Source organism: Schistocerca serialis, chromosome 4 (assembly GCF_023864345.2).
Source record: "Schistocerca serialis cubense isolate TAMUIC-IGC-003099 chromosome 4, iqSchSeri2.2, whole genome shotgun sequence".
NCBI lineage: Eukaryota > Metazoa > Arthropoda > Insecta > Orthoptera > Acrididae > Schistocerca > Schistocerca serialis.
The window spans coordinates 694921704-694993792 of NC_064641.1; the positions used below are offsets into that span (position 1 = coordinate 694921704).

The following is a 72089-nucleotide window of genomic DNA, read 5'->3' on the forward strand; positions in this document are numbered from 1 at the left end:
GAGAGCAGCGTCAGACAGGTTCAGAGTTGGATTAGATAGCGTCAGAGTGAGCTTAACATGTACTGAGTTTGATACATGTTGCTCTCTGGTCGACTGCTCTTTTTGAATGGCTCAAACAAAGTGGAATATGGAATGGTGAATTGTGTTCCAAGAACAAAAAGTAAAAGAAGAAACTCTTTAAAATAACATAATGTCCCAGCGACTTGTCATTTAAACAACCGTGGATAAAATCTTTGCAATAGCTTATACAGGAACAAAGTAACCAGCCCTGAGATTGAGACCAACTTTGCAAGACAAGTACTATTTATCTGTAAATACTGTATTATGCATTCTCTCTTGCAACATATTTTAATGTTTTTCAAATTATAAGACAGTTATTACAACGTAATATTTGTGCTTCGTAATATATTGTGCCATGCCTCTTTAAGTCTTATATTTGCCATGGCGATAAAATAGGAAACAGTCTCGCGTTGTGAAAATATGGTGAAGTGTGAAATGAAGGCCAATACAATGCATCCACAACACATAAAATGTATAAAGAATAGCAGATGACAATTTTTGCTTTGGATAAACTCATCAATCTCTTTGGAGTAATAAACATATAAAGCGCCGCCAGAGAGTGAAAACTGACAAACTTTTTTTGTCTCGTTGTATAAGAAGTAAGCTGTCGCGTAATAGCGCCTCTGGCGCTTACTGCTTGTAAAACGAAAACGTATCTATCGTATTTGTGCTTAATTTCAGAATATAATTGAATAGTGAAAGTATTAACCTGCTTTGTTCCTTTCTGAAAAACTCCTCTCCTTGAATTATTAAGTAAATATGTAAGAGTTTTCTAACGGTTATAAAACATTACAGATCACTGCTGGATAGCGGCCATAGACGATTAATAACTTTATATTTATGCAATAATTTGCGGACTTCACCTGTCTTCTTGAACAATATTACAGGAATAAAATCTGTAGAATATTAAGTCTTTTAATGATACCATAAAACATGAGTGTTCAAGAATAATTTTTTGTTTTTTTACGTAATAAAATGCTCTGGCTTTCTCGATTTTGCTTCACGAAATTTGACAACAGGGAATAAATAATTAACTTGAAGACAAATACTGAACAGATGACCAAAGTAGAGTTTTTTTTCTTTCTGCATGCTCAAAGAACAAAAATTACTTCATGATAATAATTTTTCGTTACATGAGTGTTTGTATTGGCAATCCCTCTCAGGAGTGTACGTTTTATGTCGGGCAAACGTAAACAATTTCATACTATTGACGTCATATACGCGAAGCTTTATCAGACATATTGGTTCGCAAGGTTAATTTTAACAACATTTCAAAAACTTTTGCTCGCGTAGTGTCAAATCATTAACAGTGACAAACGCAAGGCGATCTTCTGTGCTTTGTCGCTGTACTCATTTCTTCACACGCCAAACAACTACGGTGCACGTTTATGTAAATTATTACAGGCAGTTCCGGTCGCGTAACCACCGACCAAGTAAAATCAATACGATCATTCATTCTCCAACATTATAAATAAAATAAATTCAAAAGGAATATATATTAATGGTGGGACGGTCACTACAACAATAAGTAAGTGAGTGCATTACACTATGCTGTCCAATGTCGGGCCACTGTACCATCCGAACGCCCCACAAATCTGGGTATTCCACGATTCAGCCAATCGGCCAAATGGAGACCCACAAAGAGGCCCCTGCCAGATGCTGATAACGCTGGCTCACATGCATGCACAGCACCTGCGTGTCCTTCACTGCGATCACTCAACAACTGACACTGTTCACGTCCCCTATATACCCAACCAGTCACGGTAAAAACACTAAACACGAACAACACAAATGCTCCCTGGTAGTCTTTCAACCAGATACAGAGAATTGTAACTAAGTATTTACATATCTACCGATGGTGTGTACGTGTACCAAAAACTACTCAAATCTGACGAAAATTGTAGGGTGGGCGACGACAACCACGCCGAAAAGCATGGTTTTAAGAAAAAATGGTTCAAATGCCTCTAAGCACTATGGGACTTAACATCTGAGGTCATCAGTCTCCTAGACTTAGAACTACTTAAACCTAGCTAACCTAAGGTCATCACACACATCCATGCCCGAGGCAGGATTCGAACCTGCGACCGTAGCAGCAGCGCGGTTACAGACTGAAGCGCCTAGAATCGCTCGGCCACAGCAGCTGGCTTGAGAAAAACGCTTTGATTGTCATTTGGCATATAAGAAAAAAGGACAAAGCTTGAATCTTACGGAATATCATCCATGCCTGGTCCATAATAACTATCGCCGCGGCAAGTGAATGGCCGCTTTCTGCTACTTTGACCTGATAAGCCCCCATTTTCGCCCTCAAAGCCCTTTTCATCGTTGAGCGCATCGCCTCTGGAATCACTGAATAGACATAGGCCAAATTTGAAGCAATGTTGACAATTTCGATTCGGCTGGATGCTATTTTTGGAGCGTATCTGCAAATGAGACTATTGAAGCTTTCGCTCAAATTTTGAGTATAACTTCCCAAACAAGGCTCCAGAAAATTAGGTTTAGTTAAATCGGTATAAATAGGGGTGATGGCATCGAAAAAGACTTGTGGCAACCGGTTCTCTAACGCCGAGGCATGCCGAGCACGCTCGGCTTCAAACGCTCATAGAATTGTTGCTCTGCGGGGTTCTCTCGTAATATTTTGGGGAATAATTCTTCGATGTATATACATTCGAATTTCGTAATAAAAAAATTTCGAGTTTTTTCAACATTCAGCCTGTTGTTCCCTCTTAAGGGACGCTTACACATGTACTTTGGGGAGCTGTTTAGCCCCATCCGGTCATACATTCCCTGTGTCCAATAATGTGTTAAGTCTGCATAGCAGTCGGAACCGTGATCTGAAGTTCCATCGACTGTGAAGCACGAAACGTGAATCTGTTTTCGTCGAAACAAATGTTAGAACTTGTCACATGTATCACACACATGTTGTAACTCTCCCGTGGTATATTTGACCCCACATGTATTCCCAAAGACGAATGATGCGTTGCTGATATATTGCGGATGATACTGATAATCAGTAATTATAACTGTGTGATGAGGGACGTCTGAAACTGGTACCGAAATACGATGAAAAACTCAGATATCACGGTGACTATGCGGAGATGTCCAATGAAATTGAGAATTCTCTTTTAGATTTTGAATGGCTCTAATGCTGCTAGGAATATTGGATGATTTACACAAAATAAAAACTGTTGACATCCTCGATTCAAGGGAATGTATGCGTTACCCTTCAGATGTTCACATGTGCGACTGAGATATTGGCTGGGAACTGTAAGTATCGTGGTATGTCGTCAGTTGTATTTTGAAATATATCACGGGTAACATTTCCTAACACAAAACTGATTCACGCTCTTAATTCGTCGAGAGTATGTGATTGTGATCGGTAGACTATCTCTCTGACGCAAATAGTGACGTTGAGTGAAGATGGGACTTCAAGGAAGCCATTAGTGTTGGCGCGACCTTCGCAATCACATTTCTCGCACGTAATCGCCAGGCATTTCAAGGACGTCAGTGGCAAATGGGGTCGGACACCGTGGGAATGAACTGGTTATTTATGCTCAAACAGTACCTTCATCTACAGTTTGCTGTCTGTGATGTCTTCTAAGATCAGGGGAGCAGAGAAGTGGTCCAAAGTAATGGAAAACCACCCGCCACCAGTAATGAAATTTGTGTGGCGAAACGTTCTGAAGATCGCTGGACTCAAGGTCTGGCAAAGTTATTTTTTATTTGATATTACGGCCGGATACCCTTCTTGTCGCAGCAGTCGTCAGTTGCCGAAGTAGGGTGGGGTTGGGGTGTATGGCCGGCCGGAGTGGCCGTGCGGTCGGGTGGGGTTGGGGTGTATGGCCGGCCGGAGTGGCCGTGCGGTTCTAGGCGCTTCAGTGTGGAACCGCGCGACCGCTACGAGCGCAGGTTCGAATCCTGCCTCGGGCATGGATGTGTGTGATGTCCTTAGGTTAGTTAGGTTTAATTAGTTCTAAGTTCTAGGCGACTGATGACCTCAGAAGTTAAGTCGCATAGTGCTCAGAGCCATTTCAACTTTTTTTTTTTTGGGTGTATGCTGTGCGCGCCGCCTGCCTTGAACTGTTTAAATTGTGACCTATGTATGATCAAGTGTTGACTGTTTCGCTGTCGTATTTTGGGACCAGTCCAGCGTTTGTATAAAAAAGCGTAGCATCCAATAAAATCAGGATTCACTGATGAGCATTTTAATTTAAGACTTCATTTATGTTGAATCAGCGCATCTGATTGCTATGCGGAGCACACGGGGTCGTTTCTGGGTAATGCCAGGGATTTTTGAATGATGGGGCCACGGGAACGGGGTGCAGTCAGCCTCGTTACGCCAGCTGAGAAGTTACTTGAGTGAGAAGTGAGTGGCTCCAAGGTCTGGAAAACTGACAACGGCCGGAGAGCGGTGTGCTAACCCCATGCCCCGCCACACCGCATCCAGTGACGCCATTGGCAGAAGATTACACGGCGGTCGGTCGGTATCGATTTGCCCGCCAGGGCCTATGGAGAGAGTTTACATTTACGTTACAGCTGCGCTGTGATGCCCGTAGGGTAACATGCTCGGTATGCCGTCAGCTGGAAGTAGAAGAACTTGCCTGTAGCGCTTCAGAAATCATGCAAAGAAATTCTCCTGAGGAGACAATACTGATAAAGGTCTGGTCTTGTTCACCTCGACCTGCATGTTTGCTCCATACGTTATGCGTCCTATGACTTCCATAACAATTTTCGTAAACTACGAATCATCCTAAGGGTTTCATTGCCTAAGTACAGTTTTTAGATTCCCTTTACAAGGATATTGGACACGTCTTGGTATTAAATTTTCATGGAGACTTCGCAAACCACCGTAAGGTGCGTGGTGGAGGGTACCTTGTACCACTTCTTGTCATTTCCCGTCCTGTTCCACTCGCAAATAGAGCGAGGGAAAAACGACTCTCTGTACGCCTCCGTATGAGCCCTAATTTCTCGTACTTTATCTTCGTGGTCCTTACGCGCGATGAATGTTGGCGAGAGCAGAATCGTTCGGCAGTCAGCTTCAAATGCCGGTTCTCTGAATTTTCTTAATACTACTTACCGAAAAGAACGCCGCCTTCCCGCCAGGGATTCCCATTTGAGTTCCCGGAGCATCTCCGAAGCACTTAAGCTTTGTTTGAACGTACCGGTAATAAATCCAGCAGTCGTCCTCTCAATTGCTTCGATGTCTTCGTTCAATCTGACCTGGTACGGTTCCCAAACAGTTGAGCAGTACTCAACAACAGGTCTGCACCTACTTCCTATATGCGGTCTCCTTTACAGGTGGAACACTCTTTCCTCGAATTCTCCCAATAAACCGTGTCGACCATTTTCCTTCCCTACCACAGTTTTCACTTGCTCGTTCCATTTCATATTGCTTTACAACGTTACGCCCAGATATTTAAACGACTTGACTTTGTCGAGCAGGACACTAGTAATACTGTATCCGAACATTACAGGTTTGTTCTTTCTGCTCATCCGCATTAACTTACATTTTTCCACATCTGGGGCTAGCTGCCATTCATCACACCTACTGGAAATTTTGTCTAAGTCGTCTTGCATCTTCCTGCAGTCACTCAACTTCGACACCTTACTGTACACCACGGCATCATCAGCAAACAACCGCACACTGCTGCCCACCCTGCCCGCCAAATCATTTATGTACGTGGAGAGCAACAGCGGTCCTATCCTACTTCCCTGGGACACTCCTGACGATACCCTGACGATAGCCTTATCTTGCCGTCGAGGACAAAATTCTGGGTTCTATTATCTAAGAAGTCTCCGAGCCACTTACATATCCGTGAACTTATGCCATATGCCCGTACCTTCATTAAGCCTGGAACGGGGTACCGTGTCAAACGCTTTCCGGAAATCTAGAAATATGGAATCTGCTTGTTGCCCTTCATCCATAGTTCTCAGTATATCATGTGAGAAACGTGCAATCTGAGTTTCGCACGAGTGATCCTTTCTAAAACGCTGCTGATTCGGGGATATAAGCTCCTCAGTCTCAAGAAAGTTTACTACATTCAGATTGATAGTATGTTCAAGGATTCTTCAGCAAACAGAAGTAAATCGGCCTGTGATTTTGAGCGTCCGTTCTTTTACCGTTCTTATGTAATAGAAACAGTCGCTTTTTTCCAGTCGCTTGTGACTTTGTGCTGGGCGAGAGATTCACGATAAATGCAAGCTAGGCAAGTGGCCAATGCCGCAGAGTATTCTTAGGAAAATGGAACTGGGATTCCATCCGGACCTGATGATTTGTTTGCTTTCAAATCTTTCAGTTGTTTCTCTACGCCAGGGATGCTTGTTACTATGTCGTCCATGCGGGATGCTTATTACTATGTCGTCCATATGTGAGTCTGTCCTATGGTCAAATGACGTCATGTTTGTATGATTCTCCTGCGTGAATGATTTCTTGAACGTGAAATTTGAAACTTCGAGTCTCGTTTTCCTACCTTCAACTGCCACACCAGACTGGTCAACAAGTGTCTGGATGGAAGCCTTACACCCGCTTAGCGATTTTACATACGACCAAAATTTTCTCGGGTTCTCTGCCAAATCTTTTGTCAAGGTGTGACGGTGGTAGTTGTGTATGCTTCGCGCATACGTCTTTTCACAGACACACTAATCTCTACTAACCTTCACTTATCGTCGTTTGTGCGTTAAGTTTTGAATTTAGAGTGCAACAGCCTCTGCTTCCTGAGCATCTTACGAGTTTCGTTATTAAACCATGGTGGGTCTTTTACACTCTTTGTCCACATAATAGGCATTGGTATTACTATTTAAGAACAACAAAAATAAAGTAATTCCCATACTTAGAATTTTACGTATGAGGGACGTTCAATAAGTAATGTTTTGTTTTTGCCAGTTACGGTTGAAAAAATGCGGAATTTGTTGTAGGACTTCGTGGAATATTAATCGCTTCATCCCCTATAGTATCACGCACTTCCAACGGGTGTCGGTGCTATACGTACCTTCAAAATGGCGTCTGTAGCGGATGTGCGTTCCAAGAAGAGACCTGTCGTTGAGCTTCTTTTGGCGGAAAACCAGAACATGGCAGATATTCATAGGGGCTTGCTAGTGGACGTGAGCACGGTGACTCGCTGGGGGTTAGTCATCATCGCAACCTGTCTGATCTCCCGTGTGTCGGCCGGCCGCACACAGCTGTGACTATGCAGTGTTGGAACGTGCGGACACTCTCACTAGAGGTGATCTACGGCGGACCACTATCAGACTCCTCGCTGGTCGACTGGACGTCTCTGTTGGTAGTGCTGACACATCCGTCCACCAGTCAGGCTACTCAAAGATGTGTATCCGTCTGGTTCCTCGCCGCCTAATAGAAGATTTTAAAGAGCAACGAAGAACCATCTGTGCGGAATTTCTTGCGCATCACAAGGCTAATAGTGCCAACTTTGTATCGAATGTCGTCACCGGTGATGAAACACTGGTTCATCACTTCATACCTCCGGCTGCTGTTGCCGAGCGGTTCTAGGCGCTTCAGTCCGGAACCACGTGGCTGCTACGCTCGCAGGTTCGAATCCTGCCTCGGGCAAGGACGTGTGTGATGTCCTTAGGTTAGTTAGGTTTAAGTAGTTCTAGGTCTAGGGGACTGATGACCTCAGATGTTAAGTCCTATAGTGCTTAGAGCCATTGGAGCCAATTTTGAGCCACTTCGTACCGGAAACAAAACGGCAGTTCATGGTGTAGCGCCACACCACCTCTCCTCCGAAAAAAAACTTCAAAGTCGCACCCTGAGTTGGTAAAGTCATGTCGAGGGTTTTCTGGGACTCCGAAGGGGTTATTCTGTTTGACGACCTCTCTCATGGTGCAACATCAACTCTGAAATGTACTGTGCTATCCTCAGAATACTGAAGAAACGACTTCAATGTGTTCGTCGGCACAAAAATGTAAACGGACTTCTCCTTCTTCATGACAACGCAGGACCTCACGCAAGTCTGCGCACCCGAGAGGAGTTCACAAAACTTCATTGGACTGTTCTTCCTCACCCATCCTACAGCCCGGATCTCGCACCTTCTCCCACTTATTTGGCCCAAGGAAGGATGCACTCCACTGGAAGCAGTAAGTGGGTGATTGTCAGGTTATTGATGCAGCAGGAGGTTGGCTCCGACGCCGTCCAGTAGAGTGATACCATGCAGGCATAATCTCCCAGTGAGATGACGTAAGGTCGTCGCATTGAACAGAGATTATGTTGCAGAAGAGACAAACAATGCTGTTAGAAGAAAATCCGCAGAGGTTGAAAGTACCGCTTCAGTTGTAAATTACTTTATTTTCACACGACTGGTTTCGGACTGTTGTAAGCCCATCCTCATGTGTCGTAACTATGTTGTGGTCCCAGAGCGCCGCGTGTACCAAGCGCGGTGTGCTGCCTATGAGCGCAGAACAGGGAGGCGCTCGGGGACCACAGCACAGCTACGACTCCTGAGGATGGGCTTATAACAGTCCGAAACCAGTCGTGTGAAAATAAAGTAATTTACAACTGAAGTGGTATTTTCAACCTCTGTTGAAGAATAGAGTTTTGTAGCCAAAAGAGAGGGGAACAATAATATTTCTTGGAATCCTTCAGAAAAAAATCGTTTTGGACTACGTATTGAACACCCCTCGTACTTACAGGTCTCGTATGACAAGTATGGGACAAATAGTCGGCCTTGGCCTTGTAATAGGAACCATCACAGAATTTGCCATAAAGAAATGTAGGGAAACCTAAATCACGATGGTTGGATGAAGCCGCCACCCTCCCGAATGCAAGGTCACTCTTCTGTCCCATTTGGTATATCCCTAGTGCACTTTGAAGGGAATTATTCACACAAGTTGGTACAGAGACAATGATTGCGAAAAGTACTTGATTGTTACGACGTCAGATATTTTTAGCCCGAGTGCATGGATCTGACTATGTTTGGATCACGGGACAGACGCTTAGGACGCATCATCTCCAAACTTTTGCAGCCATCAAGTTCCTCACGCGTCATCATGACAAGGGTCTGTGATCTGCTGCTGTTGTCGACAAAGCGACGATGACGGGTTCGTCGTCGATTTACTTTAATTGTATCATCGAATAGACAGATGGTCTCTTACCTTATTCCCTAAAATATATCTTAGCTAACACATCATGTTTTGAATCTACGAACCAACAAAGAACAAGAAGTTGACTACAGATGTAAGGGAAATGCAGTAAAAACACATAAACGGAAGGAGCAAATGTAGGTCACCTACCAGTTCTGCTATCAGAAGAGACTTCTATACACCCACTTCTGCCCATATGAGTGTAATTTGGAAAGTTCTCAGAATTGAATAGAAAGAAACGAGTTACCGCAGTCAACTTTTTATTTTTCTGTGCAGTCTCCTTGAACCTTAACACAGTTCGTTCGGCAATGTTCCAATGCCTTAAACCCATTTCGAAAATTAGACTCCTCCAGGCCTGCGTAATACCCGTCAGCTTCGGCTGTCGGTTCTTCGTTTGAAAAAATCTCCAACCATCATATTCTGAGCTTGGAGAACAAATGGAAGTCTGACAGAGCCAAATCAGGTAAATAACGGGCGTGAGCAGCAGTTTGTGTCTTAGTTCATGTATTTATGCCGTAGGAACAACACTTGTGAGAAGACTCTTGTGAGGAGACGCGTTTGAAAAATACTTTCTTCCTTGCCTAACGTAGCCTTTTTCATGTATGTTTTGTTGCAGTTGTTCCAGGAGGTTATTGCAGTGTTGTCCCGTAATTGTTTGACCAGTTGAAAGATAATCTATCAACAGACGCCATGAACGTGTTGTCTTTACGTTCTTTGGTGGCAGTGAATCAACATGTTCAAATTTCTCTGACTGTTGTTTTGTATCTAGAGTGTAGTAATGGACCCATGTTTCGTCTGTGGTCACAAATCAGTTCAAACAATCTTGTTGGTTGTTCTGAAAACGGGTCAGACATGGACTTTTCCATTCTGATGCGTTTCTGACCCTGCGTTAACAGTCGCGGCACCAATCTAGCAGATATTTTTCTCATATCCTGTTCCACTGTTAAAATGTGATACGCCTGTTCAGATGACATCCCACAGCTTCAGTAATTTCTCGCTCTTTCAGTGGACCATTTTCCATAATTACTTTATGCACTTTTACAATAATTTCTTGGGTAGTGGCACATCTTGGCCGAGCAGTACGGCATCATCATATAAGCTGTCCCGACCAAATTTAAACTCGTTTGTCAACTTGGTTACAGTTCATTATGAAGAAGCAGAGTCCGTCAGCGTGTTCTGAAAATCGGAATGAATTTGCTCTGCCTTGATAACTTTCTTTGTGGAGTATTTCATCGCTGCTCAAATGTCTGTTTCTTCCATCTTCACAAATCACTATACAGGAACAACAACAGACAGACGTCTATACCAGACAACTGTTACATCACATGTTTACTCATAAACGATGGCCTGCGTGGGAAGATCGTCCCGCTATTGCTGACATCTAATGGGGATTACGTGAACTTTTCAAACAGCCCTCTAATAACCTTGCAGCGGTTACCACTTGCGTGCAGAAATGCACTCGGGAAACATTTTCTCTCAAGTTGTTACGCAAACAACAGCACGACATCTATGTACTGTCCTCTATATGTTTGGAAACAGCAGATGATTAAGGTCAATGGAAAGGAAATACATTACAAAACCGCATTTTATTATTTTCTCGGTGTTTGTTAACCTCAAGCAATACATAGGTAAATGAGAGTATTGAATTTTAGATTCCTTAAAATAGGCGCTCTGCGCTCTCATCACTGTCTTGCACACTTTCGGCATGCGGAGAGTCAGTTTTGCCAGGATTTCGGTTGGAGTTATTCTCATTCTTGCTGCAGGCCCAACCACAAGTATGAACCACACATGATTCCCCGTTTTCTGATCTTCCTGTCCAACTCATCCCATACTAGCTCGATTGGGCTACAATCAGGGGACTGGGGAGACCGTTCCAAGTTTTTCAAAATGTTCTGAACCTCTGGAGACTTCGTGTAGTTCTGACACAAGAAGGACGTATGTTTCGGTTCGTTGTTTTGCTGTAAGACAAACCCTTTCCTAATCAGAGGCAAACCACATGTCTTGAAATGTCGCTGGAGAATGGCATGATAATCCATTTGGTTCATTTTTCCATCCACTTTCACCACTTCTCCGACTTCATTCCCTCTAAAAGATACCCGAACCACCATTATGATTCACAGTAGGAATTACCCACTGAGGATTCAAGCGTTCGTGGAGTAAGTGGTGCACAAATTGATGTTAATTACTTTCAAATATTTCGAACGTGAATTCATCAGTAAATAAGACTATTTCCCAATCCTCTACTGTCCAATGTTGGTGCGTCGTAGCCCATTGTTAACAGAGCGTAACTGTGATTTCCTTGCTGCTACATAACAATAGGGGTTGTTTCCTGCCAGAAGCCATCTCTCTGTTGATTCACTCACTGGTCTATCCCTACGCGTATTTAGTTCAGCAGTCAATCGGTGGAGAATTTTGGATGTATTACGTTTACTGGTCACTACCAAATACTTTTACTGGCGTCCTGACACTTCTCTGGATGCTCCTGAGCGATGATTATCATCATAGCAGCCTGTATCTCGATGCTGGTGTATGGTCTTGACAGGTCCGCTGTCGGAAATTTCAGTTTCTTTTATATTTGTCTGTCACTATTGCCTTCTTCGAGCAAAATGATTATCCTTACAAGCGAATCATAAGGAAACTGACACTCTGAGCCCATTTTCGATTACTTTCACTATGTATACTATCTTCTTTCGCGGCGCGTCCTATCTCCACACAATCTGAACTACAACTGTAGAGAACTGTAAAACAACGTATCTCTATACAGACATGCCATCCACTGGCGCCAACTGCCATGTTTACTGGGACAGCTTATAGAGATAAAGTTAGTTTATATAAAACTGAGCAATACCAATATGTATGTATATGTACAATAAACATCTTTACAATTATGTAAGTGTAATTATTAATCGTTATTTGAACATATCCCGTATTCTAACCAATAACACACATAGTTCACTCCCATCTTGCTCCGTTCTAATACGCAGCATGATGTTTGCAAACTTATGGAGGGCAGTGCATCTACATCAACGACTGCACCCCACGAATGTGGTGGAACGCATTTCTTGTACAGTTATCATATTTTCCTCTTCCTATTTCATTCGTAAATGATGGGGGAAAACGACTGTACGTGAGCAGTGCTGCGCCTCGAGTTGGTGCTGTTTTTGGGTTTCCACCCTCTGTTGCAGGCCAGAAGTATCGTTTAGTTGGCATGGTTGCGGCTGGTTGTCTTCTTCTCGTGTTGACTGGCGCCACTCGGTTTTGCAAGCGTTGCCTGTCCGCTATTGGCAGCAGCGGCGGTTATGGATATGCATTAACGTTGCCCTATCTTTGGGTCGACGTGGCTATTTTTTTTAAATTCTTTATTCCATAATCAATAATAGTTATACAATATTAACCCACCTCCTAAGATGATTAGTGGGTCATAATAATTATACACAGATAAGATTACAATGCAGCTTTTACAATTGTGTTAGTGAGCTACAGTTTAACTACTATAATGTCTTAGTTACAGTTTACTACAACAATGGGCAGTTTGCTCTACCTACTTTTTACTTAACTTATCTACTATGACTATTTATTATTACCTGCAGCGTCAGAGGTGTGCTAATTGTATATAAACCTACTTGGGATAGCCGTGCTCAACGAGCTAAACCCGAAGAGCATGCCTCTGGCACTGGGCTGGCCAAGGTAAGTAATCGCTGCAGTTCCCTAAATTAGTGTCCTAATCTAAGTCCTACAAAACTAACTTAACCTACGTCATATCCGGTGCTTGTCTTGATCGGTGGTGTTGATCCCACTCCTCCTAGTCCTGTACGTGGCGGATTCCAACTATGATGGAAGTCGGCCAGCCCACGCACAGGCGGTATGGGAATGGGCTCTGGTCCCAATTGGTTTGGTCTACAAGTTGATACCTAATCTATGTCCCTCAGGTATTCTACTAACACTTTTTGTGATACCCCATCTGCCAATGCATTCAGAATGTGAAAAGTGTCTTCTTGTCTGAGTTGGTGGTATGTGTCGTGATTTGGAAGTCTGTCCTGAAGTGTTGTCGCGACATCATTGAAGAGGGGGCACTCGTAAACCACATGGTCGGGAGTACCCTCTGCCACACCACAGTCACACGCGGGGGTTGCCCTCTTTCCAAACCGACATAAGTATGTCGGATATGGTCCATGGCCAGTGAGAAAGTGAATGAGTCCTCGTGTTGGTTCAAAGTGTTTCAGGCTCCCACGCTCTATTACATCTGGTAAAAACTGGAAGGTCCTTCTCCCAGTTTCTTCTTCCTCCTAAGACCTCTGCCAAAGTTCATCCCCTCTATTTCTTATTTCCCTCTTATCCTCCACCCTTACACCCATAATTTCTATTATTTTCTCCATATTCCCCTTTTTGGCCCAATACGACGCCGCTTGTTCTCATATCTTGATGTCTAGCGGGCAAAGCCCCATTATGACTAACAGGGCTCCCCCCGGAGATGTTCTGTAAGCCCCCACAGATCTTAGAATCGTGCTTCTCTGGACCCTTCTCACTGTGGTTATTTGTCCGGGTCGTGTGAGTGGGCCAGTTCGGTTGAGGACTGAGGAGGAGCCAGATCCGCGCAGTCCGGGAACACGCCGGGACTGCTGGCGGCACGCATGGACTGCCGGATGGACGGCCTGTGGTCACGAGGGTGCACGACCTCGTTGTAAACCGAATCCAGCAAGCCTTAAGATGAGTGCATTTTAATCCAAGTAGAGCGGAGACAGTCAGCAGTGTGGGCCCCGCAGTATGTATGTGATGCTGTGATGGATTACCATCGCGCCGTCATGTGCAGTTTGGTGGATCTGCGTACCACTTAGTACTTGAAGAGCCTACTGTTTTAAAAGCACTTGGCTCAGTGATTAAATGGTGTGGTTACTCAACTGTGAATTAATAAAGCAGTGAAGCGATTTGTTTGATTCTGCCAACCATTGTCAGAGTTGTCACAGTGAGTTCAGTGTGCGTTTGTGTGCCTAATGAATTTGATGTCACTCATTTGGTACTTGGTTTTGGCTCGCTTTGCGATTATTTCCGCAATGGCTTGTGGTTGCTGATTCTGGTTGGTTACATTTCGGTTTTGCCTCGCACGCAAATCGAGTGCGGTTTCAGTTGCTGTTAGTTTGTCTGGTGTTCTGTACTGTGACTTGTTTGTTCAGATTTTCGGGTTTGTGGAATCGGACGGAAATCTCGTAGTGGTTCCTTTCTCGTTCTGGGCGCTCTAAACATAGTACTCTGGGGACGTACTGCAAATCGCCGGTTCCGGCTTTGGCATGTTGTTCCATTCTTGCATTTGGTTTCTTGGACGTCAGGTAGCTTCAGCAATATTATCATTAGTCATTCGTTAGACTGCCACTAGTCTGAGTTAACATCTTGTGGAGTGAATGCAACTCTTGGGTGCCTATCTCATAGCTCGCGAAGGTGTTTTTTGCCGGACCTTCTTAGAAGTCGATTCCTCGAGCACCGTCGGTAACTGGTCCTTATGTTTTATGAGTGTATTATTTATAACCATACCTTGTAATGCTACATTAAAGGTTATGTATGTCTAGGTAATAGTTCCGGTCGCCTTCTGGAATAAATCTAGCAGTGTAAGAGTTGTGTTACAAGGTTACCATCATCTTATTTCATCCGTTTGGTGGTCAGTTGCTTGTTTCTTTTAATAAACTTTTGCTTGTATTTACTGTTTTACAGCAGGCTTCTAATTTTTTTACATAATTGCCGTTCCTGGCGTGTAAGGCTTCAACCCGTGATTGTGGTCATTTGCTTTTAAAAAAATAATTCGATATTTGTATTTTAGCAGTAAGCCTTAAGACCTTATTTCCTGCCATTCCTGGCGTCTGATGCCTTCTGCTGTGTTTGTGGTCACTTTTTAATAATTCAATACCTGTAAGTTGTAACTGCAGCGAGTTCTTAAACATTCTTAATTTATTGCCATTCTTGGCGTGTAAGGCCTTCAGCCATGATCACAGTGCCTTGTTTTTTTAAAACATTATCTGTATCTGTATTTTATGGTGATTTGCTAAATTGTAACGTACTGCTAACACTATTATTTACATAGTTGTTTATTCCTTCATTTACACTCCTGGAAATTGAAATAAGAACACCGTGAATTCATTGTCCCAGGAAGGGGAAACTTTATTGACACATTCCTGGGGTCAGATACATCACATGAGCACACTGACAGAACCACAGGCACATAGACACAGGCAACAGAGCATGCACAATGTCGGCACTAGTACAGTGTATATCCACCTTTCGCAGCAATGCAGGCTGCTATTCTCCCATGGAGACGATCGTAGAGATGCTGGATGTAGTCCTGTGGAACGGCTTGCCATGCCATTTCCACCTGGCGCCTCATTTGGACCAGCGTTCGTACTGGACGTGCAGACCGCGTGAGACGACGCTTCATCCAGTCCCAAACATGCTCAATGGGGGACAGATCCGGAGATCTTGCTGGCCAGGGTAGTTGACTTACACCTTCTAGAGCACGTTGGGTGGCACGGGATACATGCGGACGTGCATTGTCCTGTTGGAACAGCAAGTTCCCTTGCCGGTCTACGAATGGTAGAACGATGGGTTCGATGACGGTTTGGATGTACCGTGCACTATTCAGTGTCCCCTCGACGATCACCAGTGGTGTACGGCCAGTGTAGGAGATCGCTCCCCACACCATGATGCCGGGTGTTGGCCCTGTGTGCCTCGGTCGTATGCAGTCCTGATTGTGGCGCTCACCTGCACGGCGCCAATCACGCATACGACCATCATTGGCACCAAGGCAGAAGCGACTCTCATCGCTGAAGACGACACGTCTCCATTCGTCCCTCCATTCACGCCTGTCGCGACACCACTGGAGGCGGGCTGCACGATGTTGGGGCGTGAGCGGAAGACGGCCTAACGGTGTGCGGGACCGTAGCCCAGCTTCATGGAGACGGTTGCGAATGGTCCTCGCCGATACCCCAGGAGCAACAGTGTCCCTAATTTGCTGGGAAGTGGCGGTGCGGTCCCCTACGGCACTGCGTAGGATCCTACTGTCTTGGCGTGCATCCGTGCGTTGCTGCGGTCCGGTCCCAGGTCGACGGGCACGTGCACCTTCCGCCGACCACTGGCGACAACATCGATGTACTGTGGAGACCTCACGCCCCACGTGTTGAGCAATTCGGCGGTACGTCCACCCGGCCTCCCGCATGCCCACTATACGCCCTCGCTCAAAGTCCGTCAACTGCACATACGGTTCACGTCCACGCTGTCGCGGCATGCTACCAGTGTTAAAGACTGCGATGGAACTCCGTATACCACGGCAAACTGGCTGACACTGACGGCGGCGGTGCACAAATGCTGCGCAGCTAGCGCCATTCGACGGCCAACACCGCGGTTCCTGGTGTGCCCGCTGTGCCGTGCGTGTGATCATTGCTTGTACAGCCCTCTCGCAGTGTCCGGAGCAAGTATGGTGGGTCTGACACACCGGTGTCAATGTGTTCTTTTTTCCATTTCCAGGAGTGTATAATGTGTGGGTTTTTTATTTACTGTTTTAAAAATAAATTGTGTGTAGCTGTAAAAGGCAACCAATAGTAACTGATTACGGCCCCGTCCACAATCGTAACCGAATCCTGCCTTCCCTTGACTACCAGGTTTCAGTACGGAGGACTCCATATGGGGTTAAATTCCTCCTAATTTCACCTTACAATCATTCCATGAAATGTGCATGATGGGTTGTAATATGTTATTGACCTTTCTCGGAAAGTAGCTAAAGAAATTTTTACTCCAACCCTGTCCATGACGCGTAATGGCTGTCTTGCAGCGCCTGCCACTTCAGTCGGATGGGCTGCGCCGTTACGCTTTCTCTGCTTTGTGGAGCCACTTCTTTTGTGGACGAACTGCACGTCCTTAGGAGTCTCTCACTGAAGCTCAGCCGGCATCTGTTCTTCCTACAACTGGCACGTTCACTTCATATCACTAGAGATGCATACTCGTAAATATTTTTGGATGGTTACTCTTTTCAGTCATAAATCACCAACAGTTTAATAGAAAAATGATAGTTGTCCCCACCTAGTTAAGAGCAACGCGTAACGTTTTGTGTTTTTAGTTAATTACTGGCTGCCAAACCCTGAGCTGCCCGGGCATTTATTATACCAGTTGTCTATTACAAACTAAAACAAAAAATGAACTGTGCTTCTAGTGGAGTATCGAAAAAAAATGCATTTCCATGTATTCGTGAGAACAACTATGAAATAGCGAAACATTCTTTGAAACAAATATAGATAATGTACAAATGTAAAAGCAACGTATAGAAATTAAGAAACACAACAGTTTCTGTGCACTGGACGCAACTACTTCGCGTGTTTACAACACGATTTCGTAAACTTCTCTACAGATGGCTACTGGTTTGGCCTACAGCCGTTTACGTTTCATGGTTGAAAGCTGTCAAAACGCTGCCAGGTGTCAGTGGTATCCTTAATATGAATCGAATGTGCAAGTGTCCTAGTGGGGACTTCCTTAATTTGCATCGATTGTGCGTGTGCCCTAGTAGTAAACAATAAACGTATTAAAACTTCATCCATAATACGTCAATTTTTCAGGCGTCTCAGTATTTATGACGTCATATCTCTTGAACTATGTGTTTTTGTTTTTTTTTTTTTTTTTTTGTTCTTTCAGTCATCAGTCTTCTGACTGGTTTGTCCAGTTTGCCACGAATTCCTCTCCTGTGCCAACCTCTTCATCTCAGAGCAGCACTTGCAACCGACTTCCTCAATTATCCGCTGTATGTATTTAAATCTCTGTCTTCTTCTACAGTTTTTATCCTCTACAGATCCATCTAATACCATGCAAGTTATTCCCTGGTGTCTTAACATATGTCCCACCATGCTGTCGCTTCTTCTTGTGAGTGTTTACCATACATTTCTTTCCTCATCGATTCTGCGGGGACCTCCTCATTCCTTACCTTATCAGTACACCTAATTTTCAACTTTCTTCTGTAGCGTCACATCTGAAATGCTTCGATTCTCTTCCGTTCCAGTTTTCCCACAGTCAGGGAATACTGTGCCCCAAACGTACATTCTCAGAAATTTTTTCCTCAAATTAAGGTCTATGTTTGATACTAGGAGTTGGCCAGGAATGCCCTTTTTTCCACTGCTAGTCTGCTTTTGATGTCCTTGCTCCGTCCGTCTTCGGTTATTTTGCTGCCTAGGTAGCAGAGTTCCTCAACTTCATCTACTTCGTGATCATCAGTTCTAACGTTAAGTTTGTCGCTGTTCTGATTTCCGCTACTTCTCATTACTTTCGATTTATTCTCAGTCCGTATTCCGCAATTCTTCTTAACTTTCACTGAGGATAGCAATGTCATTAGCGAATCTTACGTTGATATCCCTTTCCCCTGAATTTTAATTCCACTTGTAAGTAAGCCGTTTAGGTTTTCTTATTGGTAACGCCCTGTTGCGCCCTGTATGAAAATCACTGGCTGTGTGTGCTGTGGCTAGTTTGCATTATTGTCTGCCATTGTAGTGTTGGGCAGCTGGATGTGAACAGTGCGTAGCGTTGCGCAGTTGGAGGTGAGCCGCCAGAAGTGGTGGATGTGGGGAGAGAGGTGGCGGAATTTTGAGAGCGGACGATCTGGGCGTGTGTCCATCAGAAAGAGTAAATTTGTAATATTGGATATCATGGACTGATATATATATATTATGACTTTTGAACACTATTAAGATAAATACATTGTTTGTTCTCTATCAAAATCGTTCATTTGCTAACTATGCCTATCAGTAGTTAGTGCCTTCAGTAGTTTGAATCTTTTATTTAGCTGGCAGTAGTGGCGCTCGCTGTATTGCAGTAGTTTGAGTAACGAAGATTTTTGTGAGGTAAGTTATTTGTGAAAGGTATAGGTTAATATTAGTCAGGGCTATTCTTTTGTAGGGATTACTGAAAGTCAGACTGCATTGCGCTAAAAATATTGTGTGTCATTTTAGTGTTGATCAGAATAGGTAAAGAGCGAAGTGCGAAATGTATGAGTACATTCAGTTCTGCTCAGCTGTCTGAAAATCAAATAACGTAGGGGCTTACCAGCACAGTAATTCATTAATTTTTCCAAGGGGACGTTACATATGGCAACCCTGCCAGGATACCTCACTGGAATCTTCTGATTTTTTTTCTTGTAGTTTGTGTAATTAGTGTAGCTATTGTTTATTGCTAGTGCGTAATTGTAGAGAGAATCTTCTTTGTAGTTGTAGTTTTTAATTGTTGTACAGTAGAACACATGTGGCATACATGTAGATTTGCACCTAGTATCTTGCAGCTGCGCTTGCAATTAACTAGATATTATTTTCAGTGCTATGTGGATGTGTTTTCTTATTTTGCTCCTCAAATTGTGCTTTTCTGAGTTATCGTGTGAAATATTGTGAAATAATGTGTGAAAAACGTAATACTAGGCTCCAAAGTAAACTAAGAAATGATAGTGAAGACGAAAGCAGTGTGCTAGCGCCACCATGTAATGAATTAACTAATGTTCAAAGCAGTAATTTGGTAATTGTGGGGCCCTCTCGAGAAGGTGAATATGTAGAAGTTAGGTCTCCTAATCCCAATAACGATGCATGCCAACAAAGAGACAGACAATGACTCACACCACAGGCAGCCATGTGCGGCGGCTGGCTCAGAGAAAAATAACATAGACGCTAACCTTGAGAAAAATTCCATTTGAAACGTCCCCTTTGAACAATTATACATGACTGTGCTTAACCTGACACACAATATTTTTAGCGCAACGCAATCTGACTTTCAATAACCCTACAAAAGAATGGCCCTGACTAACATTAACCTATGCGTTTCACAAATCGCTTACCTCACAAAAATCTTGGTTACTCGAACTACTGCAATACAGCGAGCGCCACTACTGCCAGCTAAATAAAAGATTCAAACTACAGAAGGCATTAACTACTAATAGGCATAGTTAGCAAATGAAAGATTTTAATAGAGAACAAACAATGTATTTACCTTAATAGTCATAATATATATAGCAGTTCATGACAAATTACAAAACTCCGCCATCTCTCTCCCCACATCCTCACTGCTGGCGGCTCACCTCCAACTGCGCAACGCTACGCGCTGTTCACATCCAGCTGCCGCTGCCCAACACTACAGTGCCAGACAACAATGCTAACTAGCCACAGACTTCACACAACACAGCCAGTGATTTTTATGCAATAAGAAAACCTAAACAGCCTACTTACACATTATTCTTTACCGACGTATACCACATGATAATTGTGTTGAAATTGAAACTCTGCGTACTAGGAAGAGTAAAGGCTTACACCACATTTCATATTTAAACCGTTTATTTAAAGATAATCTGCTATTTAATTTAGTCTTTGCCATAAAACTTTTCACTTCACATTACTAGTATGCATTGTCACACTTAGAAACTGTTATCATGCAACAATGTTTTGAAGTTAACTATCCAGTCTAGAACCTAGGGAACGTATTTAGACAGTCATTACGAATGCATTGTTATAGTGAACAGATGACACAGTGTTATTGTGTGTGTACATTCTTGCTTGTTAGTTGCACGATTACATAACGACTATAAGGCTTACATACTTAGAACATATACTGCTAATGAGATTTTAATGCAACATTTTGGTTTACTTGAAAAGACATTCTTTATTTGAAGTACTTTCTGTGAGATTAACGATGACTTAGTATTTGGTTTCTTTGACAGCTACACGGTTATATCATGACGCTACTAATGTATGACACAATTTACATTGTTGCTTTTGTGCTTTATCTTTTTTATATCTGCACAGTTCTTCTGAATTCTTCTGGAAAGTAAAACGTGTTTTAGTAGTAACTTTTGTGGTATAGCTACAATGAGATAGCCTTTTTTGTAGCACAGCAATACATTACAGTGTAGTACTTTCTTGATCACGGTACTGTACGTAATAACTACGATATCTATACGCATAGCATTTCACTTTTGTTTATTACGAGGTAAGTACATTGACTTCCACAGAACTTTGGTTATGGACGACGATAATTACGACACTTGGCACATTTTTTACCCTTACGTAATGACAGAGATTATCTTACAACAAGACCCACAGTTTAGCACTACAGTACACGTATTTGAGTGATGAATTTTGTACTTAAAACATATATTTTTAAAGACTTTTGACTTACAAAGATACAAAGGTTTTCCGTGATACATTTCATTCCATTGCTGTAATTTGTAACACTTGATGGTATAATTACATTAATCATCAGGGGGTACACGCCTACTTTGTGTACCATGTGTTTGGCAAGCACAAGGAGCCCTAGCTAATATGGTATTTATTTATACAACTTTACACATCGGTACCATATTTCTCTAACACATAAATTACACAGCTATCTGATCATTTAACTGAGAGAGACAAGCATTTATTTTACTACATCAGTGACAGATGTTTATGCAATTTCACCGTTGGATAACTTCACACTTACGAAATTGTATTTTGTCTGTACTTTTGAAATGTTCATATTTTTTCGGAACCATTGTGATTCTATGAGAGCTTTGAATCATGTATTTGGTATGGGATCATGGTTTTTAAAGTACGTTTGAGGTAGATGACACTATTGAAGTGGCAGAGATTTTCTTTTAGGTTTTGAAATTATTGGAGGAAGCTACAACGATTTTGAGATTTGACTGAGGTGTTATGATGTTATTATTACGATGACGATGTGTATTATGCTGCTGAGGTATGTTTACGATGAATAAGATGATGCTACATATTTATTATGATGAAATATTGAAGAAGTGTCGACGAATATGCATAATTATGTATAATAAGGTAAGGAATAATGAGTAGTGGTTAGGGTCTCTGATATGTGAAAAAGGATGTTGGAAACCAAGAATCGTACTTTAAGAGTTATGAAATGTGTGTAAATGCGTGAATGTATCACAAGGCCGCCGAAAATTTTTTGTACACTGTTATATTTATAGGATTTTGTTTCTACACATTTGTAACACAAATTCTCAACCTGTGAAATTTTTTTTATATGAGACTGTCACTATAGCGCAAACTGCTGTCATAAATACTTCGGTAAGAAACCGAAGTGACCTTGACGTAATGTGTTGTGGGTGCCCAGCTGTGCCACCTGCCTGAAAAAAAAGCCATTAGGTGGAAAGAGAAAGAGGCCATTAACCTCACTATTGACATTCCTTTCCAGAAAGCATCACAAATAGGACACGTTCATTACTTGGAAAGATACTTACATCTGTACACCTGATTATGACAAGTGTCTTTCTGCGAGAGTTGAGAGAATTTCTACTAACTTGTGAAATGCCACATGACTGTTGAATGATATTTTTATGCTTTTCTTTACATAGTTGCTTATTTCATTTGATATCTGGTTTCCAGCTGTGTTACAGCATTGATTTTATAAAATAAAATTAAATGCATTTGCTAATGTGAACACTTTCTGTCAACATATCTCTTAAATAATAATTTTATGATCCACATTCTTCCAGAAAGGAGAACTTGGAAAGGAAAGAACTATAAGAAGGGACTAATAACAGTAACTGTATACATAATTTTCTTTTATAATACTTGGTAATTTCTTTCGTAGAATAAGTTGTGGTGCACCACTTTAACGACATAGACATTAAGACGTGAATAGACATTTCCCTTATCTGCATTGTTGTCTTTAGTGTACTATTTTTTCTGCTTGTGGGTTTGTCATGATTAGATATAAGTTATTGCATTTGCTGCTGCAGGTTTGCCAGGCATTGTGCTACTGAATTTCACTTTGTATTACTCTGTTAAACCAGTTTTGCTACTGATTTATTTTTCTTGTTGCTGCACATTGGCTCATATTAGTGATAATGTTGCATTTGCTTTGTTAATTTATATTTATTGCTGCTTGGTTTGCCAATTTGCATTTTTTGTCATTGCTGTTTGTGTTAATTGTTTTGTAGTGCTGCATTGCCTCATCCCTTAGTTTATGTATCTGAGCTCAGTAGATTTAAGTTAGCTTAAGAGGGGGGGGATACTATATATGAAACTAACTATGGAGAATAAGGAACAAAGGCATTGAGAAGCTATATGAAAAAGATTTGAGCCAAAATGTGTATTGTACAATGAAAAATAATTAGTTTGAAAGAGGATATGAACCAAACAGTAGGGTTTAGGGACAACAGGTTTACGTAGGATTTTCTTGGAAATAAATGATTAGGTAAGATAATGGAAAATAAATAATGAGATAAGAAATATGTGAACATATAAATACAGAAAGCATGCTTGGATTAGGTTTTTTTGGTGGAAACAAATGTTGAAATAACACGAAAGATCTATGGAATGAAGTTTTGGGTTGGACTGCAGTACCAAATGTTACACTGAAAACAAACCCTGCCCTTTCCTCTTGTGTTATTCTGCTATGTGTTTGTGTACCCTTGTGTATTTGTGTTTTTCCTGTCTTTATGTGTTTAGCTGGTGAGAGTTATGTTGTAGAATTTTTCTAATACTATGTTATTTACTTTGTAAAGATGTTTAGACATTATTTATCTGTTCTGTTTTGTTGCTCATGTGTGAAGTTGATGTTTCAAAAGTTATTCTGATCTTTTATGTATGTACTTATGTCATAATTCCTGTAACACTGATGTATATGTTATTTCGATTCTTTTGTAAAGCCCATATTACTACAAATGTTATCTGTATTGTTATGTTCTTTAATGATGTATTTTGTACATTTGTTATTGTATTCTCATATTATAAAATTGTAATTGACACCAGTTCATCAAATTAAGTAACTTGTAAGCATTCATTTCACAGCATATATTTCTGTTGGACATAGTATATGCATAATATGTGAAAAAAAGAGGACTGTTAGTGCTTGCACGTGTGTTAATAATTCAGCAAGGGACTGATTAACAGCGTTGCTGGTTCTAAGGACAATTCCAAAAACTTTGTGAGTGCACAAGTGGTGGTTTATGGACTTTCTATATTGTCTGCAAGACTTCTAAGGACAATTCCAAAAATTTTGTGCGTGCACAAATGGTGGTTTATGGACTTGCCATATTCTCCGCAAGACTCTTCGATGGTGATTGTGCACCTGCACAGTCGCAACAGATGGCTGCTGGCAGCCTCTACAAGGACTACAGTGGGTCTGCATCTTTGATGGCCCACCAATACCATTATTTCTACAAGGACTGCACTTGGTCTGCACCTCTGGTGGCCCACCAATACCGTAAGGACTACAGTGGGTCTACTCTGTGATGACCTACCTACCAATATTCTTCAAAACTTCGACTGACTCTGCGGTGGGATTGCTCTGTTGTGGCCCATTACCTGTCTGCATGTCAAGAGTCAGCGCTGTCTTTCCGTTGGAAGGACAACACTACTTCTTCAAGACTGCATGGAAATCCACTACTTCCATGTGCATTTTCTTTTACTGCTCAGACTTTGAGAAAAACACTGCTATTTTACTGTGATGAACGATCAGGACTGTCTTTATGGACATGTGAGAAAATTTTAGCTTTTGACCAACATTGTATCAATAAGTGTGTGCATTTGATATCTTTGTTATTGTAATTGTGAAAAAATTTTAACAAATATATATTGGCCACTGCCCAAAACAATTTGTGAAATTTTTTGTGGGGAGCATGGGGGCTATGTAAGTAGGCTGTTTAGGCTTTCTTATTGGTAACGCCACGTAGCGCCCTGTATTAAAATCACTGGCTGTGCTGTGTGCGTCTGTGGCTAGTTTGCATTGTTGTCTGCCATTGTAGTGTTGGGCAGCTGGATGTGAACAGCGCGTAGCGTTGCGCAGTTGGAGGTGAGCCGCCAGCAGTGGTGGATGTGGGGAGAGAGATGGCGGAATTTTGAAAGCGGACGATCTGGACGTGTGTCCATCAGAAAGAGTAAATTTGTAATATTGGATATCAAGGACTGATATATATATTATGACTTTTGAACACTATTAAGGTAAATACATTGTTTGTTCTCTATCAAAATCTTTCATTTGCTAACTATGCCTATCAGTAGTTAGTGCCTTCAGTAGTTTGAATCTTTTATATAGCTGGCAGTAGTGGCGCTTGCTGTATTGCAGTAGTTTGAGTAATGAAGATTTTTGTGAGGTAAGTTATTTGTGAAAGGTAAAGGTTAATGTTAGTCAGGGCTGTTCTTTTGTAGGGATTACTGAAAGTCAGATTGCATTGCGCTAAATATATTGTGTGTCATTTTAGTGTTGATCAGAATAGGTAAAGAGCGAAATGTGTGAGTACGTTCAGTTCTGCTCAGCTGTTTGAAAATCAAATAACGTAGGGGATTACCAGCACAGTAATTCATTAATTTTTCTAAGGGGACGTTACACTCTCTTCAACCTTTCTCTTATTTGCGTCATTGCTACTTCTACGTCCAGACCGAACAGTAGGTACGAAAGAATACATCCCTGTCTTACGCTCTTCTTAATATGAGCACTTCGTTCTTGGTCCTGCGCTCTTATTGTTCCCTCTTGTTTCTTGTACATATTGGATATTACCCATCTTTCCCTGTTGCTTACCCCTATTTTTCTTAGAATTTTTAACATCTTGCATCATTTTACATTGTCGAACGCCTTTTCCAGGAGGACAAATCCTAAGAACGCGTCTTGCTTTTTCTTTGACCTTGCTTCCATTTTCAAATGCAACGTTAGAACTGCCTCTCTGGGGCATTTTACTTCCCTAAAGAAAACTGATCGTCATCTAACACATCCTCAATTTCTTAACCATTCCTATGTATATTATTCTTGTCAGCATCTTGGATGCATGAGCTGTTAAGCTGATGGCGCTATAACAGTCGCTCTTTTCCGCTCTTGCAATTTTCGGAATTCTGTGGATGATGCTATTCCGAAAGTCAGATGGCATATCATCAGACTCATGCGTTCTACACTCGAATGTGAATAGTCGTTCTGTTGGCACTCCCCCCAATGATATGTGGATACTGTCTGCCAAACACGTTGTGAATAGAGTTAACTTCAAAGGAGTACTAAATTTAAAAGTCAAGCATGATGCGGCAGTTTCTCACGCACCTCTGTGTTTATGGCGTCGTGTGGAACTATGTGTGGCACCGTGATGTGGATCCTGTCTGCTAATTTTTTTGCGAATACAGCTAGTAGCACAGAAGTAATCCATTTATACGTCATGAATCTCATTGTTTACGGCGTCATATCTGCTCAACTATATTATGTGGGTGGTTCTTACCACCCACCGCGACTGTCACCTGACGTTAAGGTGTATGTTGAAGTTTGGTTGAAATCGCTACAGTGGTTTAGGAGGAGATGCGGAACAAGGACACATGTACATAGACGCACGTATTTTTATAATATAATTGATATGGATTTAATTGCTGGTGATCGTGTTTTGTAACCGACACAAAAAATCATCTACGTCCGTTAACGAAACGCAATAATTTTGTTGTATATGTATACTCTCTGCTTCTCTCCAAGTTCTCTTCAAAATTAATTTGTAAAATATTGCAGGCTCGTTCTTTTACCAACACGAGAGAGAAAGTCTGGTAAAAGAAAAGCAGGGATATAATAATGTAAATGTCGTGTGATTAGGGCCTCCCGTCGGGTTGACCGTACACGGGGTGCAAGTCTTTCGATTAGACACCACTTCGGCTACTTGCACGTCGATGGGGATGAAATGATGATGATTAGGACAACACAACACCCAGTCCCTGAGCGGAGAAAATCTCCGAGCCAGCTGGGAATCGAACCGGGGCCCTCAGGATTGACATTCTGTCGCACTGACCACTTTTTTCCTTCATTTTGTTCTATATTGTTCATGAATTTGTTCGAGGCGGACGTCCGATGACACCCGTTCAGGTTTTTCGTTGATCCATTCACTCAGTTTTTTTATTATAGAGGGTAGCTAAACCCTCTCACCGAACACGTTGAGCTAGCGTGCCGGCAAAAAAATACGGTTGGACGCGAACACGCGACTGTAAGTTTAGAATTCGCGACGATTATCACTTTTTTCTATTTAGTTCGGTATTGTTCCCTTTTTTTTATGAGCTACCGTGCCGGCATCACTCCGCTACCGGTGGCGGACGAAAGCAGGGATGATGAAGGTGATTAAACTATACAACTTGCTCTACCATCAATTAAATCAAACACCTGCCTCTGATCGGCACAGACTGTATACAGGGTGGTTCATTGATCGTGACCGGGCCAAATATCTCACGAAATAAGCGTCAAACGAAAAAACTACGAAGAACGAAACTCGTCTAGCTTGAAGGGGGAAACCAGATGGCGCTATGGTTGGCTCGCTAGATGGCGCTGCCGTATGTCAAAGGGATATCAACTACGTTTTTTTTAAATAGGAACCCCCATTTTTATTGCATATTCGTGTAGTACGTAAAGAAATATGAATGTTTTAGTTGGACCTCTTTTTTCGTTTTGTGATAGAGGGCGCTGTAATAGTCACAAACCTATGGCTCACAATTTTAGACGAACAGTTGGTAACAGGTAAGTTTTTAAATTAAAATACAGAACGTAGGTACGTTTGAACATTTTATTTCGGTTGTTCCAATGTGATACATGTACCTTTGTGAACTTAGCATTTCTGAGAACGCATGCTGTTACAGCGTGATTATATGTAAATACTTCATTAATGCAATAAATGCTCAAAATGATGTCCGTCAACCTCAATGCATTTGGCAATACGTGTAACGACATTCCTGTCAACAGCGAGTAGTTCGCCTTTCGTAATGTTCGCACATGCATTGACAATGTGCTAACGCATGTTGTCACGCGTTGTCGGTGGCTCACGATAGCAAATATCCTTCAACTTTCCCCACAGAAAGAAATCCGGGAACGTCAGTGCTGCTCTGGTGCCCAGTAACAAGGGAGCGAAAAAGCGTGAGAACTCTGGATCTGCAGAATGCTGTTAGAGGACATTAATGAAAATGGCAATATTTAGGTTAGTATGGCTACTCTCCTTCCGAATCAAGGAAACTCCTCTATCTACCTCACTACATTTGGAAATCACTCGCCCAAGCAATCATATTGTGCAGACAGTCATTCTGGATGCGGTAAAGTACAAAGAAATTGGTTGCTGATCTCAGATATAATGGAAAAATTCCACTGTATCCTTTTCCCAAGTATTTGTACAACCTCAATTACGCGGCAGAAGCAACAACAACTTATGACATTAGCGATCTAGGAAATCTTAAATTATCAAAGGGGCAAAAAGACGTACCCCTTTCAACCGAACCACCGTACCACCATGTAATAATTCTTAGAAAAACATCGTCGACAATTTCTTTTGTTGCTTTGTCTCTATAAACAGAATTAATTATAACACTTGTGTCATTTAATCCTCCGTGACGCATCATAAGTGGGAGGTCATTCACTTACGAGGAATAGAAGTGAACCCAAAATAAACCCTGAGGAACTTGAGGAACTCACTTTGCGATTTTGCCGGGTCACTTCCCGCATCGTTTGACTCATTCAGAAAATCTTTATGCATTTTTTTTTTTCGTTAACCATGATTCAGACTACCTTCGTAAAACCATCAGTCCTGTGAGAAGTAGCAGCCCTCTTCAATATACTCTTGTCTTGAACAGAGGATTTACTTTTTCTTCTACTGTTCCATTAAAGAGATGAATTTTTGGTATTAATTCTATACAGGGGGAATATTATGAAATTGGAAAACCCTTAGGAGGAAATTCTTGAAAGGAAAAGGAACAAATAAATTCATTTCAACGTATGTACGAAAACAGACAGTGAGTCTGCAATAGAGCAATTAGTACTTGCATAATACATTAACATTGCATTGTATTATTGATTTATTGCATATTTCCCATAGAAAATAGCACTGACGAACGAAATTATTCTCTGTGCTGCTGATTGTGTGATTTCAGCTAAGTCAAAGCACTATGGTCCGTTATTCATTTCAAGATCAAGCTAAGGAAGTTTTCGTCCGCACTGAAACTCCTAGAAACTGTTGAGACGCCGACGGATTACCTCTGAATGCATTTTCCGACGTTTGTGTGAATATGGGTACTTTCAGAGAAATGAATAATCGAGGTGGCAGCGGGACGTTAACACATAAACTTTGGGGAATGGGTTCTACATGATACTGAGACCTACCCCAGCATAGAGTAAGCCAATGGATGGAGTTGTGTATCCTGAATGAAAACAGCTTCTATCCCTGATACCCGCAACGTCAGCAGGGATTATCAGCAGCGAATTTTCCTGCACTAGAAATGATTTTCACTTTTTACAAGAGACCACCGTCGTTAAGGGATTTATGTCGTCAGTACTTTACACCCTTAGAGTAATCATTGGTAGAGACGGCACCATAAACCTAAACAGTCGTCATCTGTGATACACCGAAATTCCTAAGGGAATGATTGAACCGTCTCACCAGCAACGGTTTAACATAAATGTTTGACCAGGGATTCCTACACCTACATCTACGCCATTATTGGCTACACGTGTGTGAATTGCTGCAGAACACTCTGCCGTTTCTGAGGAAGCTGTGTGACAGGTGTGATGGTACTTAATAGGTGATAAAAAATTTTGTCATTCTAAATGTTTGTAAGAGGAAGTATTACACCCATTTATTGAATAAAATTAGCTACGATTTTATAAAACAAACAAGATAATCGCTGAAACTGTCATAGAAACATGGCTAGAAAAGAAAAAATGAATCTTTACGATCCTTTTTTGTTTTTTTCTATGTGATCTTCCCGTTCGTTCCAGCGAATGTGTGAGCTGAATAAAACTCTTGATTTATGCATGAAAATGGAGCAGACTTTTGTACCAACCACATGCAAAATACATAACAATAAATACACAAATGTATGTGTATTAATTAGTCATTACATATAACAATCCAAGCCAGTTTTAAGTCATGAACACTTTGCAACGAAAATGTCCGATTCACCTCCATTATGGGTAACACGGGAATAACTATTGAAAGAAGATGCAACACAGCAGACCTCACAAGGGCCACAAGAAACTATAAGGTAAAAAGTCGAACATCACAATATTTACGGATGTTGGACTGTGTTAGAGCGTCAACGAACTGGTATACAGATTTTGTGTGTGTGTGTGTTTTTCATATATTATACAAGTAATGTGGCTGACGCATTATGTAGTACCAGCTCATTTCTGTATCGTCGAACGCCAACACTTTAACAGTATTTTCTGATGGATAGGACGAAGACCCCCTTGTGCGTGACCACCTCGATAACCGGACTTACACCCCATTGATTTTTACTTGCGTGGCGTATGAAAAGTTCTGCGTGTCCTGAAACAGTTGCTGATGTCCAGACCCTTGAACAGCGTGTTCGTGTAACACTGTCACTACTCGGCTACAGATTGGAACACTCAAAGAGTCAGGCAGTCCCTGGTGCTAGGTGAGAACGTTTGCATTGCATCCCGTGGTGTCCACTTCGATCATCTCTTGTAAGATTGAAAATATTAGCACCTTGTAACGTTTAATGTAACGTACCAGGTAATAGTTTTACTGCAGGTTCACCATCCACTTCAGGATATACGTTGTTACGAACTACTTTGTTCATTTTGCTGTAAGAATCACCTCCTGAAATTTGTCGCTTCATTATGTAAGGTATTCACTTTGTATACTGTCATGACGTAGATAATGCAGTTCCTTATAGCCAGAGCAGATTTGTGACTAGTTACCGATACGCCAAAAACCGGACATCATTAATATTGCCATTCTCGCAAGGCTGTAGGCCAGCTGGCTGTTCAGAACCGTTCCTGAAACGTTTTAGTAACGGAGAAAAACAAGAAACGTCAATACATTACGCCTAAGATAGGAAAATGAGATACTCATACAGGGGTGCTCATATTACTTTGTCGAAACTTTGCACACGTACGAGGGTCATGCTGAATGTCATCAGTAACCCATTGTTATGAACATAAATTTGGACAAACCGCGAACATTGTCTTAATCTGTAGACTTTTCTGTCACTTTGCAATACTGTCACCATTTCTTTGCACACATTATTTCTCATCGTACTGTGAGTCTGAAAATTCCCTTCCAGCACAAAACAGACACTAACGCACCGCATTCTGGACGTTCTTCACTTCTCGTAGCGTTGATCTCACGGCTGTTTTTTCAGAGAATCGAAATGGAGGTAGTCGGTGGATGCCAATAGCTACTCTAGGGAGTGTCTGAAAGACTTCACAACCCAACGTGATGTCCAACTAACACGAACCACTAACCTTTTGATACCGCCCTCCCGCTCACTCACAGCACTCCTAGTGATATTTCTGGTTTCTGTAATGAATTCGCCTAATTTCGGATTGTGGCGCTCCGCGTTCCGTTGAGGCAGTTCGTGGGAAACAGCTAGGAGGCTCGTCTTGAACGCTCGTATTCTCGTCTGTGAAGTGTTCCACAAACATAATATTGCTGGCACCCATGCACACACCTCGGTGTGCACGCTGAATCCATGTGTTAACAGCAGATTTTTCCTTTTTGAGAATAATTTCAGTGACCGCACGCTGACGAAATGAAACATCAGCCAGCTATTTTTTAAACATAGTCTGAGGTCAAGTGAAAGACATCACTTACGTTACAGTTTGCCAAGATATTATTTTTATTACATTTATTGAGTGCTACAGAAGAATGCTGCAGACGGGATGGTGTAAGACGTCGCGGTCTCCTGACCTTCATTGCTTACATGTTCCGCCCTCACAATCATATTCCGCACATCAAGACGCTTCATTCGAACCCAAACTCGATAAGACAAAGTCAGTGTTGTATGAATTCATGTAAACGATATGCAATTGACAAGTGAGCGCACCGTGGTTGAAATACACGAGGCTGGCGTGCACACATAAACATTCCAGACATGACGGTCACAGAGGCTTTTAGTTCGGGAGAGAGGTCGCACAACAGGACGCCAGGCCCTTCAGAGGACGACCCAGCCCATGTCGGCCGGTGACCGCCCGTAGCGGACAGCGTGGGCCCAAGTGAAAACGGGGGAACAACCCCGTGTTCGAATTAAAACCAAATTCCGCTACACTGTGTGGGAGCGGCCAGCCTATGCATTCTTTACACATAGCACGCAGTTTCAGAGATTTTGACAAGAAGACAGCAAACGCCAAACGCCAAAGCTACAAGCCTCCGGATTGGTCGCCTTAAACGAAACGTCATTCTCCCGTTTTAGAAGAGCAATGCTGATTGGCAGACGATATTTCTGTCACTTTGAGCCGAAGGAATAACGGAAGAGACCGAAAGATATACGCCTTCACGTCTGGTGTGGAGAGGCGTGGTTCTGTTGTCGCTCTTGGAGCGAGAACACACAACGAGAGTGTGCGCGCTCGTATGTGTACTCGAAAGAGCAAAGAACAATTCTCTCCTCAGTACTTCACTGGGAGAGCACCTCTGTCGAGAACTAATCAAAGGGCTACTCTATACTGAGTCCTTGCGATTAAACGTTGTTCACTGTGTTGGCCGACACACTTAGTGTGCGGTGTGACCTGACGGAGTTATAGTTAAACGCCTGCGAGCGAATTTTGAGTGGCATCGTGGTGGACTGCTTATCAGACCGGTGTACCACGCCAATAGTTAGACTAGGGGCGAATAGGAACCCTTGACTTTATCAAGGCGTAGGGAGAGTTTGATTGGCGGAGGCTAAATGGACCTGAGCACTATGGGACTCAACTGCTGTGGTCATCAGTCCCCTAGAACTTAGAACTACTTAAACCTAAGGACATCACACACATCCATGCCTGAGGCAGTATTCGAACCTGCGACCATAGCGTCGCGCGGTTCCAGACTGTAGCGCCTAGAACCGCTCAGCCACTCCGGCCGGGCGATTGGCGAAGGTCAATCCAGATAGAATGAGAGTTATCTTATTTGTCAGCAGCGAGCGGCACAGACAGCAGTCATCGCAGCTTACGATATGGTACGCTACAGCTATTGCGAGCCCCATATTTCCTCCACAACAGTACGCTTCACTGCATTTCACATGTGACAGTCTCGACCGTGCCTAGCAACATTCTAAAGGATAATTGTTCACGTTGAGTAGGCGCGCCTCTTAGCCATTCTGCCAAGTCAATCTTAAACTTTGTACAGAAATTTCATTAGCGAATCCTATCCTTGAAAGGTAACTTCACATTCCGAAAAGAACCAGGATATAACTTGTTCAGTTCATAACTAAAAGTGTCATTGTGATTTCTTAGAATTTTTGCAAAATAAATAATGACTTTCATTAGTTTCATGTTTTTCTTACATTAATTAGTACTACTCCAGTACCCAAGTATCCCACTAGTTATGTAAGTAATTTTGTGAATTTTTATGTCATTTCCTTGCAGCGGACGACTCCAGAAGATATTTATTGCTGAAAGTTTTTCAGGCATTTCTCTTTAGAACGTTAGGAGCGTCTGTCTGACTTCTGTAGTAGTGTGGGGGTGGAAATTGCATCTTGCAGGAGCCACAGGGTAAAGGGTACATCTCAGATTAATCCGTCATCTCAGAAAATGGCGAACATGCCAGGATAGGTAAAATAGGTAAACTGCCAGGATAGGTAAAATAGGTAAACTGCCAGGATAGGTAAAATAGGTAAGCTTCCAGGATAGGAAAGTGTCAGGATAGTTGCCGGCCAGTGTGGCCACGCGGTTAAAGACGCTTCAGTCTGGAACCGCGCGACCGCTACGGTCGCAGGTTCGAATCCTGCCTCGGGCATGGATGTGTGTGATGTCCTTAGGTTAGTTAGGTTTAAGTAGTTCTAAGTTCTAGGGGACTCATGACCTCAGATGTTAAGTCCCATAGTGTTCAGAGCCATTTGTCAGGATAGTTAGGTACGGCAGGTCGCAGTAGTAGCACTCTGAAGAACTTTCTTTAATGTATTATATAGCTATTTGCAAAGATTGGGATCAGAGTAGATACAGGTAGTGAAGAAAGCAGAATTGTATGGAAAAGGGCGTGTGTTATTGTGTTGGAAAATTTTGCATTTTTTTACTATTTTTGTGTAGCTGTTAGGGCATAGAATTTTCAGGTGAAAGGCACAGACGCAGAGTGATGCAGAGACGCAGTGTGACGCAGCGTCATATAAATTGAAATTACGAAATAACATTTTTCTCCCTTTGCAAGCGCACAGGTAGAGATTTGAGACTGTAGCAGAGCAGACAGAACACTAGCCGAGAAGTCACGACATTGTTGTTGTTAGTTCAACCAACTGGTAAGTGGTCGTACAGTTTTGTAGGTAGGGTTGTGGTGTGTTGAAAGATCTTCCATGTTAACGAGAGCACAAACGAAAAGGTTACGTGAGAGACAGCAAGTAGACAAGATGCGGGAGAATCAACCAGATAGACAGCAAGTAAACGAGCTTATTGAGAATAGGAGAGAAGGTGAACCTCAGAATAGGACAGACGGTGAAGCAGGGAATAGAACAGTCGGGGAGTGGCAGAATCAGCAGGCACAGTTAGACTGCGGTAAAATTGAGACAGATCAGACAGATGGTAATCGAAGGGATGAGAGCATCGAATTTCCAGAATATGAAATTCCAGGTAGGGCACATTCTGAGACAGAAATAGATAACCCACGTAGGAAATGTCAAAGATTAGAAGCGAAACGAGCACAGGAAACGTGTTTGTTTGCCGCATATTCAGGGTCAGAATACGCGTGAATACAATGAACCGGCAGTTAGCTAACGTTCAAAGAGAAGTAGACAGTGAGGAAGATGGGGAACATTTAGAATACGTCGAACCTATCGTACACATTCTAAATATGCTCCAACAGCAGACACAGAATTTTGCGGAGTTACGAGCTCCACGAAAAGGTTCCGTAACAGATGCAACTGTACCTGCAAACACAAGACATACACAACAGAGAGGGCAGAATGCGGAGTTGTTTGCGTCACGTAATGGTTCAATGACAAACGCAACTAGTCCTCAACAAAGACAGCATGGGTTATTGCAGTTATCAAACTTAGAAACGCCAAAGCATAGTCCAATAAACGACGTAACTGACCGAGTAGAAAACAATAGATCGAGAATACATAGTTCAGCAGAACGTAGTGTTACAGGACAGGACGCGATCATGGAGATGTTAGAAAAAATGAACGCTAGTATGACGAAACAGAATCAGGATATTAATAATATTAATACACAGATGACAAAACAGTATCAGGAATTGAAACAGGATAATCAGGAATTGAATCAGGATAATCAGGCTATTAAGACACAGATCCAACAGGATAATCAGAACTTGAGTAAAGAAATTAAGACACAGATTCAACAGGTCAAAATCCAGATGGAAGAAAGGATCGCTAGAATTGATAGATCACTCAGATAAACAAAGACGTGAAAGAATCTAGAGAAAGAATTCAGGTACTAACACAAGGTCAGCAGCAATTACGCACTGACGTGGACAAGGTCCAATTGGGCATCGTAAACGTTGACAAAAAGTTGGAAGGTTTTACGAAAAAAGCCACTCGAACAGCAATACAAATTTCGGAAGAACAAGAAATTCAAAGCAAGGTCGCAAAGGTTGCACTGAAAAAGTATGATCAGCGGATTAATAAAATAGAACTAAAAACAAAGATTGAGTTTGAAAAGCTTCGAACAGGGTTGATACAAACTATCGAAGAAAAGATCGAGATCGATTACACCTGTAGCGAAACAACTGACGCGTCAAGCATTAATTCAGTACACGAATACGCGCCGTCTAAGAAAGTTCAAGTAGAACCAAGGCTAGACGTAACACTTGCGCAGAAATCGAAACAGAAGACCCCGATTAAAGTAATACATGACATGTCACAGGACCAGGCACAGTACCCAGAAAAACGGAACACATACATTCAGCCGATACCAATCGAAAGACACGTAACTGAACCAGTAAATCCAGTGACACAACATAATAGCAGCACAGGTACTATACCACGAACGACGAGAGTAGAAACACAGGAACAACACTTTTGTTCACCAATGATACGATATGACGCGGATATGAGTCAGGAAATTGAGAATAGGCAGACAGGCAGTAGATTACCAGAGAATAAACACGACGACACAAGCAATGGCAGATTATTTGAGTCCATGTATCAGCCACAAACCGGATTTATGAGTAGATATGATACAGACCACTTCGTTACAGTTAGAAAATTTCAACATTTCAAGGAAGAAGGCGGTAGCTTGCATGCACGCACATTCATCGACCAGTTTCAAGTAGGCTTACCAAACCACTGGAGCGTAGCTCACAAACTTGACTTCATTTGTGCACACATGTCAGGGACAGTAGCAGAGGTGATGCAAAAGATCTCGGCTACCTGTACGTCTTACCTACAGTTCAGAACAGCATTTCTCGAAAGATATTGGTCCAAGGAGGCGCAAAACAAAATTAAATACGAGTTACTTCAGATGAAACCATATGAAAACTCAAGAGAGCAAAGCGTGGTAAAATTCTTTGATACAATGGACAAAAAGAATCAATGCCTAGACAAACCATACAGTAACGGAGAGCTGATACGTCTGTGTAGAATGAAATTACCGGTAAAGTATCAACAGGCAACAGTAGGAAAAAATGAAAATACCGAAGAATTCAGAGAGGTTTTAAGGGAACTTGAATTTATGTTTAAAGAAGACGAAGTGAATGAAAAAATAAAGGAAAGGGAACAGCAAAAGGAGAAGACTAGGAACGAATATTCCAATAATATTAATAATAATAATAATAATGATAATAATAATCGTAATCCTAACACCAATAATTTCAGCCAGTTTAACAGATAAGGACAGTGGCACAATGGAGACAATTGGCATAGAAACGATAACCAGAATAATTGGTACCGAAATAGGAACAGTAATGGACACTCATACAGTGCCAGATATGGATTTAGGAATCAAAACCCCGACGGTCAAGGGTACTTTGAAAGAGGTCACGATGTTAGAAACAGCAACTGGCGAGACCAGGGCGCGAATAATTACCGAGGAAATTATCATCCACAGAAACAAGAACAACACAGCAAAGAGAAACCAGATGTAGAAGTTATCCCACCGAACACTGCAAAACGTAAAGATTGAACTGAAAAAATGCGGAAGAGGTTAGACAAACTAACGTCCACCCTATTTTATACTAACCACTAAATAAAAGTTAAATTAATAGATCAACAAAATAACACATTAAATAAAATAAAAGAGAGACACAATATACACTAACAATATCTTGTAGTATCAAGTACACTACAACATGCACACAAACAATAAACGGTACACAACAATTAAAAGAATGAAGAAGTGGTAGGACATAATTAGAATAAAGAAATATATCTATCTAATAATTTTTGCCACTATCAGAAAATTTTTGCATTATATAAAAATCAGTTTTTTTGTAAATAACAAATGTATGCAAAACAAAAATTGTAAATATTTCTACGCGTCAGAGAGACATCGCCACCAACACCAATTACCAGCTCTATTAACACCAGATACTTCGAGATAGCGACGGAGAGGGTACAGACATGTTGAGAAAGCACTTAGGGCAATAACAACAACATGAAGACCAACGCCACACTGGAAATGCAGGTTGCAACCAGGTTGGACTTCGGGAGGACAACGCGCAGCATGGACATTTCATATGTCGCGACACTGCTACACAACAGGAGAGTGTGGGGAGAATCACAATACGACGAGACGACAATGAAGGTACAAAAAATTACTAAGATCTACAAACTCATCAAGTAACAGTTGGAAAGGCAGTCAGATCCTACAAATCCTATATCACTCCTACACTAAAATTCACATATTCCTAACCCAAGAAGAACAGAAGAATGCAAGAAAGAGGAGAAGAACAGAAGATGCAAGATGAAGAAGGGCAGAAGACAGCGAGATACCTTTCTCTCCTATCCTACAAAGCAAATTGCTACAAATGTCTTTCCATGAACTTTGAGGTATAGCAACTAACACAACCACCTCTCCAAAATTAAACCTTGAATCGTCAACCTAATACAAGCGAACGGTAAACGGAATATTAAGTAGTACCAACCAACATTATCTAGAAATAGATTCAGCAAAATGAACAGTATTCTCCCTACCACATCATCAAATCGCCATGCCGAACCAGGTGTGCCGTACCAAGACGTCACAGCACAATATTGGGTGACGATCGTCGGTAGTCAACTACAATCATCGAACTGCCTGTCGAACAGGTGACAGCAAAGGAGTACCAAGACATCACTGTTTATGCAGTAAACAACAGTCATCATCATCGGTTAAAAGTACCACTCCATGATGACAATGTCAACAAGTAAGACCCGGCATTGCATGCTAGAGTGCTTCTCTCATGATTTGTGACACCCATACAAATGAGTCGACGCCTTCCAGTATTTCAGTGGGGATTGTCGAGCACAGAAACTGACGCAGCACGAAAGGAAACCAAATATTGATAAAATACGAATGTAGAGTTAAGAAAATAATATTTTTGTAAAAATATTTTCTTTTTCCTTTTTTCTAAAAGTAATCATTTTATCATGTATGTAAAGCCCACAATTTATAGATACGTTAAACCTTTTGTAAAGAAACTTAGTATTGTTATATAATCTCATGAACTCATGGAAAGTCTACTTGTTTCTTTTATATGTACAGCTAGAAAAGGATTTGTGCAGGATTTTTCTTCTTTAAGTAACATTCAAAAACACCTTTTTGGGGTAATAATATTAATACCGAGGATAGACTTAATAGGAAAGGCTTCTTCATTCTTACAAAAAAAAACAGTGACACATAAAGAAAAAGATAATGCCTAAACAAATAAAACAAAGTAACACAATAGAGCTTTTGCGAACATTTATGCAAACTTAACTAAAGAAAAAATATAACCACACTAAAACATGATACACTGTTCACTTACGAGTTTAAAAAAATTAATAGTGTAAAAACAAACTTTTGGAAATGAAAAAGGAAAACAGAGACACGTACTGGCAACGACAAAGAATAACAACCTTGGTAAAGCCTATATTTGCCTAACAACAAAACATAAATTGTAGAAAATGGCTCTGAGCACTATGGGACTTAACATCTAAGGTCATCAGTCCCCTAGAACTTAGAACTACTTAAACCTAACTAACCTAAGGACAGCACACAACACCCAGCCATCACGAGGCAGAGAAAATCCCTGACCCCGCCGGGAATCGAACCCGGGAACCCGGGCGTGGGAAGCGAGAACGCTACCGCACGACCACGAGATGCGGGCATAAATTGTAGAAAAAAATAGAAACAATAGCTGTAAAGAAATCATTAGAAAAAATTGTTAAGAATGGATGAGAAAAGTTTATTGGAACATCTAAAAGAACAATTTATGCCTGACTTTGTCAATGCTTTCCTCGGCATTAAAAAAACCCCAGACAAAAATTTTGTCAGGAGGAGGGAGGTATGTGAGACGCGCGGTCTCCTGACAATCATAGCTTACATGTTCCGCCCTCACAATCATATTCCGCACATCAAGACGCTTCATTCGAACCCAAACTCGATAAGACAAAGTCAGTGTTGTATGAATTCACGTAAACGATAAGCAACTGACAAGTGAGCGCACCGTGGTTGAAATACTCGAGGCTGGCGTGCGCACATACATTCCAGACACGACGGTCACAGAGGCTTTTAGTTAGGGAGAGAGGCCGCACAACGGGACGCCAGGCCCTTCAGAGGACGACCCAGCCCTTGTCGGACGGTGACCGCCCATAGCAGACAGCGTGGGCCCAAGTGAAAGGGGGGGAACAACCCCGTGTTCGGCTTAAAAGAAAAAATTCCGCTACATTGTGTGGGAGCAGCCAGCCCACGCATTCTTTACACATAGCATGAAGTTTCAGAGATTTTCACAGGGAGACAGCAAACGCCAAACTCCAAAGCTACAAGCTTCCGGATTGGTCGCCTTAAACGAAACGTCATTCTCGCGTTTTAGAAGAGCAATGCTGATTAGCAGACAATGTTTCTGTCGCCTTGAGCTGAAAGAATAATGGAAGAGTCCGAAAGATATACCCCTTCATGTCTGGTGTGGAGAGGCGCGGTTCCGTTGTCGCTCTTGGAGTGAGAACACGTAACGAGAGCGTGCGCTATGTTGGCTGACACATTGTGCGGTTTGAACTGACAGAGTTATAGTTAAACGCTTGCGAGCGAATTTTGAGTGGCATCGCGGTGGACTGGTTATCTGACCGGTGTACCACGCCAATAGTTAGACTAGGGGCGAATAGGAATCCTTGACTTCATCAAGGCGTAGGGAGAGTTTGATTGGCGAAGTTCAATCCAGATAGAACGAGAGTTATCTTATTTGTCAGCAGCGAGCGGCGCAGACAGCAGTCATCGCAGCTTACGGTATTGTACGCTACAGCTATTGCGAGCCCCTTATTTCCTCCACAACAGTACACTTCACTGCATTTCACATGTGACAGCCTCGACCGTACCTAGCAACATTCTAAAGGATAATTGTTCACGTTGAGTAGGCGCGCCTCTCAGCCATTCTGCCAAGTCAATCTTAAACTTTGTATAGAAATTTCATTAGCGAATCCTATCCTTGAAAGGTAACTTCACATTACGAAAAGAACCAGGATATAACTTGTTCAATTCATAAATAAAAGTGTCTTTGTGATTTCTTAGAATTTTTGCAAAATAAATAATAACTTTTGTTAGTTTCATGTTCTTCTTACACTAATTAGTACTAATCCAGTACCCAAGTATCCCACTAGTTACGTAAGAAATTTTGTGAATATTTGTGTCATTTCCTTACAGCGGACGACTCCAGAAGATATTTATTGCTGAAAGTTTTTCAGGCATTTCTCTTTAGAACGTTAGGAGCGTCTGTCTGACTTCTGTAGTAGTGTGGGGGTGGAAATTGCATCCTGCAGGAGCCACAGGGTAAATCGTACATCTCAGATTAATCCGTTGCGCAGAATAACAGAATAACAGATCAACCCCACACCTCAGAATGGGTAGATCACATAAGTAATCAGGAGGTTTTGAATAAATTAGGGGAGAAGAGGAGTTTGTGGCACTACTTGTTTAGAAGAAAGGATCGGTTGATAGGACATGCTCTGAGGCATCAAGGGATCACCAATTTAGTTCAAAAATGGTTCAAATGGCTCTAAACACTATCGGGCTTAACATCTGAGGTCATCAGTCCCGTAGACTTAGAACTACTTAAACCTAACTAACCTAAGGACATCACACACATCCATGCCCGAGGCAGGATTCAAACCTGCGACCGTAGCAGTCTCGCGGTTCCGGAGTGAAGCGCCTAGAACCGCACGTCCACCGCGGCCGGCACCAATTTAGTATTGGAGGGCAGCGTGGGGGAAAAATCGTAGAGGGAGACCAAGAGGTGAATACACTAAGCAGATTCAGAAGGATGTAGGTTGCAGTAGGTGCTGGGAGATGAAGAAGCTTGCACAGGATAGAGTAGCATGGAGAGCTGCATCAAAGCAGTCTCAGGACTGAAGACCACAACAACAACAACATATTTATTGACTTGCGGTTGAAACAAGGGTTGCTCATGACAGCATACATCGTTATGACAACGCGCGAACCACTACCTCAACAACAAAAATGATGAGCTGTGTTAAAAATTTCTGCTGTACAGAAGATAGGAACATGAACGATAGAATTTGCCGTTCACAACAAACGGACACGAAATGATGATGACGTAACAACACTGATACGTACATGGGTAAACAGAAACAAAAGGAACTGGTTTTTGCTCAAGGCGGAACTCTCAGAATACATTTATTGTTCAGACAAATACGGACACAAATAGCTGGCTTTCCTAAAGAAAATCACATCAGAATGAACGCCCTCAAACTGTAGGAGAAAACGTCCAGAAACACGGTATGAAAAGAACTTTCCTGGGTCATTCAGTTCCGCTCGACTAGTCATACGGGACACAGTGCAATACTGTTTGTGCATACGCTGCTGAAAACATATGTGGCAAAGAAAGGGCCTCAACAGGCCGATCAGAATGGTTTTCATTTTCATTGCTTCTGCGACCATGTTCAGACACATCGCAAAACTATACGGTGATAACAGTATTATAGGATATGCCTATTGGACTTCGAAATCAGGCAAAGGAGATCCCTTTATTTGTTAAAGAAAGGCAATCAGATGGAAGTACCAAGGATTCTTGGAACGGAGGCCAATACGAAAAAGTTAATACAATATTACATGTTACAACTGTAGCAAAATGAATCGGACGCTTCAAGTGTAGGCAGGAGAGCATATGAATTTTATCACGCAGAGTCTGGAAAAGAGATATCTTCACCTGTCGAGTGGCATAATACATTATCTGAACAGTCATGAGCCGTATGCTACGTATCCATACAAAATCAAAAGTCTATTGAATGATAGTTGTGCCTGCGCCAGTGTGGACACATCAGAGAACTGTTTGTAAGACTGAGACTCTGTACCATTTGATGAAGCGAGTAATGGTCGACAGGCATTCAGGCTGCTAGATCACAAAGTAACACTGAGGAACGAGTCCACCTGACGCATCTTGAACGACACTGCAGTAGCAGTAGCAGTAGCAGTAGCCAAGGACGACTCCAGAAAACATTAAACCACACGTCGGCATGCTGCCTTCCCTGCTAGACAATTTTGTTTACAGACAGAGAGAAGACTAACTCATATCAACGACCACTGAATGAAACGATTTTCAGGACTTTCCATCGCGTTACTTACACGTGATCACGCAAGTGTGGATTCTAAGACCAGTGAATCGTGGAGATGCTGCTGACGTGCCGCCCTGTGCTCAATAAATCGAGCAAACATTTGCTGTTGACAGGGGTAGTATAAGGGCGGATCCAGTGGGGGAGCCAACCATCCACAGTACCCGCCTCCGCGGGAAAGGTCGCTAATGGACGATTGTGCGTTGGTGCTCGACGCGAGAGTAAGTCGGTTTAAGTCCTGGTAGTGGAAAAAATTTTCACTGCCAGTATTTGGCTGGCAAGGGGAGGAGAGATGGTGGCCTAAAGTTCCTGATCACCAGATCAGGATTTAAATACCAAACGTTTCCACAGTGTCTCATGAAGTCAGGGCATGCGAGACAGTTGTTTGTGATCCGTCCGTTGGATGGGGACATTAAGCTTGGCTGTCCCCTTGGTGCTATTCGCGAGTTCCACCCTCTCCCTTCTCTCACCATCATAATACAACACAAGTATTCCACTAGACACACAAACACACACACACACACACACACACACACACACACACACAAAACACATACTCATTGTATTACAAGTAGCGTGCAATGGAGAATGTTGTAAATAAATGAACAGAAGAACATCTACAATCTAGAGAGAATTTCTGTATGGTGCGAAAAGTGGCAGTTAGCAGTAAACAAAGAGAAGTGCGAGGTCATCCGCATGAGTACTAAAAGAAATTCGATAAATTTTGGGTATATGATAAATCGCAAATCTAAGGGCTGTCAATTCGACTAAATACATAGGAATTACAATTACGAGCAACTTAAATTGGAAAGACCACATAGATAATATTGTGAGGAAGGCGAAACAAAGACTGCGCTTTGTTGACAGAACACGTAGAAGATGCGACAAACCCACTAAAGAGACAGCCTACAATGCACTTGTCCGTCCTCTGCTGGAATATTGCTGCGCGGTATGGGATCCTTACCAGGTAGGATTGACGGAGGACATCGAAAAAGTGCAAAAAGGGGCAGCTCGTTTCGTTTTATCGCGCAATAGGGGTGAGAGTGTCACTGATATGATACGCGAGTTGGGGTGGCAGTCACTGAAACAAAGGCGGTTTTCTTTGCGGCGAGATCTATTTATGAAATTTCAGTCAGCAACTTTCTCTTCTGAATGCGTCAATATTTTGTTGGCACCCACCTACGTAGGGAGAAATGATCATCATAATAAAATAAGAGAAATCAGAGCTCGAACGCAAAGATTTAGGTGTTCCTTTTTCAAACGCGCCATTCGAGAGTGGAATGGTAGAGAAGTAGTATGAAAATGGTTCGATGAACCCTCTGCCAGGCACTGAAGTGTGAATTGCAGAGTAACGATGTAGATGTAGGTGTAGATGTACAATTAAGATGTATTCAAGTAAATGTCCATCAGAACATAATCTTTAGTACCAACAATAGTATGTAGTTTGATAACTGATTAATGTGTTTATAGTAGTTTTATAGTGGGAGAAAGTAGTTGCAGTATTAGCATTTTTGTAGTATTAGCAGTTTAATTTTTTCATAGTTTCTGTAAGTAAATAAATAATTAATATGCAGCTTTTTCCACAAAAATGTCGGTTATGTAGCTCACGTTAGACTCCCACACAATGGTCTATAATTGTGGCGAATAAAAGAAATAAAATACACTGTCTGACAAAAATGGAGAGAAGCACCCATAATACATGGTTTGATGTCAATCTTAAATTCTTCCTTGTATAACTATCGGCTTGTATGTAAATGATTAGAGCTGCAAATCTCTGTTACTAATAGAACGGCTAAAATTTAACTAAAACCAAACTCCTCCCCAACAGGCCATGAAGGCCCAAAGGTACCGTCCGGCCGCCGTGCCACCCTCAGGCCACAGGCGTCTCTGGATGAGGATATGGAGGATCACGTGGTCAGCACACCGCTCTCCCGGCCGTACGTCAGTTTCCGAGACCGGAGCCGCTACATCTCAATCAAGTAGCTCCTCAGTTTGCCTCATAAGGCCTGAGTGCACCCTGCTTGCCAACAGCGCTCGGCAGACCGGATGGTCACCAATCCAAGTGCTAGCCCAGCCCGACAGCGCTTAACTTCGGTGATCTGATGGGAATCGGTGTTACCACTGCGGCAAGACCGTTGGCAATAGAACGGCTACCAGAGTGTATTTTGTTTTTTTCGTGTTCAGTGTTGATACCAGGACTGGCAGGATACACAGAGAGTGTCGACAGCGTCAGAAGTTGAGTGATCACTATGAAGGACAAAGCGATGCCACATTTTCATGTGAGACAGCGTTATCATCACTGGTCAGAGTTTTAAAGGGGCCTCATTGGGGTCTCAATTTGGCCAGTTGGTCGAATCGCGCAATGTCCAGATTTGTGGGGCATTTGAATGTGACAGTGGCCCGGTGTTCGCCTCCAGGAAAGGTGAGGGCCAGCATACCTGTCAACAAGATTCCCGTCGGCGACGTCTGATCACCACACAGGAGGACTGCCATAGTGTCCACCAAACACATCGTAACCCCTCCACATCTGTACCTGCCATCCGATATCACGTGATTGATTCCCTGCAACATTTTACGTCTCAGACAAACTATTGACTTTCTGCATCCGGACTAGAGAATTACCGTCTCATATGTAGGTTGGCGTTAACGCCGAAACATAAACGGCTATGTTTGTAGTTGTACCATGACCAAGAAGCATGGAATGGTGAAGAATGACGCGCATCGTGTTCAGTGATGAACCGTGAATCGCGGTTGAGCGTTACCGTGGATGACCGTCATCGGCAAGTACGATGTTTACGTGGGGAAAGGTCCCATTCTTCCAATGTTTCTGACAGACACTGCGGTGTTACTCCTGACGCCATGGAGTGGGGAGACATCTGGTATGACTTCAGGTCATAGCTGGTAGTGACTGAGGGAACTCTGACGGCACAATCTCAAGGACATTCTGCATTCCCAGTAATTCAAAAACAGTCTTAATCGCATTTATTGTTATTATTATACCGCCAACCGGTTTCAACCCGACGTAGGGGTCATCTTCTGGGCGTTTACACCATTGGTCCACTGCTGTTGGTGTCACTCCTGTCTACATAACGGCAGGAAACTATCTAGTGACAGGAGTGACACCACCAGCAGTCGACCGATGGTGTAAAACCCCAGAAAATGAACCCTACGTCGGGTTGAAACCGGTTAGCGGTATAATGATAATAAATGCGATTAAGACTGTTTTTGAATTATTGATTAATCATACTAGTCGCTGCTTCACTCAACAACCCTGTTTTCCAAAAATTCTGCATTCTCATGCGCTACCTCTCATGCGTCAGTATGGTGGTGGCATTTTTCAACAGGACAATGCTTGTCTTTATGAACTGTTTGGGTAATGCTGATTTTCTCCTGTGGCCAGCAGGATCCTCAGGTCTGTCACCAATAAAACATATGTGAGACCATCTCGGACATCAACTTCGTCCCAGGATGCCAAGGACCTGTTGCAAAATTTGTGTGTCACCTTGACTTAGGAAAGAGTACGCATCCATGCCAGAGTGGGTGCAACATCAGACTGATAGGTGACTTAATACTGCCAAGTTCTTTGTAAATTTAGCTCGATTTTGTAATCATTAAAATAACATCACATACCTTTCAACCCATGAAGTTTCATTTCGTTTCCTCCTCCAGTTCTGGGTGCTTCCCTTTTTTTATCAGGCAGTGTAAATACAAATAAGTGTCCCTGTAATCTGTAGATGATTGCCATATGGACAACCTGGGTTCAGTTTCCAGTACCACCTGGGATTATTCCTTCGTGGGAAGACTCGTATGGGGCACATCCAAATGACGCCATTGTATGAGGTCGGTCGGCCCCAATTCGCCTGTCGACTGTCAAAGCGGTGGAGCTTTGCTTTTTGCTGTAAACCTGTCAGCAAATACATACAACTAAAGTAGTCGTTTGGATTGACCTCACACGTTTAATACTGTGTTAGCCAATCCATATTGCTAAGGGACTCATCTGGACTAGCCTGATACAGCTGCAACACTTTCTCTGCTACTGAAGTCTAATTACCACACAAAACTCCTCTTTATCAGTGGGCTGCGCTAAGTCGTTTTGTCTCTTCTAACTGGGTGCCATGACACTGTGATAAGGCGACTTCAGTGCATACCAGGGATGCATCTATGTATCTGCAGACGACAAAAAATTAACTACATAATTTTATTTTTTCGAGGTGGTTATAAAAACTTTGTGACTGCCTTCTGTATATTGTACCACTTTCAATACCGCTCCAAACACATGCTGGCGCACCTTATAAATCCTTAAATCGAAATTTATGTCAAGGTTCTTTACGAAATAGGCTAAATCTTGCCACAGGAATATGTAAGCCCTTAAATTGTTCGTAGTAGCATTTTTTGTAATTTATCAGTAATAATATGTTACTAGATTTCACAAATAAATTAGTTTACACAAGAAAAGACACACTTTTATTTATGTGGGGGCAACACTGATTCGGACAAAGTGCAGAAGATTAATAAACGCCTCAAACTTTTGGAAGAGAAAGATTAATCTCTTGTAAGAACCTTAATTTTTATGAACGATGGCCGCGATAATTATTTTTACATGTACCTTCAAATCAGAAGAATCTGACTGAACTATTACACCAGAAGCGTTAATGACTTTGCTGCTAAGATGGATTTCAAAAAAATGTAATGAATTTATAAGCTAACGCAAAACACGAAGAAAATATTTTATCCATTTTAATTATCTGGTCACATATATATATAGAGAGCGCACATACTCTCAGAACAAAAGGTCTTCTAGAGGGCATTTGGTTCCTGATCAGCATGATATTCAGGATATCAATGATAAAACAGAGATAGTGCATAGGCCTCAAAAGCGTAGGAAACCGCACTCGTTGGGGCAATTGAGAATCTTCAGTCGAATTAAGATAGACCCTGACCTCATACTTAACGATCAGCGCCTTTTTAATCAAGGATACTTCATATTTTTCATGACCTTTTATGAACACTTTTTTCTTTGTACTGTGATTTGGAGTTTGCTGGTATTCTGCTAACCGGATTTTTTCAACCTTGGTTGAAAATTGTGGACATCATCACGTCTCTTCATCTTCGTCCAACTCATGACCCTAGACGTCGATCTACGACATGCGTACTTACAGAATAGTGTGGTGTGCTTTTGACACCTCTTTTTGTAAATGTATGTTCTGCTGGCTGTACAGCTGATGCCTGTCAGCTGGACGTCCGTAGGCTACAAGATGTCCGGTCAACTTCGCCCAGCCAATAAACTTAAACGTCAGGCTATGACATACCTGTGGATTACATGTCTGCTGAACATTTGCTGCCGTCATTACTTCTCTTCAACTTTGCTCAGCACATGAACATAGATGTCAGGCTGTACACACTTACATAGGCATTGTGCCACATCAGGCTTACCTATGTAATGTAGCCTTTGTACTCATTTTACAGCCTCATCTTCGTTTTACTCTTTTTTGAGCACTGGTATTTGTTATATAATCCCTTTTTCCTTCCTTCTTGTCTGTATGTATTTGTGTCACACATGAACAGTTTTATTTATTAATCTTATGTGTTTATATTCTTCCACGCGCTGTTCTTAATTTTGTTATGGTTTTATGATGTGCAGTGTATATTATTTGACTAATTATTTTCTATTTTATTCATTTTTACATTTTAGTGCCCATTCTTAGTGCAATTTTCTGTTGTCGTTTCAGATATGAAGATGACTATCAACTGAAATTAGTAATCACTTAGACTTAAATATTTTCGATCTTGACTATTAAAAGATAATGTTAAAAATTTTTTACCTTATAAAAACACTTTTTAGGTTGTTTGTCTCCTCCCTGGCAGAGATCAAGACAAAATATCAGACTTGTTTCCCACATAACTTCCTGGATACAATAGAATCTCGAATTATATAGCTTTTAATTCTTGTTTTTAATTAATGCATACGCATATGGGTTACATTCTAAATATATATGCACTGTTGCAGTACCTCTTCTCTATAAGCTGTGCCCCCGTAGCTGGAGGTAACGGCCTGGCTGTACATGTGAGGGCTATATTTGGATGTGTAAAGTATCAGATACACATCGTAGTTTTCTGTATCTCACCTGTTGTCTTCTAAAGTTGAATGTTTCTCTCACCACAGGAGATCACACTGGGCCATAGCTCCATTTATGAACTGGTGCAGCAACAGTTATGACTACAGGAAACTATGGATCACTTTTCCAGTAAAGAGCACATAAATCTGTTTTAAGGGCTGCCTATCATTTATTTAGTGCTGCACCTCTTGCCATAGCACTCTTAACATTAACATGAAATGTTACACAACACTCAAACTGAGTACATCAGTATTTAACACTTGTGAATACTAATATAAATCAAACTTTATAATCTCGTGATGCAGTTAATGCTTCCATGAATAAATCTTTGAACAAAACTCGTATTCCATGGTCTCACATTGTGACCATTCACTTTGGCTTTCATCACCCAAATCTTAACAATACCATTAATGGTTATTATCAACTATGGCTACCTATAATAAACGTTCTGAGCAGTGAACAGATTTCTGCCTAGACCAGAAACTTTTCAACTGCAGATACCATCCGACTCTTACATAGGAAACTGTACTTGGCTACAGACACCACCAAGTCAGCCATCAACAACAATGCCTCGAATATTTCGGTAATCATGGGCTACATTATTTGGTCACGCTTCGCTCAGCCAATGAAAAGAAAAGTCACTGCCTCCAAGTGGATGGTGACATAGTCATCAAGCCAGAACTCAATTGCCAATTCTTCTTCATTTAAGATACCTTATTTTATAGAATAGTTAGGTCATGAACTTCATTTAGTTTGAGGATGTTTAAACGCTACTTTGATCTTATTTGAAATAATTACATTCACATTTGGGAATATTTTCACCCAGAATGATCTAAAAGGCTTAGTAATTCCTATCCTTAAACTTTTATTAAGAAACCTCCCTGAAATTTATATATTTGTCATTAAGTTCACAATACACTATAAAATGCACTTATTCTTAATTCTAAGATGATTCGTGTTTGCATATAATGATAATATATTTTTCCAGCACTATGGCTTTCACATTATCATTACCTACTATCACTACAATTCCTTTAGTGAGCACTTTTCCATTCTTTTAACTTAACTCTCTATTGGTCACATAAACGAACAAAACACATACACTGCTTTCATATTTCAGCACCCTGCGGTCTTTTGAAGAAGAAAAAAAAAGCCGTTTTACATTCCCCATAACTACAAATATATACACAAACCTCCACTGTAATTTTGGCAATGGGTCACCTAAGTCAACGGCAATTATGTCCAAAACGACTGGACAGATTTCTCATTTTCGATAAAAATTTCAGAATTCGGTTTTCTGATATGTATCACGAGTTTCCAACACTTTTGTCTTTTTCATATTGCAGATGTTTCCACTGTAATTTTGGCAATGGGTCACCTAAGTCAACGGCAATTATGTCCAAAACGACTGGACAGATTTCTCATTTTCGATAAAAATTTCAGAATTTGGTTTTCTGATATGTATCACGAGTTTCCAACACTTTTGTCTTCTTCATATTGCAGATGTTTCCGTGAGCTTCTCAGTACACTTCTTTGGCCCAAAATGTCCATAATGAGATGTCCATCTAAAATTAATTTGTCTCCCTTATTTTCTAGCAAGTAGGCCATTGGAGCAAAATCAGTCCTTTAATACAAAATACCATTGTGTACGAAATAATATTTTCTTAGTTTCATGACATTTTTGTCCTCACATCGTCACTTCACCATTTTTAACATTTCTTTTTCGTTTTGCTCTCTATGCTTGTTTTGACTTGCCGTTTTCATGTGCACCATCCACATTCAAAATCTTCGTTTCTTGCGTTTTTGTGTCAGTTATGGTAATGTTAGACAGTCTGTAAGCAACAGTGTTTTCTGAACTTGGCATACAGGTAAATCCATATTCCTGTAATGCTAAAGCCTACCTTGTGAGTCTACCACGTGTTAGCCTGCAGTCTATCAAGAAGGCTCCGGCTCTGTGATCTGCGCATACAAAATGAAATGACACAAGTTCAGAGACTTTACTGGTCTCATACAGATGTGTATAGACTGAAGCGGTGAGTGAAAATCTATACCGTGGCTTGGAATCAAACCCGTGTCTCCCGCTTACTAGGAAGGAGCGTTAGCCACATAGCCACCTTGGCATAGCGGTTCACACAACTGCACGCATTTCCCTGGCATGCGTCCCTCGTCGATCCAAATTCTCACTGCTACCCCAGTCTACTTTAAGTTCCCCCATACACACGAACAGAATTGCCCAGAATCTGTTCATGTCTAAGGGAGGCAGTGAAAATTTTGATCAGGGAGGAAGGCATGCCAGGCTAATCCGTGCAGTTCTCCGAACCTTTGTGCCAAAGTGGCTAAGTGGCTAATACACCTACAGGAGACAGGGGTTCGATTCCTGGTCTTGGTAAAAAATTTCACTGGCCACTTCAGTCTATATAATTAAAAAAGTTTCTTACCCAAAAGATAAAAATTTAATTTTTTGGAATGCTCACACAATGGCCAAATCTTTTTTGCTATGACAGAGTAATTTCTTTCACATTTATTTAACATTTTGTTTGCATACGAGGTTCTATGATATGAAACAATGTTGCATCAGTCCCATATCCGTAAACAGCTGCCCCTAAAGAAAAACTCTATGATAGATTTGAATGTAATAGTGTGATTGTTTTGCGTAATTCATCCTCAATTTCCTCAAATTCTTTACTACATTTGCTGATCCATATCCAAACTGCATTCTTTGTCATCAAGTTTAACAAAGTGTTTACATCAACCACCTGATTTTTCGCAAAACATAAAGCTGGTACCACCTTTCATTACTTGTATGTTTTACTTCATTTATCCTGAAGTCTAACAGAACCTGTCTTCTTGTTAACTTACTTTCAACTCCAGATGCAGTGACTATTCTTACCCCTTGCACCAGTAACTCCTGAATCTCATTACCTGTTTTAATCCTGTCGCATAGGTTTTGGGCTATTCACTGGTTTCGGATTCTGAATCTACCACTGCTATCGCATTTCAGTTGTGTATTTTAACTTTAGGCTAATACGCTTCAGAAACTCCTCACTCATCCTACTCCATCAATGCCTCGTTAATACTATCCCTGGTATAATACCCCAAAAAGTTCGTCTTGAGTGGTTCTTCAGTTTCTACAGTTTGTGATCAGACATCATCCGAATGTCCTCTGAGTTTCTCTGAGGTGAAACCTCCCGTTCATAATTTCCGTTATCATGGCTCTGTTAAGCTCTAGATTCCCCATAACAATTTCTTCTTCCTCTTCCTCTATTAAATCGCCCCTTTCCTCGTGTGGAAGGATTGTAACAGTAATTACGTGACCCTTGCGCTTTATACTTCGACCTCTCTTCCTGTTCCCAATGTGTCTCTATCTGCGCTGGTGTCACATTAAATCTCGGTGGCATCATTTGCCTGTGCCAACCTTCCAAACTGTGGTTGTTACCAACCAGTGAGTCTAATCGATTCAAGGTTGTAAAATCCATACATGTGTGATTTCGGAATTCTGATTGACTTTTCCTGTCCGGATACTGGTAACTTAATCATTATGACGGAAATTAGGTCCGACTACTTCAGTGGATAGACTAAACAAAAATTCTTTTCTAAATATATCTTAAAGAACTCTTTATAACTCTTGCAACCACTGCTACTGAAATTTCGACCTTCAAATAAGTCTCCCCCAATGCAATTTTGTGTCACGCTCGACGAGTGCTGCTTCATAAATGCCCTTATAAACTGGTCAAATGTGTTGCGTTGTAATCCTGTTCTCATTCCCCAGGATAAAGCTTTCTCTTCTAGTCTACTAATTACGCAACCAATTTTCTTCTACCGTCCCATTGCTCAGGAAATATTCATTCAAATTGTAGTTTGAATGCATCTGTGTATTCGCTCCCTCAGGTCGATAAAATATGAATCCTAGACCCTTGCAAATTCTTTTCATCAGACATTACATAAATTTAATTTTTGGCTTCTGATTTTACCGCTCATAGTAAGCATCAAGCCTTTGCTTTATTTCAACCTCAACTTGAATGCCATACCGAGCCACTGACTCCAATTCTACCTCAGATTTTTTCTCGAATTTGTTTCATGATCACATGCACTCACAGGACATGACTTTTTAACTACTACTACTGCTGCTGCTGCTGCTGCTGCCCCCTTAAATACAAATCAATATGCACCTATTCTGTCTCTAAATCCTGCTGCTTATGAACAACTTCATAGTGGTAGTAGCTTTATTCATCCGTAGATCTCTTTTTACAAGGATGTAGAACATGTCGAAGTATTTTCAAATTTAGATCAATTTAAAATAAGCTAATTCGTATACACATATAATTACAGACTTCTAGTTAGAGACAATCATTAGATTTACTCCTGGTATACAATACTTTTTTTTACAAATAACTTGTTAAATAATGTAATGCCACATTGTTCACTCATATCTCACTCTCAGTCACTGCACACACTACACACACATTGTTTCATAACACTTCAATCACTACACACACACACACACACACACACACACACACACACACACACACACACTGGTGATCTGGGCCATTTTCTGTTACACACACACACACACACACACACACACACACTGGTGATCTCTGGGCCATTTTCTGTATCGCAACTTCCCATTTGCTGTCCTGAAAAACTGAGTCAGCATCCCTCCATAATTAGTGCGATGTTGAGCGCAGAAAGAGGAAGAGGTGTTAGTATTGTGCTATGCATAACTAGGGAGTAAGTATTTCTAGAAAGGAAAAAAAGAAGGAAAAAAACATAAAGTGAAAGTGTTACGTGGAATATTGGATATTTTATAATCATTATTATTATTATTTATTTGTATAACATTTTTTATCAAACCCCTACTCTGTTTTAGCTAAGTAATCCTTGAATGTATAAAAAGATAATTGTCATTTGTCTCTTTCCAGTCATTAACTAATTGTACAACATCAGTTTCTAGGCTAGTGATTCAAAGATCACATGTTTTCCAACTCGCTTATTCTTAGCTACGTTTTACGATAAAACATAAGATATTACTTTTTGTCTCTCTTCATATGCCTTAATTAAGACAGAAGTTTCTAAGCGACTCTCATCTTTTACGTTACCCAGATTTTATTGTTTTTTTTTTTTTAATTTGCTGATTTGTTTTTTCAAATTTTTCTTCAATAGAAGATTTGCTTTCTTGAATGGCGTTTTCAATTGATCCCTGTCATTCGCTGAGAAACCACCTTCATGATAAGTAACATATACTGCTGTATTCTCACTTGACAATTCACCCTCACAGTCGACTGCTGCAGTGCCTGCTGATGCAGTGCAGTGAGTTCCACTTGATACACTCACTTCTATCCTATGATTATCTTAATGTAACCTTGTTGACATCTGAAATGTCTTGTATCGATGCGGAACTTTCGACAAGCAATTCTGACGAGGGTTTGTCATCGTCATTTCTCCCATGAGAAGAGTAACATACCTCCCTATTCCCAAGGACAACAATCTTTTTTATTTTGACACTCATTGTTGCAAATGTTGCCGATATTTATTACTATAAAATTCTACTCACTACTTGCTAACCTAAGGGTGTGGATTGCGCTGCACTAGACTGCCGAGGACTGTCTGCTGCAGTTCCTGAAGCTTTTAACAGAGATAAGACCAGCACAACACAAAATTTACTATGTGTGGCTGCCTGTTGATGCTTTGCTGGCCTTTCTCATTTGCCAGACTTGGTGGCTTTCGCTTTTGTAGGGCCGCTCTCCGCCGCGACGCCTTGTGCAAAGGTTGTCTGCACACTGAAAGGCTATGACTGAAGCTGAGTTGCCAGCTGTCTGCTGCGTCGTGGAGCGTCGCCCGTCTTGATGCGAAGTGTTGCGTCGTAATGAAATAATGAAATCTTCTTTTCTTGACATCAGTCTTTTATACTGCATCCCACATCACAATCCGTAGCGTTCCATATGTATTTGGTTCAAATGGCTCTGAGCACTATAGGACTTATCTTCTGAGGTCATCAGTCCCCTAGAACTTGGAACTACTTAAACCTAACTAATCTAAGGACATCATACACATCCATGCCCGAGGCAGGATTCGAACCTGCGACCGTAGGGGTCGCGCGGTTCCGGACTGTAGCGTCTAGAACCGCCACTACGGCTGGCCTACGTATTTGGTACATTTCCAGAATACTGACTGCCATTGAAATGTTGTGCAATTTTAAACCATAGCAAAACATTGTCAAAATCAACTTTCACAGTTTCTCGACTTCACAATTAACCAATCTTCAACAGATCATATATCACTTTGTGCTCGTTACTGCTATTATTAACCAAGGCCACTGTACATCCTATAAAAATCAGTATTTAACAGTCATAAAGTAACTGTTATCGCTAATTCACTTTTATCACTGTCAGTGCATTCCATCACAATCACAGTCACTTAAAATCATCCCCACCAGGGATGCCATGGATGCTTTTAGGCATGCTCTAAAAGCCATGCTCCGGTGGCTGGTGTAACAGCCTGGCTGTAAAAATGAGGACTGTATTTGGGTGTGTACGGCATCAGGTACACACTATGTTCTATATCTCACCTAACGTTTTCTAAAGTTGAATGTCCCTCTCGCCACTGTACATCCTATAAAAAATCAGTATTTAATTCACTTTCATCACTGTCAATGCATTCCTCCGCAATCACAGTCACTCAAAATGCTTTTAGGGATGCTCTAAAAGCCATGCCCCGGTGGCTCGTGTAACACATTTATGATGTGGTGCTGTAACTATTATGATTGTAGGAAAATACGTCTCTGCTTTTCAGTAAAGAGCATGTAAATTTCTTTTAAGGGATGTCTGTCATTTATTTGGTGCTCCACCTTTTGCCACAGCACGCTTAACATTACACATGAAATAATACACAACACTCGAACTGTGTATATCAGTAGTTAACATTTGTGAATATCACACTTTATAAACGTGCAACGCAATTAATACTTTCATGCATAGATCTTCCGCTAATTAACACACTTTATGAACTTCCTATTCCATGAGCTCACATTCGCAACTGCTCGCTTTGGCCACAGCCACCCATCTTTTATTAAAGCAATTACTATCTAATAACCATGAGAATATACAATAAACGTTCTGAGCAATGAACAGATTTCTGCCCAGATCATGAACTTTCCAGCTGCATTCAGTAGTGAAAGCCACCCAACTCTCACATATCCGATCACACTTGACAACGGCTGCCACCCAAGTCTGACAGAAACAACAATGTAGCTTCTGCCTTGAATGTTTTGACCAACCACGGACTAGAAAAATCCACACTACCTTGAAACCAATGAACAGCGAAAGAAAGAAGGAAGATTAGAGTTTAATGTCTTGTTGACAGCGCAGTCAACAAATATAGAACACAAGCTCTGATTGTTTTAAGGATGGGGGAAGAAATCAACCACACCTTTTACAAAGCAACCTTCCCGGCATTTGCCTGGAGTGATTTAGGGAAATAATGGAAAATCTAAATATTGATGACCAGACAGGAGTTGAGCTGTCCTCCCAAAAGCGAGGCCAGTGTTCTAGCCACTTCGCTCAGTATGGAAAGTGAAGAAACAGTCCGCAAGTGGATTGCGAAGCTCAACTCGCGACCAAGACACTACAACGTCGCAGTATTCCACCCATACAGCAGGGCTTATGAAACATTGCACAACATTACGATTTACTTGGTTCCAGTTTTCTGTAATGTGCCAGCCTACACGCGCTTATGGAGCGAACCTGTGGTATCTACACCTCATACTGTAACTCTGGTAACAACGGCAGGAAGATAGGTGGGATTTGCGCATACTCTGGCAACATCAGCCACTGATTACGTAACTAATCCCAAAGGTGGCTTAAGAAAAATTTTAATGTGAGTGCGAAGTCATTTGTTCTACGCATACCTCTGCACCACATTACGGTGAAAGATTTCTTGGGCAACACAATTTTCTAAAATAACATCCAACAGAAATACTTGGTTTCTTAGTGTCCTCGCACATAATTACATGAAGGTACGAATATTTCTGCCGTCTGGATACTAACGATCTTTTCTACAGATAATGCAATACTCGTACTTTTGTCTGGTGTGATTCCTTGTATTTTTACATAAATGCAAAGCAAATAAATAATTGTAAAAAGTTTAGGATTAAACTGCACTAATGGTCCGAACGGAAGGAAAGTTGGCAATAATAAACAAGGGGCTGCACTAGTGTCTCTTTCGGATATTGTACAAAGTAGTTTCCAATCATCGCAGATGTGGTGCTTGTAGCGAAAAGTATATGAAATAGCCAGGATTTGTTGGTATATTATTTCGTAAAAATAATCTTATGCAAACTGTATTCTTTCCAACGAGAGTGCAAGGGAACAGTAGAACAACCATAGACAATATTTTTGTTCATTCGTCATTATTAGAAGGGCATTCTGTTAGCAAAAAGGTGAATGACCTTTCAGATCATGATGCACAAATTTTAAGTCTAAAAGATTTTTGTGCTGCAACACATGTTAAATATAGTTACCAACTTTTTAGGAAAGCTGATCCAGTTGCTGTACAGACTTTTGTAAACCTTATCAAGGAACAAGAGTGGCAAGACGTTTATAATGCTGATACAGTAGACGATAAATATAATGCTTTCCTCAAGACTTTTCTCGTGCTCTTTGAAAGTTGCTTTCCGTTAGAACGTTCAAAACAGGGTACTAGCACAAACAGGCAGCCTGGGTGGCTGACTAAAGGTATAAGAATATCTTGTAGAACAAAGTGGCAATTATATCAAAACGTTAGAAACAGTCAAAATCTAAATGCAGCAGCCCATTACAAACAGTATTGTAAGGTGCTTAAAAAAGTTATTAGGAAGGCAAAAAGTATGTGGTATGCAGATAGAATAGCTAAGTCTCAGGATAAAATTAAAATCATATGGTCAGTCGTAAAGAAAGTGGCTGGTCTGCAGAGACAGGTCGAGAATATAGAATCAGTGCGTAGTGGGGATGTCCGTGTTACTGATAAGTTGCATATATGTACAGTATTTAATAATCACTTTCTGAATATAGCAGGTGAACTAAATAGAAACCTAGTCCCAACAGGGAATCATATAGCGCTCTTAGAAAAAAGTGTTCCGAGACTGTTACCTGAAATGCTCCTCCATGATACTAACAAGAGGGAGATTGAGTTAATAATTAAATCACTAAAGACCAAGAACTCTCATGGATATGACGGGGTATCTAGCAGAATACTGAAGTATTGTTCCACGTATGTTAGCTCAGTACTTAGCCATATCTGTAACTTTTCCTTTAGGAGTGGTCGGTTTCCTGACCGATTAAAGTACTCGGTAGTGAAGCCACTTTATAAAAAGGGAGACAGGGATAATGTTGACAATTATAGACCTATTTCTATGCCATCGGTGTTTGCTAAAGTTATCGAGAGGGTTGTATATACAAGGTTACTACAGCATTTAAATTCACATAATTTGCTGTCAAATGTACAGTTTGGTTTTAGAAATGGCTTAACAACTGAAAATGCTATAGTCTCTTTTCTCTGTGAGGTTTTGGACGGATTAAATAAAAGGCTGCGAACGTTAGGTGTTTTCTTTGATTTAACGAAGGCTTTTGACTGTGTTGACCACAAAATATTACTGCAGAAGTTGATACATTATGGAGTAAGGGGAGTAGCTTACAATTGGTTCGCCTCCTACTTTAAGAACAGAAAGCAGAAGGTAATCCTCCGCAATATTGAGAGTGGTAATGATGTTCAGTCCCAATGGGGCACTGTTAAATGGGGCATTCCCCAAGGGGCCACTGCTGTTTCTTATTTATGTAAATGATATGCCTTCTAGTATTACAGGTGATTCAAAAATATTTCTGTTTGCTGATGACACCACCTTGGTAGTGAAGGATCTTGTGTGTAATATTGAAACATTATCAAATAATGTAGTTCATGATATAAGTTCGTGGCTTGTGGAAAATAATTTGATGCTAAATCACAGTAAGACTCAGTTTTTACAGTTTCTAACCCACAATTCAACAAGAACTGACATTTTAATCAGACAGAATGGGCATGTTATAAGCGAGACGGAACAGTTCAAGTTCCTAGGCGTACGGATAGATAGTAAGCTGTTGTGGAAAGCCCATGTTCAGGATCTTGTTCAGAAACTAAATGCCGCTTTATTTACCATTAGAACAGTATCTGAAATAAGTGACATTTCAACACGAAAAGTAGTATACTTCGCATATTTTCATACGCTTATGTCATATGGTATTATTTTTTGGGGTAATTCTTCTGATTCAAAAAGGGTATTTTTGGCTCAAAAACGGGCTGTTCGAGCTATGTATGGTGTAAGTTCGAAAACCTCTTGTCGACCCCTATTCAATAGTCTGGGAATTTTGACATTGCCCTCACAGTATGTATTTTCTTTAATGTCGTTTGTTGTTAGCAATATTAGCTTATTCCCAAGAGTTAGCAGCTTTCACTCAGTTAATACTAGGCAGAAATCAAATCTGCATGTGGAATGCACTTCCTTGACTCTTGTGCAGAAAGGAGTGCAGTATTCTGCTGCATCCATTTTCAATAAGCTACCACAAGAACTCAAAAATCTTAGCAGTAGCCCAAACACTTTTAAGTCTAAACTGAAGAGTTTCCTCATGGCTCACTCCTTCTATTCTGTCGAGGAGCTCCTGGAAGAGCTAAAAAATTAAGCAAATTCCAGTGTTACATTCTTGATTTTTTTTATTTAAACTAACGACTTGTCGCTTGAATATGTTTCTTACTTACTTACTTATCGCGAATGGACCCAGAAGGATCACGCAAAGCTTTCTGACGTCGTTTCTTCCATACTTCTTTCATTCGTTCTCCATGTTTTCTCTTTCTTTCTTCTGTCCATTTTGTTCCTGGTCTCTTTAGTGCTTCCTTCTCCGACAATACAATCCACTTTTCCACCTTATTTCTAAAAGTTTTTCTATCTTTGACATCTTTAAGTTCAATATTTGCTTTTTGTAAATCTAATTTTACTTGGCTAATCCATGGTGTTGTTGATTTGACTTTTTCTATGTAAGTGAGAATTCTGTTGGTGAGTCGTGTGGGGGGAAGTCTAGTGACATGTCCATAAAATTTTAATCTTCGCCTTCTTATGTCTGCTGCCAGGTTTGATATAGTTTCTGTGGTTCTTCTTGATTATATCAGGTATCCTTCCTCTGTTAACTTTGGACCTAAAATCTTTCTCATAATTTTGCGTTCTTCTTTTAGTATTTTTTCTAAATCACATTTTGTGTGGAGTGTGAGCGTTTCACTAGCATATAGCGCTGCTGGATTAATTACTGCGCAGTAGTGTCTGATTTTTGTGTTCGAGGAGATGCATTTTTTATTGTATATTTCATGTGTCATACCATATGCTCTCTTCATTTTCTGTTGTCTGATCTTCTGTGCAACTTTCTCTCCTCCGGTTGGCTCCAAAATTTCACCTAGGTATTTAAAATGTTTTACTCTATTTATTTTTCCATATTTTGTGTTCAAACTGTGTATATGGAATTTCGTACAGAAAAATTCTGTCTTTTGAAACGAAATTTGTAAACCTACTTTATCCGCGCATTCCTTAAGGATCTCTATTTGTTTGGTGGCGATTTCTTCATCATCTGCAAGTATGGCCAAGTCGTCCGCGAATGCTAAACAAGATATCTCCACGTTGTCTTTGGTTCTACCAAGATGGATTGGTTTCCAGTAGGATTGATTTTTTAATTCTTTTTCCCATTCCTTAATGACTTTATCCAGGACTATATTAAACAGAAGTGGAGATAGCCCGTCACCTTGACGTACTCCAGTTTTTATGAGAAAAGGCTCAGAGATTTCTCCCCTGAATTTAACTTTAGATACAGTGTCTGTCAGTGATTCTTTGATAAGCCTTAGTGTTTTGGAGTCAAGTCCAAGTTCCTCTAAAATGTTAAACAAAGATTGCCGGTCAATTGAGTCATAGGCTTTCTTAAAATCTACAAATGTACAAATTATGGGGGCATTTCTAATTGCTTTGTGTTTTAATATTGTCTTTAAATTAAATATTTGTTCTATGCATGAGCGACCGGGGCGGAAGCCTGCTTGATAATCACCAATTTGGCGTTCCAGCTGCTCTTGTGTTCTTTTCAGCAGGCATGTTGAGAGAATTTTGTAGGTGACTTGTAAAAGTGAGATTTCCCTGTAGTTATTGACATTTGTTCTGTCTCCTTTTTTATGTAACGGGTGAATAAGGGCACATTTCCAATCCTCTGGTAATTTTTCTGTTTCCCATATTTTTGTTATTATTTTTGTGAGCTCTTGCAACGTCTTTGGTCCTAGGTTTTTTAATAGCTCTGCAACAATGCCATCTTCGCCAGATGTTCTATTATTTTTTAAGTTTTTAATGTGACATTTGATTTCTTCCTGTGTTGGTGGTAATGAATCCGGTTGAGCGTTGGCACAGATTTCTTTGGGAAACCTTAAACTAGGTTCTGGGCAATTTAGTAGGTTAGAAAAATATTGAGCCAATACTTGACAGTTTTCCTGGTTTGTTAGGGCTAATTTACCATCTGGTTTTCTGAAACATAAATTTTGAGGGATATATCCTCGTATTTTATCTGCGAAAGTTCTGTAGAAGTCTCTTGTATTATAGTTTTGGAAATTTTCTTCTATGGCATCCAGTTGTGCCTTTGTGTACTTCCTTTTTGCTTGCCTAATAGATTTTGAAACCTGTTTTCTAACCTAGTTAAATAAATGTAGACTTTCTTGTGATTTTTTACTGTTATATTCTTGAAATGCCTTTTTTCTCCTTTCCAATGCATTTTCACAGTCTGAATCCCACCAAGGGTGTTTGAATATCTTTTTCAAGGGAATAGTTTCCTTAGCTATTCGCGTGATTTTAGAATGAAATTCTTCCCATGTGTTTGCTTTTTCCTTCTCCCATTCTTCTTTTACTTTACATTCTTTAATCTCCTTGGTGTCATATTTCTGTATTTCTGTTTTCTTCTGATGACTTCTTCGTGCTGTAAACTTGATTTTAATTCTAGTTAAGTAATGGTCTGAATCAATGTTTGCTCCTCTGCGTACTTGGACGTCGTAAATTTCTTTTTGTACTGGGTATGAAATCGCCACATGATCTATTTGAAACTCGCCAATTTGTTGTATAGGAGATCTCCATGTCTTTTGTTTTCTTGGACATTTTCTTAGAGATGTTGACATTATATTCAGGTTATTCTGCTTACATAGTTCGACCAGCCTTGTACCATTTTTATTGGTAAATTTATGTGCAGGATATTTGCCTACGGTTTTTTGGTGGATTTTCTCTCTACCAATTTGGGCATTAAAATCGCCGAGTAGAACATTTGTATCATCTTTTGGAATCTTGGCCATTATATTCTCCAAATTTTCCCAGAACTTTTCTGTTTCTATGGGGTTTTTCTTGTTGTCTCCGTTTGTGGGAGCATGAACATTAACCATTGTGTATGTTTTGTTGGCACATTGTAAGCGCATCGTCATTATCCTATTATTTACGGGAGTAACTTCCTTGATGGAGCTGAGCACGCTCTTGTGTATGATAAACGCCATCCCGAGATGGGGGGCTCCTCTTCCGATTCGTTTATCCGTCTTGCTCTTAAAGATGCGATAGTTGCCATAATCTGATGTTTCTTCATCTGTAAAACGTGTCTCCTGTAAAGCTAGTATTACTAACTTTTGCTTTTCAAGTTCTGTTGTAAGGTTTAGAAGCTTTCCTGGTTGGATTAATGTACACTCCTGGAAATGGAAAAAAGAACACATTGACACCGGTGTGTCAGACCCACCATACTTGCTCCGGACACTGCGAGAGGGCTGTACGAGCAATGATCACACGCACGGCACAGCGGACACACCAGGAACCGCGGTGTTGGCCGTCGAATGGCGCTAGCTGCGCAGCATTTGTGCACCGCCGCCGTCAGTGTCAGCCAGTTTGCCGTGGCATACGGAGCTCCATCGCAGTCTTTAACACTGGTAGCATGCCGCGACAGCGTGGACGTGAACCGTATGTGCAGTTGACGGACTTTGAGCGAGGGCGTATAGTGGGCATGCGGGAGGCCGGGTGGACGTACCGCCGAATTGCTCAACACGTGGGGCGTGAGGTCTCCACAGTACATCGATGTTGTCGCCAGTGGTCGGCGGAAGGTGCACGTGCCCGTCGACCTGGGACCGGACCGCAGCGACGCACGGATGCACGCCAAGACCGTAGGATCCTACGCAGTGCCGTAGGGGACCGCACCGCCACTTCCCAGCAAATTAGGGACACTGTTGCTCCTGGGGTATCGGCGAGGACCATTCGCAACCGTCTCCATGAAGCTGGGCTACGGTCCCGCACACCGTTAGGCCGTCTTCCGCTCACGCCCCAACATCGTGCAGCCCGCCTCCAGTGGTGTCGCGACAGGCGTGAATGGAGGGACGAATGGAGACGTGTCGTCTTCAGCGATGAGAGTCGCTTCTGCCTTGGTGCCAATGATGGTCGTATGCGTGTTTGGCGCCGTGCAGGTGAGCGCCACAATTAGGACTGCATACGACCGAGGCACACAGGGCCAACACCCGGCATCATGGTGTGGGGAGCGATCTCCTACACTGGCCGCACACCACTGGTGATCGTCGAGGGGACACTGAATAGTGCACGTTACATCCAAACCGTCATCGAACCCATCGTTCTACCATTCCTAGACCGGCAAGGGAACTTGCTGTTCCAACAGGACAATGCACGTCCGCATGTTCCCGTGCCACCCAACGTGCTCTAGAAGGTGTAAGTCAACTACCCTGGCCAGCAAGATCTCCGGATCTGTCCCCCATTGAGCATGTTTGGGACTGGATGAAGCGTCGTCTCACGCGGTCTGCACGTCCAGCACGAACGCTGGTCCAACTGAGGCGCCAGGTGGAAATGGCATGGCAAGCCGTTCCACAGGACTACATCCAGCATCTCTACGATCGTCTCCATGGGAGAATAGCAGCCTGCATTGCTGCGAAAGGTGGATATACACTGTACTAGTGCCGACATTGTGCATGCTCTGTTGCCTGTGTCTATGTGCATGTGGTTCTGTCAGTGTGATCATGTGATGTATCTGACCCCAGCAATGTGTCAATAAAGTTTCCCCTTCCTGGGACAATGAATTCACGGTGTTCTTATTTCAATTTCCAGGAGTGTATTTATGTTAAAGGTTCCAATGTATGTAGGTGTTTTAAGTGGAAGTTTGCCAGAGAGCTCCGACTTTCTCTGATGTAATCGTGTAAGTCCAGGTTCCCCAGAATCCGAATTCCTGGTTGCCATCTGTTGATGGGTGGATTGGTTACCACCTGGGGTAATGTTGTTATTACTTGCACGAGTCATACTTGCTTGTAATCAAGTTGGTCCAGTGTTTCCACTGGGTGTTTAGAACAAGGGATTGTTAGTTCCTGGCGCATTATGACCAGCCGCACATTGTGTGAACAGACGCTGACCAGGATGCCGATGGTTTCCACTTCAGACGCGTCCTGGATTTGGGTGTTGACAGTGCTTATTGTAATGGCGGCACTTACTCGCCATGACACAGCAACGTCTTCGGGTTCTGTGGTTTTTGAATGAGTGTGACCCTTGCCAAAAGTCACACTCCCACACCCTCGTGATGCTGCCGCCTCGGTCCGGGACTGCTTATTTGGGTTTCCCCTTATTCGCAGCTGTCCACCATATCTGATGGATCGTTCGCTATCCGCCACCTGCGACCCGCCCTGTACCTGAGGCTCGGCTAGGGTGAATATGTTTCTTATATTTCATTTTATCTGTTTCTACAATCGTGTTATAATTTCATGTATTAACTCGTTCCATGACCATGGAGACTTCTCCTAAATGTGGTCCCACGGAACAATAAATAAATAAATAAATAAAAAATGCGGTAACCTTGAATTCCAGGGAGACGTTACCAAGTGATGTACGGCTTACGATTTTATTCGATATACAGGGTGTTACAAAAAGGTACGGCCAAACTTTCAGGAAACATTCCTCGCACACAAATAAAGAAAAGATGTTATGTGGACATGTGTCCGGAAACGCTTAATTTCCATGTTAGAGCTCATTTTAGTTTCGTCAGAATGTACTGTACTTCCTCGATTCACCGCCAGTTGGCCTAATTGAAGGAAGGTAATGTTGACTTCGGTGCTTGTGTTGACATGCGACTCATTGCTCTACAGTACGTAGCATCAACAGGTTAGTGTTCATCACGAACGTGGTTCTGCAGTCAGTGCAATGTTTACAAATCCGGAGTTGGCAGATGCCCATTTGATGTATGGATTAGCACGGGGCAATAGGCGTGGCGCGGTACGTTTGTATCGAGACAGATTTCCAGAACGAAGGTGTTCCGACACGAAGACGTTCGAAGCAATTGATCGGCGTCTTAGGGAGCACGGAACATTCCAGTCCATGACTCGCGACTGGGGAAGACCTAGAACGACGAGGACACCTGCAATGGACGACGCAATTCTTCGTGCAGTTGACGATAACCCTAATGTCAGCGTCAGAGAAGTTGCTGCTGTACAAGGTAACGTTGACCACGTCACTGTATGGAGAGTGCTACGGGAGAACCAGTTGTTTCCGTACCATGTACAGCGTGTGTAGGCACTATCAGCACCTGATTGGCCTCCACGGGTACACTTCTGCGAATGGTTCATCCAGCAATGTGTCAATCCTCATTTCAGTGCAAATGTTCTCTTTACGGATGAGGCTTCATTCCAACGTGATCAAATTGTAAAATTTCACAGTCAACATGTGTGGGCTGACGAGAATCCGCACGCAATTGTGCAATCACGTTATCAACACAGATTTTTTGTGAACGTTTCGGCAGGCATTGTTGGTGATGTCTTGATTGGGCCCCATGTTCTTTCACCTATGCTCAATGGAGCACGTTATCATGATTTCATACGGGATGCTCTACCTGTGCTGCTAGAACATGTGCCTTTACAAGTACGACACAACATGTGGTTCATGCACGCTGGAGCTCCTGCACATTTCAGTCGAAGTGTCCGTACGCTTCTCAACAACAGATTCGGTGACCGATAGATTGGTAGAGGCGGACCAATTCCATGGCCTCCACGCTCTCCTGACCTCAACCCTCTTGACTTTCATTTATGGGGGCATTTGAAAGCTCTCGTCTACGCAACCCCGGTACTAAATGTAGAGACTCTTCGTGCTCGTATTGTGGACGGCTGTGATATAATACGCCATTCCCCAGGACTGCATCAGCGCATCAGGGATTCCATGCGACGGAGGGTGGATGCATGTATCCTCGCTAATGGAGGACATTTTGAACATTTCCTGTAACAAAGTGTTTGAAGTCACGCTGGTACGTTCTGTTGCTGTGTGTTTCCATTCCATTAATGTGATTTGAAGAGAAGTAATAAAATGAGCTCTAACATGGAAAGTAAGCGTTTCCGGACACATGTCCACATAAAATATTTTCTTTCTTTGTGTGTGAGGAATGTTTCCTGAAAGTTTGGCCGTACCTTTTTGTAACACCCTGTATACAGCGATTTCTGCGCTGTTGGTCGGGTGGTGACTTGATAGCACAGCTTAAATTACTGCGAGTGATGATTTTCATACACTTTTGGTGGCTCTTTAGGAACAAGTCAGATTCCCGATACTGTGATTAGGTTGGGACCTGACAGTAGAACTTAACTGTAACTGCACATTCTGCTCTCTATCATGTTTACAGAAAAATATATCATTACACTGTCTCATACAGGGTGTTTCAAAAATGACCGGTATATTTGAAACGGCAATAAAAACTAAACGAGCAGCGATAGAAATACACCGTTTGTTGCAATATGCTTGGGACAACAGTACATTTTCAGGCAGACAAACTTTCGAAATTACAGTAGTTACAATTTTCAACAACAGATGGCGCTGCGGCCTGGGAAACTCTATAGTACGATATTTTCCAGATATCCACCATGCGTAGCAATAATATGGCGTAGTCTCTGAATGAAATTACCCGAAACCTTTGACAACGTGTCTGGCGGAATGGCTTCACATGCAGATGAGATGTACTGCTTCAGCTGTTCAATTGTTTCTGGATTCTGGCGGTACACCTGGTCTTTCAAGTGTCCCCACAGAAAGAAGTCATAGGGGTTCATGTCTGGCGAATAGGGAGACCAATCCACGCCGCCTCCTGTATGTTTCGGATACCCCAAAGCAATCACACGATCATCGAAATATTCATTCAGGAAATTAAAGACGTCGGCCGTGCGATGTGGCCGGGCACCATCTTGCATAAACTACGAGGTGTTCGCAGTGTCGTCTAAGGCAGTTTGTACCGCCACAAATTCACGAAGAATGTCCAGATAGCGAGATGCAGTAATCGTTTCGGATCTGAAAAATGGGCCAATGATTCCTTTGGAAGAAATGGCGGCCCAGACCAGTACTTTTTGAGGATGCAGGGACGATGGGACTGCAACATGGGGCTTTTCGGTTCCCCATATGCGCCAGTTCTGTTTATTGACGAAGCCGTCCGGGTAAAAATAAGCTTCGTCAGTAAACCAAATGCTGCCCACATGCATATCGCCGTCATCAATCCTGTGCACTATATCGTTAGCGAATGTCTCTCGTACAGCAATGGTAGCGGCGCTGAGGGGTTGCCGCGTTTGAATTTTGTATGGATAGAGGTGTAAACTCTGGTGCATGAGACGATACGTGGACGTTGGCGTCATTTGGATCGCAGCTGCAACACGGCGAACGGAAACCCGAGGCTGCTGTTGGATCACCTGCTGCACTAGCTGCGCATTGCCCTCTGTGGTTGCCGTACGCGGTCGCCCTACCTTTCCAGCACGTTCATCCGTCACGTTCCCAGTCCGTTGAAGTTTTTCAAACAGATCCTTTATTGTATCGCTTTTCGGTCCTTTGGTTACATTAAACCTCCGTTGAAAACTTCGTCTTGTTGCAACAACACTGTGTTCTAGGCAGTGGAATTCCAACACCAGAAAAATCCTCTGTTCTAAGGAATAAACCATGTTGTCTACAGCACACTTGCACGTTGTGAACAGCACACGCTTACAGCAGAAAGACGACGTACAGAATGGCGCACCCACAGACTGCGTTGTCTTCTATATCTTTCACATCACTTGCAGCGCCATCTGTTGTTGAAAATTGTAACTACTGTAATTTCGAAAGTTTGTCCGCCTGAAAATGTACTGTTGTCCCAAGCATATTGCAACAAACGGTGTATTTCTAGCGCTGCTCGTTTAGTTTTTATTGCCGTTTCAAATATACCGGTCATTTTTGAAACACCCTGTAGCTTCCTACATAACGTAACGTTATGACGTTTGTTGAACCAAATTTTGTCATTCGTTCCCATCATATAATCAGAGAACATCACACATGGCCAAGAGCTATTATTTTTCTTAAAAAATCACTTTTAACATACGGTATGGCGAGTTTTATGATTTCAGGTTATAAATATACTTCTTGTCTACAGCTTATTGTCCTATAGAGAACTGAATAACACCTCCAGCTTCAGGAGGTAGTTAATGACTTATCTACTAAAGCAACAAGAAGGATTACCATTGTCGCTGTACGCATCCGTTACTGTTGTATATCCTTTTTTCCAATCAGGTCTTCCTCATTTCCCAATATTTTTAGCTGATGCAGTCTCCTTAAATTTCCTCTCCCCAGAACTCGCTGAATCAGAGAACACCTTTCTCGTACACCTACAGATTCTTTTTGAATATGGAACTATTATTACTGTTATTATTGTCGTCATATTATTATTATTATTTCTATTATCACTATTAGTGGAAATAGCTGCGGTAGAACAACTCCTGTCAGTATTAATTTCATTATTTCATAGTTAGTATTATTTACTCATATTGCCACTTCAGACACTCAAATCATTTCAGTACTATTCTCCTATAAAAACTATTATTTCGTAGGTGACTAAGATGTAAATAAGGTGCTGTATAAGTGAAAACCTGATTAGATGTAAGAAAGGGCCTGATGGACCTAATCAGATGAAGTTAAATAAATAAACAAATAAATAAAAATAAATAAATTTTTGAACATACATCCATGAATTATAATCGCTTTCAGACTTCTGCTGAAGTTTTCATCTGTTAGCTACTTCAGTTTTTGCAAACTGGCATCAAAGAATGGATTTTGGTATAAACTGCCGTGTTCGCAAATATTTTACTTTCGTCTCATGTTCCCTAAATTAATCAACATCGTTTTAATTGTACTTATTTGTTGAATGAAGTTATCCGTGTTGTTTTTCTATCATTAAGTAGAAGCACACACCTGTCTTTCGACGTGACTCAAGAGCAGAAATTCTAGCAATTTTGTTAATTACCGAGTTGAGATTTTTAATTTCTTAACGGGTCCAAATTTTCGACTTTCATCAACAATCAGTTTAACCTATTTACTTTGATCATGTTTCATTTGCGATGTATATTAACTTAACTTTAAACTAATTCTTTATTGCTAGCTGGTCCTGATCCACTTCAGTTACTTTTTTAATAGCGTTGTTCTTATTTTTCGATCTTACAGGCCAGCAGAAACACTTCGATCTGTAACACGTTTTTGTTTACAGATTGAAAACTGTGTTTTATACAGAAAAAGACGTAACTGTTAATTTTTGTTTTATACTGAAAAAGACGTAACTGTGAATTTTTCACGCTCTGTGATTTTGAGTCGCACTTAATCTGTTGACAACATTCCCGTCCTGAAGGAGGTCGTTCGCTTTCTTCTTCTGTTTCTTTTCTTCATGCTGGCATGTATTTCCGTGCTTGAGAGTGAGAAAATATTCTCTTACGTTTAAGCGTTGAGCACTAAAAATCACAAACCCCCAAAATATCATTTTATAATGAACACTATAATTCTCTCTTAAATATTTAGTTTTAGGTTTCACTTAGTTAATCGTGCCGAACTTTACCATACACACATTTCAGAAGCTGAAGATTCTAGAACACAGCATTGAGTATTTCTTGGTCTAGAATATTGGAGATTATTCAAGAACATTCGAAAACATTCTAAAACATCACATTTTTAATTCCAGAAATTTATAGAATGTTCGACTACATTACATTTTTGGAACATCTAGAACACTTGAGAACATTAAAAAGACATTCCTGAAATTAGTAGAACAATCTAAAAACTGACGAAACTACCAGAATGTTCGAGGAAATATCTTAGCTTCCGGTACATTCAAGAAAATTCCTGACATTTGCAGGACATTTTATAGAATTTCCAGAACATTCGAGGACATTTGCAAAGTTTCCGAAAGTTTCTAGAACGTCTAGAATATTCTTGAAGTTGCTGCAACATTCTAGAAAATTCATGAAATTTCAAAAACATTCGGGACCATTCCTGAAACTATTAGAACATCATACAATGTAGGCTTCCACGGACGGTGTTGTCTTCAGTTGAAACTTCCGGGCTGAGAGACCGTGGTCGAGGTATAAAATTTCCACCTAACGTTTCGTCTCCATTTGCGGGTGACACCTTCTGAGGTCGTCCGACTCTGCCCAGTAGCCGGAAGTTTCAACTATTAGAACATTTTGAAACAGGATCAGATCGTTTCAGTATGCGCGTGAACTTTAAGTTATGTTTATTCACAAAGATAAAATAAGTTATATTTTCATGTCAGAAGGAAAGGAAGATCGAGAATATTCAAGAAGCAAGGTAAAAACAAACTAACGTAACTAAAATATTTTCGATTTTCGAGCAAAGTGATTTTGAATAAAATACTCGAGCTTACTACGTTTGTGTCGACTGTCGTCACTAGGAGTAAAACTACCGACGGTCTGAGTTGGCACTGTGTTCCACTTGCACAGCCAAGCCAGCAGCGTGTGGAACCATTCAGAAGATGGCCGCAGTGACGCATGCGCGGGAAAGCGAGTTGGGCTGTTTCTGGCTGGTCCGGTCGGAATTACGTTGACCCCGTGTGGGACCGAATGACGTCAGGTGGCACGAGGGACTGGTGCCACATTTGAAACTGCCGCTTTCGCCTCCTATAAGCGTTAGCTATTCGCTATTGTTCGCTACCGGTACCTAAAGACAATCCCACGCCGCTGGTCTCGCTAAAAATTGCACGAATTTAATTTAATTTCAGTTCCTTCTTTTATGACGAAACCCCAATACGTAGATGCATAGGCCAAGACTCTCGTGTTCTCAAATTATATTTTATGCCCCTTTTTCTAGGCATTGTTCAGCCACCGCCGACGTACGTGTCACGTCTCATCGACACTCAAAGCATTTGGCTTATGAGGATGCCCGAGCGCAAACGGAGACGGATGCTTGACGCTTATAAGGAGGCTAAGATAGGGTGTTCATTCGTCCCGTTTTTCCCGGGATAGTCCCGTTTTTTACCAAAATGTCCCGTTGTCCCGAAAGCTTTTTTGGGGAGGCTCAAATGTCCCCGTTTTTTTTATGATTCCGCTTGGCTACAGTATTTTACGCCACTGGTTGTTTGAATTACTATTAACTGCGCAATTATTTGCGCTAGGAAGCGTGTGATGACTTTCAGCATACCCCAAACATGTACCGAACTGTCAAAAATCGGTAGTAATTTTAAACGCACTGTAGGTTACGAATAACAACGAGGATTCTTCTCCTCTAAATCGATCCACTGAATCCGTCGTTTCGGTCCAGAGATACTCGCACCACTGATACTTGCTCTCTGGCTTTCGTCACCACACTGTTAATGTTTTGCACTATGCAATCACTGTTTCATTATGCCAAACCGAAAGTGTAATTTTAACAGCCTTATAAAAAGCGAGCTTCCTTTTATCACTGGTAGTGGAGAAACAGTAGAATGTACGTTGTGCAGATCGAAATTTGCTATTGGTCATGGTGGAAGGTCTGACATTGTGAATCACATTAAGACGAAGAAACACCGCGTGAGTGATCAAACGAAAAGAGCAAATAAATGCGTGAGTGACTACTATGTAAACTTAAAATCGGTAACAGAAATGGATAGGCGGTTGGCAGCACAAGAAGCTACGTTTGCATACCACAGTGCAATGCATAACCATAGCTTTAAGTCAATGGACTGTACTACAGCAATTGTTGAAAAACTTTTCAATCCTAAATTCACATGTGGACACACAAAATGTAATGCAATCATTTCAAATGTTATTGCACCGTATACAGCTCAGCAGGTTTTAAATGAACTGAAAAGTGCTCTATTCATTTCTGTAATGATTGATACATCGA

General features: G+C 41.5%; 1 pseudogene; it reads right to left on the bottom strand.

The window, feature by feature from the left end:
• Positions 1 to 44804: 44804 nt before the first annotated feature.
• On the bottom strand, positions 44805 to 44922 carry LOC126476959 (5S ribosomal RNA; annotated as a pseudogene).
• Positions 44923 to 72089: the final 27167 nt, after the last annotated feature.